At 34.9% G+C, this 72,089-nt stretch overlaps 1 protein-coding gene and 2 pseudogenes across 1 annotated transcript; 1 reads left to right on the forward strand and 2 right to left on the reverse strand.

Annotated features, from left to right (window-relative positions):
• Nucleotides 1-1,213: 1,213 nt before the first annotated feature.
• Nucleotides 1,214-7,434, forward strand: LOC149544386 (uncharacterized). Its single transcript, XM_089798827.1, has 3 exons — nt 1,214-1,616; nt 6,895-7,003; nt 7,309-7,434. Exons 1-2 carry the CDS (start codon nt 1,311-1,313, stop codon nt 6,898-6,900), a joined length of 312 nt encoding a protein of 103 aa, XP_089654953.1. The 5' UTR covers nt 1,214-1,310; the 3' UTR covers nt 6,901-7,003; nt 7,309-7,434.
• Nucleotides 7,435-16,021: 8,587 nt separating this feature from the next.
• LOC149544387 (histone deacetylase 19 pseudogene) lies at nt 16,022-16,775 on the reverse strand (annotated as a pseudogene).
• A 311-nt stretch (nt 16,776-17,086) lies between these two features.
• On the reverse strand, nt 17,087-43,358 carry LOC149544388 (histone deacetylase 19 pseudogene; annotated as a pseudogene).
• Nucleotides 43,359-72,089: the final 28,731 nt, after the last annotated feature.

Below are 72,089 nucleotides of genomic sequence, written 5' to 3' on the forward strand. Positions count from 1 at the left end.
ATAGCCTTGTGACAAGTGTCACAAGGGGATTGGATGGGGGAAGAGGGTCAAAATAAATGGTCAAAGGGGTTTATGAGGGAGAAGGAGTGTGAAAGAGGGATGTTAGAGGCCTTAAAGTTCCATTAATGCTTTGTAAGAGCCTTAAAGTCCTCGGATAGGAATGTAAGAAGGATGAGATAGGACTTTGACTTTGGCTTGGGTTAGAAGGTCTTAACCCTTGTTTAAAGGAGGATTAGGAACCAAGTGGCCTAACATCTAATGAGATAGGTTAATTAGCTGGCTAAGTGAGGTTAGCATGGGTGAATGGGTTGAATTTGGATAATGATAGGGTTTACGAATGGTTAGGGCTCAAGAATTGTTTTATTAAATAATTTATTTAATAAAAGAAGATGTGAGATTAAACTAAATAGCTACGGTGTAATTATTTAATTTAATAGAGGAATATGAATCTAATTCATAATTTGATTTTAGGTTGTCATTTGATTTTATCAATTGGATTATAGTTAGTTAAATTAATTAATTAACTAGGGGATGATGATTAATAAATTAAATATTAAATATTTAATCAATAATGTCATAGAAGATGACTAAATAAAATTACTTAATGATGTAATCAGATTTAGGTGTCTACAACCCTCATGAAGGAATGTGCTAAAAATTAGAAATAAGAGGAACTAATTTAAACATTTTACAAAAAAATCATGTCCTATGAATTCACAAATCATAAAAATTAAAATTATAAAAGTTCAAATCATTAATCCAATAAAAATTTGTAAAAATAATATATACAAATTCTAGAGTTAAATAATTGTCACGTATTGCTATCATGATTTAACTTCAAAGTTTTTGAGTCAAACTTATTGACCCATGTATCATGAATAGTGATTCAAATATCTCCTTATAGCAATATCACAATTCAATTTGCTACTGAAAATATCTCCTTACAAAATTTTAATTAGTAGAGGAGAGTTAATATAAGTAATCCAAAAAGTGTCACAATAGTACTTAGCATATAACAAGCACTAATAAATAAATATAAATTTTAGTTGAATTGTAAAACAACATATATTTATTTTGGATAATTAAACACATTATTATTTAAAGGAAGTAAATAAATTATTAATGAAATCTTTAATCAAACACTATTTAAACGTAATGCCTTGCATGTACAACCTATTTGGAGAAGTTTCAAATTTTAATAGAAGCTAAATGCATAACCTATATTGTTATTCTCCCATGGGGAAAAAATAGCAAGTTGACAAGGGCTCTACAAACCATGACACAAAGCCCTTATATGTACTATTGCATTAATGGTGTCCTCATTGCCAGGACACTGCAAGCTGAAGGAGAGAATTAATACTACTTCCATTTCCTCGTCCAAAGAAGGTAGAAACCACAATGATATTGATGATAGCGACGAGCAGATACCAATTTTCCTTTCTTGGGAATACAGAACAATGGATTCTCAAGGAAGAGGCAAGAAGAGGAAGCTGGCCGAAGGAGTACCCCCTCCTTTAAATAGGGGCTACAGAATGACAGAGAACTCCCCAACGAGGCAAAATTCATCATGGATATCTCTGCTCCATCAACAGATTCAGACGTCAAATGACATAGAGGTGAGGATTTTGCATCCCCCAGTGTTACCGTTAAACCTAATTCCCAAATGTGTGTAAAGATAAACAAGGAAATGGATAGGCTTAGAAATATTGTTGTTTCCTTTTTTGTGCTTGATGTTAATAAATTACCATCAAGGAACTTTCTCAATGAGTGGCTGCAAAATGTTTGGCAGCAGAAATTAGGGCATCATTATTCTTTATGTAGAATGATTCAGAGAGTTTTTTTCCTCATTATATTTTCTAATCCTATTGCTCAAAAAGTAGTGGTGGACAAACAGTTCTGGCATGTAGGAGGTTGCAATTTTAGGGCTATCCCTTGGTCTATTAAAGCAACCTCAAATGAAATCCTTGCCTTGTCTAGCCCAAGGTGAGTTTTTGTGGGTAACCTTCTGCCATTTGTCTGGTCATTCATTCCTTGATTGCTCAAACCTATTGGAAAGGTCATTCACTCTGACCATTCTAACACCCTTATCCCTAACTCTAATTTTAGGGTTTTGATTTCTATTTATCTCGATGTTGAAACCCTAGAGGTCATTAACCTGATTATTGGGGAGGAAAGTTTTCCCTACTTTGTCTCTTATATGGGGGGTCTTAACCCTGTTATCTATGTAAAAATGACGACCACCAAAGAAGGAAGTGCCCTCTCCTAGCTAAGAAGAAACCTCTCTGCCCTACCTTTGTTCCTAAGATTGACTTCTCTTCCTCTCAGGTGCAAGATTCCTTGGTTAAGCCTTCAATTTATGAGGTTTCTAATAATTTTCAATGGATTTAGAAGCCAAAAAATTGAGAGCCTCTCTAGACTTGCTTAGTCATAAATTCTCCAGTGAGCCCCCTAACCTTCATGTGAGCCAGGCTCTACACAAAGATGTTGAAGCTCTCCCAAACATTAATAAGATGGATTTTGGTCTTGGTATTATGTTGGAAACCCATAGCAATAAGTCCCTGAATGCCCAACAACTTGCTCTTTGTAGGATTGCTAAAAATAGAGGTCATTTGTAATAATCAAGTTAAAACTCAAGAGTCTCTCATCCCTCCCCCCTATTTCTCTTATGCATTCATCCTCTCACTAGAGTGCCAACCCTGCCCATCCACAGGCGCCCCATGATGTTGTTGCTCCCAATTTGGAGGTTAAGATATCCTTTGGGATTTAGGATTCATACCATGTGACTATGAGTGACCATCTTAATGATTTTAGTGTGGTGGTCATCTTGGCTACGCCCCACTTACCTCCACCAAATAAGTGGTTGTATTAATCCCAACATAAGCGTGTTAGTGTTCACCCTGAGGTGGGTAGAGGGGTGAAAGAGATGAGTATGAAGTTAGGAGAGATTTAGATGGTGGATGTTGAGAACTTGGTTAGACTCCTAGATACTCCAGCGGATCCAAACTTCCAATTTAGTGTTGGGAAATCTCATAAATGAGTTAAATTCAAGGTTGTTGACCCCAGCCAGATGCATGGTATAGAGAGTAACAAAAAGAAAAGGGACAAACTTCGCTCTAGTGGCAATCTAACCCCCCCTAAAAAATAGAAGAGCGGTGTCCCCAATTGTTTTAAAGAATGCAAGCCCCCCTTGGGATCCTCTTCCAAATAGTTCAATGGATGTCTCTATAGCTTAATTGAATGTGAGAGGATTAGAATCCTCAGACAAGAAGTACATGGTCAAAAGGTTCCTTTAGGGTGGTACTATCCTTTTAGGACCTAATTGGAAGAAGCTTTTGGTAAATTGGAGATGCTCATGTTGCCAGAGAGTAGTTTAGGTTGTGCTCAAAAACGATAACTTGGAATTTGGCATATGCTCTACATATGCCCTTTTTGAGCACAATGAAAGGATTCTGCTGTAGAAGTGGCTTACTGATCTCCCCAATATTCCTTGGATGGTGATTGGAGATTTTAACATGATCACAAGGGCTAAGGACAAAGTTGGAGGTAACAAATTTGAGTGGAAAGGGCATGAACAGATTTATTGGAACAAAATGGTTGGGAAATTAAACCTTTTTGACCCTCTTGAAGGAAACAAATCTAGTTGAAGAGGGATCTAGTTTTCATGGTCTAACTTCCAAAAAGGTGATAGAATGATATACTCAAGGCTGGATAGATTCTAACAGAGATTTTTATGCTTCAGACAACCTAAGATGGGAAATCTAGTTCAGGTTTTACCCTTTACCCTTTCTAATCATCACTTTGTGGTAGAAAACATTACCAAAGTTGGTGCTCTCATCACCCCTAGGAGTAAACCCAATGGCTTCTCCCTCAATACCTCTGTGCTCCATGATGATGACGTCTTGGCTGCCATCAAAATTATTCAGTGGTTTAATCATTCTATGGGAAATCATCCCAACCCCATTAGTAGATGGGTCCAGAGTGCCCCATCCTGGTAGGAAATTTTTAAGGTTTTGGGGAAGAAGAGAGAAAAAGATGCTAGAGTTGTTGAAATTTCTCTCACTACCTCCCTTATTGCTTCAGAATCCAAGCTTCAAAATTACCTTGCTAATGTGCAGATTCTTGAGGAGCTTACCTCTTCGAGAATACCTTGAGAGCTCTTCAAACCAAGAAAGCATAGGGTGCTAAAGTTAGGGCAAGACTTGACTGGTTGAACCTTGGATACAAAGGTACTAGATTCTTCTTCCAAGTGCTTAGAGCCAAACAATCTGACAATATTGATTACATCATGGAAGGGGACACAATTTTAGCTTCTCTTGAGGACATCCTTTCCTCTTTTACTAAATTTTATAATGAGCTCTTTACCACTAAAGATGTTGGGGGTAAAATGGAAGATGCAAGGAATCTTATTAAAACCTTGATCCCAAAGAAGGTGTCTGTTGAGGAGGCTGAAATCTTGGGCAAGCCTGTTACTTCTTAGGAAATTAGGTTATCTATTTTGAGTCAGAAAAATGAGAAGGCTCCTAGCCCTTATGGGCTGCCAGTGGAATTCTATAAGAGGAATATCAACTGGATCTATGAGGAACTCAGGGAGGTATATTTATGGGCTTTTTAGAATGGTTCCTTGGGAGAGGATATTAATGCTGGCCTAATTAAATTGATCCCCAAAAGTGGAGATAAGCCCCTAATCAAGAACTAGTGGCCTACAACCCTTCTCAATGTCTCTTACAAGATTTTGGCTAAAATTTTGGCTTTGAGACTGGATAAGATACTTCTCAGCATCATCTCTCCCACTCAAACTGGCTTTGTTAAAGGTAGATATATTCTAGAAAATCTAATAGGTCTCAGGGCAAAGAATAGGTATGCTCTTACTGGATTATAAAAAGGCCTATGATAGGTAGAATGGGGTTTTATCAAGATGATAATGGAATCCTTGGGCCTCCCTAATAAGCTTTGCTGCATGGTATCCACGTTGTTGGCTGATGCTAGAGCTGCTGTTGTGGTCAATGGGAAGAGTTTTGAATTCTTCAACCTCTCAAGATCCATCAGGAGGGTTATCCACTTGCCCCTGCACTTTTTGTCCTTGCAGCTGATTTCCTTCACTATTTGTTGAGGGACAACTCCCTGTCTCAAAGGGTTGCAGGTCTCTCCCTTCCTAACAATGATGAGTTTATTAATTTTCAATTTGCTGATGAATATACTCCATTGATCTTTCATTTAGAAGAGGGTAATATGATTGGCTTGATGAAGAAGTTTGAATTATTTTGTGAAGTTTCAGGTAGTAAGTTCTCTGTTGCTAAATCTCTGCTCCTTGGCTCAGAGGAGCATCCCCCTAATTGGTGTACTAAATTTGGATTCAACTGGGGTGGTCCCAACAAGATCATTAGGTACATTGGAATCCCCTTTTCTATTGTTCCTTGTATTAATGACATGTGGAATTGGATAAAGGATAAAATTATTGCTAAACTTAACAAATGGAATTCTTGGTACCTATTAATGGCTGGCAGAATTCTAGTTTTTAGAAGATTTTATCATCCTGCTCTATTTATTTCTCCTTTTCAATATGAATCGATTTGACTTTATTTAGAAAATCATCAGGAATTACCTCTGGTTAGATGGGAAAGGCAATTACAAAACTCATGCTGTCAATTGGAAATGGTGCACCTCGAGTAAGGAAGAGGGAGGCCTTGGGATCATGAATTTGAGGCATCAAGGTATTGCGCTAGCAGTTAAATGGATATTAAAAGCGGTTGTGGGTGAAGAGCCTTGGAATGTCTTGTTTACAAATATTCTTAAGGAGGCTCACCCAATTAAGAGAAAATGATGGAATAACCATAGCATCTTAGACCTCCTAGCCATGGATTTGAATACTAGAGTGGGAGGGTCCAATGTTTTTAAAGCAATCTAGAAAGGATGGAGATTTGTCAGACATATCTTTATTGGTGATGTTAAAGCTGAACAGGGGAATATTTTTTGCAGACTTGATTCCATCTGGTGGAACCTTAAAGATGGGAACAAACTCCTTGCTCTTGTCCAAGGCTGTTCAGCTAAAAGATGGAATGCTCTGGGCATTTCTCACTTCCAGGATATTATCTCAGGTGGTGATCTTATTTCATGGGAAGTTCTTGCTATGAAGTTTAACTTGCCCCCTTCTCACTGGAGAACCTATTGCCTGATTAATAATGCTCTTCGTAGCCTTCCCATGAATCCTTTCTGCTGCTCTCCTTCCTCTTGCTCTGCCCAGTTAAGATGGCCTGATTCTATTCCCTTACATCTGGTGAAGGTTAAGTACATTTACTCTCTCCTCTCTGCTAGTTCTGACATTGTCAACCATGCTAAATCTGTTTGGGACCTAGAACCCAAAGCCAATTGCTTCCTCTGGAGGGTTTTCTTGCATAAGCTTCCTTTCATTAAACCTGGTGAACATACTCCCAATTGTTGTCCCATTTGACTGTAGCTTTGCCAGGCATGTGTGGTATTTTTTTTGACTGGTTCTTGATGGTACTTTTTCTTAGTGCAATATAATTTCTGGGTGCAATAGAGAACTCGGTTTTTTGTAGTTTATTTTATCTTCCTATAATCTTTGGAACATTTGGAAAGCTAGGAATAACGACATCTTTTAGGGGAGGTGCATGTTTCTCACCGAGTCTCAATTGAGATTCATCAGATCTGAAAGAGAGCAATTTCCTCCAACTGCCAAATGCTGGAAAAGCCACCGTTGATAAGATCTGATCCTCCATCCAGCAGCCAGTGGCTCCCCCCTGACTCTCCAACTCCAGTTACCACATTAGAATCGAGTGATGAACGATCAGAAGTGGAATAGAATATTTGCTTACTGATTCTTTTTTGTTTTTGGGTTCTTCGTAATTATCTGTTGTAAGTGATCTTTGTTGACAGGAGTGAGTTTTACTTCTTAACACGACTCCACTTCTTACCAAATCGGGACCAAAGGAATCTGGAAAGAAACAGTGAGATGTGGAAAGGCGAAACACAGAAGATTGCAGAGGTTTCCTTAAATAAAAGATTTCATTATTATTTCTTTTCATTAATCAATTTTTTTGTTTTGTTTTAAAAGTTACAACAGTTCCATATTCTCCAGTTTGTTGATTTGATGTTACTGTAGTAGAAGGCATGGCACGACAGTAAGAATGTAGCTGTTGACTGCCTTCACCTTAATGAGAATTGAAAGTTCATGATTGGCATTTATTATTATTATTTTATCAAGATTGAGAGCTTATGGAACAAAGATCTCTCTATTCTCCAAATAGCAGATGGACATGTTGATCGAGAGCTCATGTTTGATTACTACAGTTGGACGATGGCAGTTGCAGTTGTATTCATCGAACAGATTTGTACTCATTCTCATATTATTGATGTAACGAATGTCATCTAAATGTACTCGTTGAAGAAATTATGAAAAGGTAATATCATATTTCATGGGTATAGTTACGGTTAAATTGGACTATATGGATCCACTTATCTAAACTTCACTTAATTTCAGTATGATTAAATTGTTTTGTGATTCAACCTTTGATTTTTTTTACTAACTCTCCGAGCTTTATGGATGCTGCGACTTGTGATTCAACCCAAATTTTCAGGTGACAATTTTGATAGAGGTTCCCTTATCTAAATACAAGGGAGATGAATTCCCTTATTCTATTCCCTTACATCTGGTGAAGGTTAAGTACATTTACTCTCTCCTCTCTGCTAGTTCTGACATTGTCAACCATGCTAAATCTGTTTGGGACCTAGAACCCAAAGCCAATTGCTTCCTCTGGAGGGTTTTCTTGCATAAGCTTCCTTTCATTAAACCTGGTGAACATACTCCCAATTGTTGTCCCATTTGACTGTAGCTTTGCCAGGCATGTGTGGTATTTTTTTTGACTGGTTCTTGATGGTACTTTTTCTTAGTGCAATATAATTTCTGGGTGCAATAGAGAACTCGGTTTTTTGTAGTTTATTTTATCTTCCTATAATCTTTGGAACATTTGGAAAGCTAGGAATAACGACATCTTTTAGGGGAGGTGCATGTTTCTCACCGAGTCTCAATTGAGATTCATCAGATCTGAAAGAGAGCAATTTCCTCCAACTGCCAAATGCTGGAAAAGCCACCGTTGATAAGATCTGATCCTCCATCCAGCAGCCAGTGGCTCCCCCCTGACTCTCCAACTCCAGTTACCACATTAGAATCGAGTGATGAACGATCAGAAGTGGAATAGAATATTTGCTTACTGATTCTTTTTTGTTTTTGGGTTCTTCGTAATTATCTGTTGTAAGTGATCTTTGTTGACAGGAGTGAGTTTTACTTCTTAACACGACTCCACTTCTTACCAAATCGGGACCAAAGGAATCTGGAAAGAAACAGTGAGATGTGGAAAGGCGAAACACAGAAGATTGCAGAGGTTTCCTTAAATAAAAGATTTCATTATTATTTCTTTTCATTAATCAATTTTTTTGTTTTGTTTTAAAAGTTACAACAGTTCCATATTCTCCAGTTTGTTGATTTGATGTTACAGTAGTAGAAGGCATGGCACGACAGTAAGAATGTAGCTGTTGACTGCCTTCACCTTAATGAGAATTGAAAGTTCATGATTGGCATTTATTATTATTATTTTATCAAGATTGAGAGCTTATGGAACAAAGATCTCTCTATTCTCCAAATAGCAGATGGACATGTTGATCGAGAGCTCATGTTTGATTACTACAGTTGGACGATGGCAGTTGCAGTTGTATTCATCGAACAGATTTGTACTCATTCTCATATTATTGATGTAACGAATGTCATCTAAATGTACTCGTTGAAGAAATTATGAAAAGGTAATATCATATTTCATGGGTATAGTTACGGTTAAATTGGACTATATGGATCCACTTATCTAAACTTCACTTAATTTCAGTATGATTAAATTGTTTTGTGATTCAACCTTTGATTTTTTTTACTAACTCTCCGAGCTTTATGGATGCTGCGACTTGTGATTCAACCCAAATTTTCAGGTGACAATTTTGATAGAGGTTCCCTTATCTAAATACAAGGGAGATGAATTAGAGGCTCATCAACATCAAAACAAAATCTAAACTATATAAAAGCATGCAAGTTCATATTTATAACAAAATCTGTTCAAGCCACAATCTAACAATTACAATTCTGAGATTGCTAACCCTATGAATATCACGACTTCAATGCCATTACTAATAGTTAAATTTTTCAAAGAAGAGTAGAAGATACCTGGGTCAATAAAGTCCACGGAAGTTATCTAAAGATGCTACAGAAGGTGAGTTGTTATATAGCACCCAATTCATTTGTGTACCAAAAATGCCTTGGAAATGTTAAAAGAATAGGAGAACACAGTGCAGAAACAAGATAAACTATAATATAACCCACATTAATATAATATAATCAGATACTGTAGAACCATTCAATAGCACTAATATTCAAGTTAAAAAGCACCTTTGATGGTAACACAGAAATACGTTCCTCGTTTAAAATTCTAAATGATGGCAAAACTTTTTATGCAGAGTCCATTTTTTGTTTGTTGCCTGTATAAGATACTATCATGGCATTCTCCAAATATATTTTTCTAGAGAAGAGAATATTTCTTAGCAGAACTATGAACATAATCTTTAACGTTGATTTCTGCTTGCATCATAATCTTCTTCTTCCTGTTAATGTCTCAAAACAATAAAGGAACAGTGTATAAGTATCAGTAATTACATATTCACTTACAAAAGATAAAATTCCCAAAGAAGAAGCTCAGGGAAATTAGCATCTGGAGGGCGTTCCTGAAATTAGACCTGTCAAAATGTTTAAAGGTATTTAAAAAAAAAAAAAAAAAAAAGTTTTTCGAAAGTCCAAGAAATTTTTCAAAATGGGAATCGAGAAATAAGTGCTAACAAACCTAATTCTATCCAAGACCGGTTTTGAGTTTTTGTTTTACATAAGCAGTGGAGTCACATTAATACTGAAATACGGACTAAAATATTGAGAATAAAAATGTTGGGTATTTTTGTTGGAAATTGAACGTTGAGAGCCTGAAGGTTGTCCTCGAGCCCCATGCCCATCTACCCTGTCAGTTTGTTTCCCACAAGCATCCATGAATGGCAGGGATTTATTTTGGTAGGTGATTTTGAAATTTGAATGTTGAGAGGGAAAATGGAATATGAAAAAAAGAATGTTTTAGATTCATTCAGAGTATTTAGTTGAAGAGATCAGAGAGTTGCAGAGCAGAGAAAGAAGAAAAGAAGTGATCAGCAGATCAGTCGAGGAAGTTTGTTGCACGTGTTTCCTTTGTTCATTCTGTAAGTTTGTTATTGTTGGATTTGTCTGTTGAAGCAGTGATTGCTCCAGGCACCCTTGTATGCAACTATTAGAGTTGCAAGTTTAAAGTTTTGAAGTATTGAAGTTGTTCAAGTTTTAGGGTTATTTTAAGTTTTTTCTGGTTGTAGCTGAATGCTCCCAGATTTTTAATATTTTAATCTCAGTTGAATAGAAAAACAAGCAGGCATACTTGAATCCATTGCTCTTCATCTATTCATTATTTTTTTCTGAGAAATTTATTGTTGAATACTTCAGCTTGGTTCTCTGTCTTAAGTGGTAAAAATATTAAGTATATGAAACAGAACACTCGGCATCCTCTTCTGTTGTGTATCACTTTCTAGTGACTGCCGAGCATTGCCTTTGAGTGTCGAGCTCTTCTTGTGTCGAGCTAACTCAGCACCTACTGCCTGTCACTCGGCACCTTCACATGCCAAGCAAATTGCCACTCGGCACCTTCAAGTGCCAAGCAAAACTCGCACTCGACAATAGTTTGTGTCAAGCGAATTTTTTTTGGTTGTGCAATTTTAGGGTTGAGTTTTAAATTTTTAAATTTATATTTCTCACATGGTATTAGAGCTTTGAGGCCCCACATCCACAGTGAGTTAGGGCATTTGTTTTTTTGGGATATTTGACATGGCAGTAGATATAGGAAAGATATGGCAGCAGCCACCATCCTTTAATGGGCAAAATTATGATACATGGGCAAATAAGATGAAAATCATAATGGTTGCAAATGATTTATGGGAGTTTGTTATAAATGGGTTCAATGATGTGATAGACCCAACTCAGTATGCTACCCTCACAAATGCACAAAAGACTCATTTGAAAGAGTCAAAGAGGAAAGATGCAAAGGCATTAAGTTTGATTGAAGCAGCAATGACAGAGATAGTATTTCCAAAGATTGCAGCAGTAAATTATGCAAAGGAAGCATGAGATATCCTTGAGACGAACTTCAAGGGGACTGATAAAGTCCATATAGTAAAGCTACAAAATATAAGGAGAGAGTTTGAGAAACTTCAAATGAAGGAAAATGAATCAATTGCAGATTTTAGTTCAAGGACCTCCAATGTGATTAATCAACTGAAATCAAATGGAGAAGACTATCAAGAGCAGAGAATAGTGGAAAAGATATTGAGGAGTTTACTTCATAAATATGACAATTTGGTAATGACTATAAAATAGGCAAAAGACTTCAGTGTTTTGACAATGGATGAGTTGATTGGTATTCTTCAAACCTATGAGCATAGGATCAATAGAAATACATCTTCTTCTTCCCAAGAGCAAGCATTCAAGGCTAAATCAAATCCAAGAGGAAGGGGGAGAGGAAGAAATGGCTTAGGCAAAAACTCCAGAGGCAAAGGCCGAAGAAATGGAGGACAAAGAAATGTTGCAGCAGAAAGCTCAAGAAGAGAAAATGGAGCAAGTAGCTCACAAAATATTTCAAGAGGAGGTAAGAAAAATTACAACTCAAATAAGAGTAATGTAGAATACTACTATTGTCATAAATATGGGCATTATGCAAGTGAATGTTGGAAGAAGCAAAATGATCAGTCAAGACAAGCAAATGTGGCTGATATGAACATGGAAAGTGGAAACAATGCCACTGCTTTCATTACGTGTAATGTTGGTGAAGAAGGAAGCCTTGAGGTTTGGTACCTCGACAGTGAATGTAGCAACCACATGAGTGGTAATGAAACCTTGTTTTCATTCATTGACAAGAGTTTCAAATTTGAGATTAAAATGGGTAACAATGGATCCCTACCAGTAGTGGGCAAAGGATCTATTATGGTCTGCACCAAGCAAGGTGAGAAGAAGGAAATACAAAATGTGTATTTTGCCCCTAGTATGAAGCACAATTTGATGAGCATTGGTCAGCTCATTCAAAATGGATACAAAGTGTTGATGGAGAATGACACGTGTGTCATTCATGAAAAGGATGGGAGCAAGAACTTACTTGCAGCAGTTCAAATGACAAAGAATAGAATATTTTCCTTGAGGATAGAGACATGCTTCTCACCTCAAGTTGGTGCTACACCTCACACACAATCAGCTCTAAGGAGTGTGATTGAAGACCCTTCATAGCTGTGGCATCTCAAGTATGGTCATCTTGGCTATGTTGGTTTAAATTTGTTGTCAAATAAAATAATGGTAGAAGGTTTGCCACGAATAGGAAATTTATGTGACAAGTGTGAGACTTGTATTTTGGGTAAGTAACATAGGCTTCCCTTTAATTTTGAAAATTCTAGGAGGGCTAGATATCTATTAGAGTTAGTGCATAGTGACCTAGTCGGTCCTATGCAAGTTACTTCCATTGGGAGGGAATACTTATTTCATGACATTTATTGATGATTTCAGTTGTAGGATATGGGTTTATTTTTTGAAATCTAAATTTGAAGCATTTGATAAGTTTCTTGAGTTCAAAGCCCAGGCTGAAAGAGATTGTGGACACTATATCAAGGTCCTAAGATCAGATAGAGGAGGGGAGTATACCTCCAATTCTTTTGTAAATTTTTGTAAGAAACAGGGTATAAAGAAAGATCTCACAACCATCTATACACCACAGCAGAATGGAGTGGCTAAAAGAAAGAATATGACCATTGTTGAAATGACAAGGAGCATGATGAAAGAGAAAGGTCTCCCAACTGAATTTTGGGGAGAGGCTGTGGCAACAATAGTTTACTTAATTAATAGGTGTCCTACAAAGGCAGTCCATGATAGAATTTCAATGGAAGCATGGTCACGAGGAAGATGGACAGTTGAACACTTAAGGGTGTTTGGATGTGTTGCATATGCACATGTGCATAAAAAGAAAAGACAGAAATTGGATGACAAAAGTGTGAAGTGCATCTTCATAGGGTACAACTTAGAATCAAAGGCATTTAGATTGTATGACCCATTGAACAACAAGATGATTCTCTCAAGAGATGTGGAATTTCTTGAAAATCAGTCATGGTATGCATTGACTGATGAATCACCGAGCACCTCAAGTAAAGTGTCAATTATGAGTGAAGAGGATGCTAATGAACAGCAAAAAGGAGCAGATAGAAGAAAAGGCAAGCAACCTTAGTCATTGTCGAGCTCCTCTAGGCATGACTGAGTGTTAGTGTCGAGTAACAGTGAAGACTGAGTTGGTCGGCAAAGTAGCAGTAGTGAAGATTATGATCCCACACTCTCTTCCATGTTACCAAGAAAGACCAAGAGTCTTAGGGAGATATACCAAGATGAAAGGTATGAAGATTATAATGAGAGTGTTAATTTTGCATTATTTTCTCATAGTGATCCAATATATTTTGAAAAAGCTATTAAGGAGAAGAAATGGTGTAAAGCCATGGATGAGGAGATAGATGCTATAGAAATGAATGAGACATGGGAGCTAACTAAATTGCCTCCCAAGAAGCAAGTGATTGGAGTGAAATGGGTCTACAAGACCAAATGCAATGCTGAAGACAAGATTAATAGGCATAAGGCAAGGCTGGTAGTCAAGGGCTACAAATAGCAGTATGGTAGAGATTATGATGAGACATATTCCTCTGGTTGCAAGAATGGAAATCGTGTGTATTGTCATAGCAATTGTAGCTCAGCACAAATGGAAGGTATTTCAAATGGATGTGAAGTCTACCTTCCTAAATGGTATATTAATAGAAGAAGTCTATGTGGAGCAACCACCTGGTTATGAAGTTGCAGGTGAAGAGAACAAAGTATATAGATTGAAGAGAGCTCTTTATGGGCTCAAGCAAGATCCATAGGCATGGTACAACAAGATTGACTCATATTTGATGAGTAATGGCTTTAGCAAAAGCAATGGTGAGCCTACTCTCTACATCAAGGCAGCAAATGGAAATGTGTTGATTGTTGTCTTGTATGTAGATGATTTGATTTTTAGTAGCAACAACAAGGCTCTAATTAGTGAGTTCACAGAGACCATGAAAAGTGAGTTTGAAATGATAGACCTAGGTCTCTTGAAATATTTTCTAGGCATATAAGTAAAACAAATGCATAATGACATCTTCATCTCTCAAGAAAAATATGTAAGGTAGATCTTGGAGAGATTCAAAATCTAGAATAGTAAGGCAACCCTCACACCGATAGTAGTATGTCTGAAGTTGAGCAAGAAAGACTCTAGCAAGAGAGTGGATCCAACACTATACAAGAGTATGGTTGGAAGTTTAATGTATTTAACTGCAACTCAGCCAGACCTAATGCATGCAGTAAGTTTGATTTCCAAATTTATGGAAACACCAAAGGACTCCCATTAGCAACAGGAAAAGAGGATCCTAAGATATGTGAAAGGTACCAAGGGATTTGGAATTTTGTATACTGCAGCATATGAATTTAAGTTGATAGGTTATATTGATAGTGATTGGGTTGAAAGTATAGATGATAGGAAGAGCACTTCCAGATATGTATTTCATACGGGATTGGGTGCAATTCCATGAGCATCTAAGAAGAAACCTATTGTTGCTCAATCTATAGCAGAGGCTGAGTATATAGCAGCAAATGCAGTAGCATGTCAAGCTATTTGGTTAAGAAGGATCTTGATAGATTTGAATGAAAGGCAAGAGGATGAAACCACAATTTATTGTGACAAAATTTCATCAATTGCATTGTCCAAGAATCCATTCTTCCATGGGAGAAGCAAATATATAGAGATCAAATATCACTTCATTAGAGAGTTGGTGGAGAATGGAGATATCAAGATAGAATTTTGTAAATCTGAGCAGCAGCTAGCAGATATTTTCACAAAGCTATTAGGCATTGGAAGTTTTGTACACTTAAGAGAGTGTCTTGGTGTAGTTGATTTGGATCAGCAATGATCCTTGTATATGGGTCTCAGGACAAAGGGGGAGTGTTGGAAATTGAACGTTGAGAGCTTGCAAGTTGTCCTCGAGCCCCACGCCCATCTACCCTGTTAGTTTGTTTCTCACAGGCATCCATGGATGACAGGCATTTATTTTGGTCGGTAATTTTGAAATTTGAACGTTGAGAGGGAAAATGGAATATGAAAAAAAGAATTTTTTAGATTCATTCAGAGTATTTAGTTGAAGAGATTAGAGAGTTGCAAAGCAGAGAAAGAAGAAAGGAAGTGATCAGCAGATCAGTCGTTGCAGAGACAAAAGGAAGTTTGTTGCACGTATTTCCTCTATTCATTCTGTATGTTTGTTATTGTTGGATTTGTCCTGTTGAAGCATTGATTGCTCCAGGCACCCTTGTATGCAACCATTAGAGCTGCAAGTTTAAAGTTTTGAATTATTGAAGTTGTTCAAGTTGTAAGGTTATTTTAAGTTTTTTCTAGTTGTAGCCGAATGCTCCCAAATTTGTAATATTTTAATCTTAGTTGAATAGAAAAACAAGCAGGCATACTTGAATCCATTACTCTTCATCTATTCATTATTTTTTCTAAGAAGTTTATTGTTGAATACTTTAGCTTGGCTCTCTATCTTAAGTGGTAAAAATATTAAGTATATGAAATAGAACACTTGGCATCCTCTTCTATTGTGTATCACTTTCTAGTGACTGCCGAGCATTGCCTTTGAGTGTCGAGCTCTTCTTGTACCAAGCTAACTAGACACTCACTGCCTATCACTCAGCACCTTCATGTGCCGAGCAAATTGCCACTCGGCACCTTCAAGTGCCGAGAAAAACTAGCACTCAACAATAGTTTGTGCCGAGCGAAATTTTTTGGGTTGTGCAGTTTTAGGGTTGTGAGTTTTAAATTTTTAAATTTATATTTCTCACAATTTTCTCAACAATCTCTTTACCTACTGCAAATGTTGTCTGTACATTTGGAAGAAGAAAGCTGATTAAATTACAAGAATCTTTAAATTTATAACATTTATAGTTTGTCAAATCTATATCAGATTGTGTTAAACAAATTCACCAAAAGTTTAGTGTGACAAAAGAAAATCAAATTTAAAAACAATAAAGCAATCTAAAATATTGATGATAAAAATCTAATATAATGAAATTCAAGATATCAATGTTTAATTTCTAATATAATTAAATTTGAAATAACATTAAATAACCTAAAGATAAATACCTCATAAAACCAACATTTAGCAACATTACGAAGTGTAAATCCACCACCACCCAAGAGGAAAAGTGGCACATTGAATGACCTCACGTATCACACACACTCTGCATGACCTTTTACAAAAAAATAAAAACAGCCTAGTTTGTCTCAAGCCAAAGAATCAGCTCCACATTAAAGTACAACTACCTCAGGATCATAGACAGCCATCGCTTGTTGAATGATGGGTTTGAATAGAGAATGAAAACTTTCATCATCAATTCCATCATCCAAGGGCATATTTACCAAATAATATTTTCCTTTCCCATATCCAATATTATTTTCATAACCAAAAGTCATGTCTCCATATTGGTGAAAAGAAAGAGTCATGACCCTATCAGTTGTGTAAAAGGCCTCCTCCACACCATCACCATGGTGGACATCAATATCAACATACAAGATAGGATGTCAGTTCAAAAAATTATCATAAAAATTGCCGATAAACAGATTTGTCACTTAGGAAATATGCAATTTAGTCTAATAGAGTGTGTGGCAAATTGATTTCTCCAATAGTTCGATAGGCCCTTGATATCCAGCCTTACTCTGCATTTAGAGGGTCGGCTCCCTTGTAAGATTACTTTTTTGTTTTTTCAATAAAGATGATTAGAACTTAGAATATTAAAAGGAAACCATTGATAGCGAATGCACCACATGACTTCAATGTTTCAATAAAATCAATGTAAACTATTAATGAAAACAATCAAGAACTACGCTTGAGAGCTATCAGTGACACAATGCTGATTCGATAATTCATGAACATTTGCACAATACTGTAAAAACACCCATCACAAAGAAAGAATCAACATTTCAACTTTCAAATATGTAGAAAGAGAACACAAAATATGTTTCCTTTTTTATTTTCTTGCACCAAGAACATAGAAGAAATTTCTGATCACAAGAACAAGATCTGTACACACTTTCCAAAAATTGTCTTGCTACCAAAAATTCAACATAGTGTCCCCTTGTTTCCAAATCCAAAAAGTCCCTCATTACAATGAGATTATGAAATTTATAGCTATTCTAGAATAACTAACCTTTCATATTCACGACTATTCAAAAAAGTTAGAGTTTAGAAGTTAGTAACACTTTTTCAAACTAACTCTAAATTTTTACAAATTTCAACTTTAAAACCTAACCTTAACCAAAGAAAATTTAAGATTCTAACTAAAACCCAAACTAGTCCTAGAGTTGACACTTCAATTACAAGGAATGACCTTAAGTCACTTTACAATAAAATTATTTGAAGTTCACATCATCAAAATGAGAACAAGACTGTGATCTCTACATTCCTTTCTTGATCTATCGGTCCTCTTTACACAAGCACTAAACCTCTAAAATAATGCCTTATAATCTTCCCAAGTGTTTACAAAATCTCATCTCATCCACTTTGGTCAGCTCCAATTGTTCTTTGCAATGACATGTCTAAATATGAATGGAACTCCTTGTGAAGTCTTTAACTTTCTTCAACATGTCTGAAATTGATTCTTCTAATGACATGTTATTAACATCATCCAACTCTTTCCTCATTCAATTGAATCATGGTACCTAATATCACTCTCTTGTGTTAGTGAACATTAGTGAACTCCACATTTCGTTCTCACACATGTTTTTGTTAGCAATCGAGTTGCTCATTCTGTCAAATAGATTGTAGGGATACTTTAAAAATATACACTCCTTTGAGATACACAATTCAAACATCCTATGCATATGAATGATGAACCGACACCATTACCAAGCTCCTTATCTTTCACATATGCATATTCCTTTGATTTGCTCACTAGAAGACAGAGCCTTCTGGAGCTCATCTCTTATGGTGAATCTTCCTCCATTGCAATGACTTCATGAATAGGTGTCACAATTTTTTGTAGGAAAGATTCTTCATCTCCTCCATATGTTGGCTTTACATTTTCTCCAGTGACAATTTTGACATCACTAGCTAAAACCTCATTTAGTTCTGATGCCATATGGTGGAAGATGTAACAAAGGCATTCTGGCATAAATCGTAGATTTGAAACCTCTCACCAAATAAGTAAATAGAGTTCCATATAAATAAGTTTACATTATTGTATATCCTATAGTATTAAAGGTAGCCATAGGTTATTTTTGCGTTTTAAATATTTGTACCAATTCTTGTAGTTTTTGAATAATCTTCTCATGACATTATCTAGAGCCTAATCATCCAACTTATTTAATGGGTGTGGCTTGGGAATTTGCCTAATGTGGACATTTGCAAGGAGCAAAATTAAGTGTTCCTTCTGATTAGCTACACTATCTTTCTGGAATCCAAATGTTACTTGAAGTCAATCAATCATATCTACAACTCTTTTTTTATCATCTGCATCTCTAGCATTATGATGGTCACTAGTCCATTGTAGACCATGAATGTTGTGTAAAGCTTCCACTGTAGCCTTAATCTCAGGAAATTACATAATGGCTTGATTTGCTCCTCCTAGATCAAGAGGAAGAATATTATAGGGGGCATAGTGTTCTATTTTCTTCTTAACATCTTTACCAAATTTCAAAAGATCACCATGAATTTTCGCATCTCTGTCAAAGTAACTACCTTTAATACTTCAAACAATAGCTTGATATGTCTTTGCCAACTATGCATGATCTACATCTTGTCCTACTTGATCAAGTGCCTTAACATATTGATCATAGTAATGATGATAAAAACTTTTTATTTCTGTAGCATCACTTTTTTCTTCCTTGAGTTCAAGGTTGTGTCAGCATCCTTCGTTTATGGTCAAGCTGGTAGCTAAAGCTGCATTATGTAATGTTACTAAGCTTCTATGTGGATTGCTGACAAGTATAGGTATGGGAATTGCATTATATTATGACATAGTAGTACTACAAATCCAGAAGAAGAGGCCATAGGTATGAGAGAAGCATCGCTTAATGCGATCAGATTTCCACAATCCATCATAGTTATGTAAATTAGTTTCTAGATTAGATTGTGTGGAGATTTTTACCATCAACGTTTCGAATCACACTATGTGATCCATCATCAGGATGAGAGAGCAAGAGATGTCATCGCTTCTGTAGAGGGAATTTCTACCCATGCAAAATGGATTGGAAGCATTTCCTCAAACAATTTGGTTGCAACCTCTATTCTCCTAGTGGTTACGAATTAATTGAGGCCCATTGGTTAAACAATTCATGTCTTCCTTTATTTTTTGGTCTATTTGGGAACCAATGTTTCATTGGCTATCAAATTCACAATTTTCATTTGGATCTGCACACTTGGTACAATGCTAAACAACTACCTTGGCTCCTTTTTTTGTGATCTGACATCTACATTTTCTTAAGAGCATTACACAAAAAAATTCACATGCCTGGTTTATGTTATGTCAAACCCATGGATCTATGAGGAGGGCCTTTAATAAGATGGTTCATGTGCCTTGACTGTAGCTGCATTGGGTTTACACACATTGAGTGTTATTGGAGTGTCCTCAATACTCTTTCTAGTTCCCACTATTTCCTCTGTTATTGAGTTGAGTCTCAATTTTGTAATGCTCTAATTCTTTCCATTGTATTCAATGACAATTTTAGCCTCCACCTAATCTGCAGTTATGCAATCTTAGAATGAGGGGCACTTGCATACAAATTCCTTGACCCTTTGGCAAACTAATACATGCGAGACATTCCAAAACACTTGACTTCCCAGGTGACTGGTCTCCAACAACAAAAATGCTTGGTAGATTTATACCTTCTTCTATTACTCTAAGACCATGCAAAGTGTCCATAGCATCCAGTAGGGGACAAATGTGCTCATTGTAGCTTCCAATTAGAGATAGGGATTCCATCGTCTCAATATGTAGATTCTAAAGCATTGAACACATTAACTCTTACTTTTCAAAGCATGTTTGCACCATTCTTTTTACTGTCCACCACCATTCTGAATGTTATGGCTGTTGTTCACTTTTGATGCTCACAATTCGTACAAACCTACTTCTTGCACTTAGTGTTTGGTCTATGCTTTTAGATGGGTTGTGTGCATTTGTGTATGCCCTTCAACAGTTCACACAACTTGTCTAAGCTTACATTACTTAAAAGTTTGAGTTTGTGTTCAATAGTTTTAGTTAGGATTAGGGAAAACTGTTTTAGTACGTAGTGAGAGATGATTTTGGTACATGGAGAGAGAAAATTTTGTGTGAGAAAAAGCAATCCAAATCCAAACTTTTTTGTAGAAGTTTTAGTATGTAGTGAGAGGTAGTATGGGGAGACAGAATATGTTTTGAAAAGGAAAATAAGCTCTCTCTATCTATCTCTTCATAATTAATTTAATTAACTCTCTCACAAAAATATTCGGGTAACAACTAGATCTATCTAGGGACAAGGACTATGGAGGATGATGAATGTGCCTAGAGTCAAGAAAGAGTAGTGCTTTATCACAAGGGCTATAGAGTCACTCAAAAAGGAGATAAATCTAGGAAAAAGGAACTAAGCACAACAAAATTTGGGAACATGACCAAACAAAAAACAAAGGAAGGCACAACGAAAAATCCTAACTAAGATATGTACAAAGCCACAGACTACATGCCTTACTGATGATAATGCTTCAAATGTTGCCCATTGTAAGGAAAGGGTAACTGAGTACCACTGAGATATGATAATATGAAGGAATTTTATCCACATACCTCTTTAATTTGGAATGGACCTCTCCATAAGGATTCAAACTTTCCATGTAGACCTTTTGGCTCTCTACACTTGTCCCACAGTAAGACGAGATCACCTTCCTGGAACACCCTCTATTTAGCTTTTTTATCAAACAACTTTTTAACTTAGGACTGATGTTCCCATATCCTTTCTACAACCACTTATCCTTCCTCTTCCACTTTGGTCAAATATAATATTATCTTTTTATGAGCTTCTTTAAATTCATGCTTTTCAATAGCATTCTATAACTTCAAAGTAGATAATTCTAGAGGAAGGGGGAAAATTGCTTTGGTACCATATAGGATTTCAAAAGGAGATAGCCCTGTTGCTCTCTTCTTAGTAGTATGATCTACCCATAGTGCATCATACAAGTGCCTTTGCCAAGACCTCTGATTAACATCTATCAATTTTCACACGATGGATACAATATTTTTAATACTCAATTCCACTTGACCATTTCCTTGTGTAAAATAATCTGAGGAATGAGAGAGAGTGATTCCATATTGATAACAAAAAGTTGACATTTCTTGGGAAGAGAAATTTGTAGCATTTTTTACAACAATCTTGTTAGGAACTCTGAACCTAACCAAAATATTTTGCTTGATGAAACTACACACCACTTCTGAAGTTGTTTGCTTGACCAGAATGGCTTCTACCCACTTGGTGAAATAATCTATTTCCATTAAAATGTGAGTATGTCTGGCAGTGGATGGAAGATGGATAGGACCAATAAAGTCTAGACCCCATTGTTGATAGGGTTCTTCAATCACCACTAGTTTCAAGGGGAGTGCTACTAATTGAACCCTCCCTTTAAAATATTGACAAGAATCGCACCTCTTGACCCATTCTTCTGCATCTTTGAACATTCCAAGCCAGTAAAAATAGTTTCTCAGAATTTTATAGGCCATTACTAATGCTGAGTAATGACCTCCAGATGCTTCAAATTATGAAACAATTGAAGCAACTTCTTCCTTTTTTCAGAGTCCACACAACTCAATAAAGTATTATCTATCCCCTTTTGTTACAACACGTCACCCCAGATTATGTACTTTGCAGATTTTAGTTTTAAGGTCCTCTTTTCTTTGGGTGATAGATGGGTTGGGCATTCTCCATATGTCAGAAAATAGGCAATATTGGAAAACCAGTCATCAATGTTACCAATGAATAAAACTAATGGTATCTCTTTCTCTATCTCTTCTTCATCTCTGGAAGATCCTTTTGCAATAGCTTTACACAAACCTTTTCCTCTAACAAGCTTCATAGGTTTAATATCAAGATCATATTCTTGTACTTTAGCTATCCAAGAAGCTCTTTTGTTCACACCAATCTCCTATTGTGTTAGAAGAGTTTTCACCGCTGAATTAGGAAAAAATACCTTGGAGTGAGAGTTTAGGATGTAAAACCTAACTTGTTTCATTGCTCTGACTAGAGCCTATGCATTCTTCTAAATCAAAGAATATTTCAATTCATGTTTCTTAAGAGGAACACTCATGGATGCTATTGAGGCCTTAGCATTTTCTTTTTTAGGTTGAGTAAGTATAGTACATAAAGTGTTCTCAAATGCATAGCAATACAAATGATTTTTTTAGAAAAATCTAGTTAATAAAGGGTAGGGGCATCAACAATCATAGTCTTAATTTGTTTAAAAGAAGCCTTACCTTCCTTTGTTGTAATGTCCCTTTACTGATTTTTTATGATATTTCCAGCCTCAAATCAGAACTTTAAAATCAAACAACCAATATTACAAAGATCTGCCAATTTCCCAATAAAACCCAAATCGGGTATGTCCAAATTAGTGCCAAAAACTTCACAACTTCACAAATTATTAATAAATCTGAAAATGGACATTTTTACAGAAATTTCAGCAGCATAACAGCCTAAAAAATGACATTTCCAGATTTGTATAGCCTTTACACGACAGCCCACAAATGTAGGGCAAAACTATGCTCAATCGGGCTCTCGAAATTAACACAAAAAATGCCCGGAAACACCACAAAACACTCATAAACTATCCCAGAAGTTTAATCACGACCCAATACATATATTCAGCCCTATTTTAACATCATAAAGTCTGAAATACAACAGCAAACCAAACTGATATGAAACACTCAACTGAAAACCCAAACTCAAACCAAAAACAACCCTGAAAACACCCAAATCGGCACTATTCAGCACAAAGGAAAACTCTGTATGAGCATGCACATGGAATGGCTTCAAACTCCCGTCCTTAGCCTTCCTGGAAACTTGCAAACTCCCGTTCTTGGGTCTCCTTCTCCACAGGTTTGGCAGCCTCTGAAGAACAACAAGAAACTTAGCAAGAATCAAGATGTAGAATGAGCCCAAAATGCCTCCAAACCCTTTTTAAAGAGGGCATAACCCTAACTCACGTCCAAGAGGGGTTAATAAAATATAATTTAATAATAATTTTTATTTATTAGTCCATTGGTTTCCAAAGATTAGCCCCTTTTTCTGAAATTTCACCTTTTTGGAGCTTGCCTGCCTTAACAAAGTTTTTTTTTTTTAAATTATTTGAATAGGGGACATGAAAAGTCCTCCCCTCCCAAATATTGCTTGTCCTCAAGTAATGAAGGTTGGAATTCTCAAGAATATGTTCTCCTTCCCAAGTTGCATCCTCTAGTGGTAATCCTTTCCATTTGACCAAATGCTCTATGATGCTCCTATTTCTCAACCTTTTCTCTCTTGTATCCAAAATCTCTTCTGGTATCAAAACTAATTTCCCTTCATCATCAAGAGGTGGTAATTCTATAGATACTATGGTTTGCTGGCCTAGAACCTTCTTTAAGTAAGATACATGAAAAATATTATGTATTTTGCTGTTTGGTGGGAGCTCCAATTCATAAGCTACCTCTCCTACCTTCTTGATGATTTTATAAGGCCCATAGAACCTTGGCTTGAGTTTCTCTGCCCCACTTCTCTTCAAGGTGCTTTGCTTATATGGCTGCAACCTAACAAATACCAAATCTCCCACCTCAAAAGATCTTTCAATCCTTTTCCTGTCAGCATATATCTTTTGTTGGTTTTGTGCATGTTGTAGATTATCCTTGAGGGACCTTATTATGTCTTGGCTTTGCTGGATGAAATCACTTGCTGCGGGTACTCTGCTATCGGAAAGTACTAGATCAACAAAGGAAAGGGCATCATAACCATAAAGAGCATGAAAAGGAGGCATACCAATAGACATGTGATGAGATGTATTGTAACAATACTCTCCTAGGTGTAACCATTTCACCCAAGCATGTTGTTGATTTGAAACATAGTTCCTCAAATATCCTTCTATCCATTTATTAACTATCTCTGTTTGTCCATCTGTTTGAGGGTGATAGCTAGTACTGGGAGTGAGTTCAGTTCTTGCCAAATGAAAGAGCTCCTTCCAAAAAGAGCTGAGGAATCTACTGTCCCGGTCACTAACAATGTTTCTAGGCAAACCATGTAATCTAAAAATTTCCTTGAAGAACAATTCGGCCACTTGTGATGCCTTGAAATCAGATGTGATAGGAAAGAAATGTGCATACTTAGTTAGTCTATCTACCACCACATATATGCAATCCTTACCTTGAACCTTGGGCAACCCAGTGATGAAATCCATGGAAATACTTTCCCATTTTTGTTCGGGAATAGGAAGTGGCTGCAACAACCCTGCAGGAAAATTTTGCTCACTCTTGCTTTGTTGGCATACCATACATTCCTTAATGTGTTTAAAGACATCCTCCTTCATACCCTTCCATGAAAACCGCTCTCGAATTTGCCTGTATGTCTTGAAGTATCCCTGGTGACCAGCCAAAGGTGTGTCATGAAAGGCCCTCAATATCCTCTCCTTAGTTTTTGACCCTGGCACTAAGAAGATTCTGTTCTTGTAATAAATCAATTCATCAACAACCTTGTACCTGTTATCATCCACTAACTTATCCAAAATCTTGGTGGCAAATGAATCTTTAGCATACTCTAAAATTATGGAGACTTTCCAATCAGCAGAGATAGATGATAAGGAACACAAAGTGGGCTTTCTTGAGAGAGCATCAGCAACCACATTATTCTTTCCTTTCATGTATTCAATATCAAAATCATAAGCTTGCAATTTGCTTACCCATTTTTGTTGAAGATCATTCAAATCCCTTTGGTTCAAGAAGAACTTGAGGCTATTATGGTCTGTCTTTACAATGAATCTCCCACATACCAAATATTGTCTAAACTTATGAAGTGCATGCATGATTGCCAACATTTCCTTATCATAGATGGAGTACCCTTTCTCTGATTGATTTAATTTTCGACTCTCAAATGCTATTGGATGTCCCCTTTGAGTTAGGACAGCCCCTATACCTTCTCCCGAAGCATCACATTCAACAACAAAAGGTAAAGAGAAATCTAGAATTGCAAGCACAGGGCATGAACTCATTACCTCCTTAAGCTTATCAAATATTTTTTGTGCCTCTTCTGTCCAAACAAAAGCTCCTTTCTTTGTCAAATCAATCAAGGGGGCAGCAAGCTGAGAAAATCCCTTGGCAAATCTCCTATAGTAGCTACACAACCCGAAGAAACCTCTCAACTGTGTAAGATTAGTGGGTGGAGGCCAATCCAAAATTGCCTGGATTTTTTGTTGATCAACCTGTACTCCTTTAGAGCTTATAATATGTCCCAAATATAGGATCTCTGTCAAACCAAACTCACATTTAGATAGATTAGCATAGAAGGATTGCTGCTCCAAGATTCCCAAAATAGTGTCTATGTGCTTTAGATGCTCTTCCCATGTTTTACTGTATATCAAGATATCATCAAAAAATACCAAAAAAATTTTTCGAAGATGCTGACTGAATACCTTATTCATACAAGATTGGAATGTTGCAGGTGCATTAGTGAGTCCAAATGGCATAACAAGAAATTCAAAGTGCCCATACTGACATCTGAAAGCAGTCTTTTCCACATCTTCACTCCTCATTCGGATTTGATGGTAGTTTGATCTTAAGTCAATTTTTGAGAAGTATACAACACCATGTAACTCATCAATGAGTTCATCTATGCGTAGTATGGGATACCTATTTTTTATAGTCTTCTTGTTTAGAGCCTTGTAGTCTATACACATTCTCATTGTACCATCCTTTTTCTTGACAAGTACCACAGATGATGCAAATGGACTAGAGCTAGGTCTTATGAATCCCATGTCCAAGAGTTCTTTAATAGTTTTTTCAATTTCTTCCTTATAACCTCTTGGATGGCGGTATGGGGTTGTTATAACTGGTTTGGCACCCTATTCTAACTTTATAACATGCTCAAAACCTCTATCTGGTGGTAATCCTGGAGGCAAATCATTGAAAACTATACTATGCTTATCAAGAATATTTTGAATTTCAAAATGGAAATTACCTTGATTCTTTGGAGAGCTTGTTGGTTGGATTATGACTCCTGCTTCCCATGTTACTTGTCCTCTTCGAAAAGTCCTCTCCATCCTCTTTGCAGAGACCGCCTTAGGTGCTCCATTCGATAACCCTCTCAATATGACTTCTTTCCCATTGGAATGAAATTTAAACTCCATAGTTTGATGGTTCATGTAATAGCCTCCGATAGAGTGCAACCATTGAACACCCAATACAAGATCTGTCTCCCCAATACCAACCACATAGAAGTCATCACATAACTCATAATCTCCTAAGGTCATCTTGAGTTGTTTCACCACCCGTGTGCAAGGCATAGTGAATCCATCAGCTACAGTAACATTGAATCCCTCAAAATCTTTTGCTTTAAGCCCTCTTTTCATGACAAATCCCTCATCAATAAAATTGTGAGTTGCCCCACTATCAAGAAGAACAGTCAACCTTTGCCCTGCTAGTACCCCTCAAATTCAGAAGGGATGGTATCTTGGGACTCCTGATAATGCTGCTAAAGTGCCATCCTTGCTGATTTCTTTTACTTTCTCTTCTTCTACCTCCTCCTTAGTATCATGAAATTCCTCATGCTCATCTGAATCAGATTCTGAAGCAACTTCAATATAGTGCACTTGACCTTTCCCCAAACATCTGTGCCCTGGAACCCATGGTTCTCTACAAGCAAAGCAAAGCTTTTTCCTTCGTAATTCACTCCTAGTCTCTTCATCTACCTTCTTTTTTGCCACATTTGTCACATCTTTTGGTGGTAGTGTTGGGAAAGTCTTTTTCTGAAAATTTCCCTTATGTTGCCAAAGATTTGGGGGTTTTTGATTAGTGATTGATTTCATAGGCACGCAAGTTTCAAGTTGCAAGCTTCTTTTGATAGCTTCTTGTAAGGTTGAGGGTGAGAAAGCCTTAACCAAACCCTTAACAAAATCTTCTAAACCATCAAGAAAAAGATAAATGATCCTCTTTTCACTCATATCAGGTACCATAACAGCCACTTTTTGAAATTCTTCTATATACTCATTAACTAATTTGGTTTGCTTCAACTTTGACAATTCTTTAAAGTACTCTTCATCATCCTTGAGATCAAATCTATCTATCACCCTTTGACTGAAATCTTCAAATGTAGTTACCTGATCGTGATATTGAGTAGTCATTCCATGATACCACCAATCATAGGCTGCATCTTCCAAGTGTAGACTTGCAAATTGAATAGCATCACTCTCTTTCATGGGGTTAAGTGTGAAGAAAGTTTGTAATTTTTGTAGCCATGCTCTAGCTGAAATTTTATTTGTTCCATCAAAAGTAGGTGCTGTAAACTTGCTTATTTTATTTTTGAGCTCTCTTCCACTTGTGTCATGCTCCCTCCTGTTCTCTTTCTTGGGCATCAAAGCGTTCATCATATCCACATATTCTCTAAAAGGAACTAAACTACGAAAGTCATCATCTAAGCTATTGTAAGTAGCTCTTAATGTAATCAAATTACCTGTAACCTCTTCCACTGGATTAATGGCTGGATTTGGTACTGGTGGCTCATCTGCAGGCAAGAAAATAGATTTGGTTGATTTAGATGGTGTGGATCTCCCATTTCTTGGCTCCTCTGAAGTGCTCCCTTTTTCATTAATAGATGCAATTCCTTGTAATTTTTCTGTCAATATTCGCAAAGCCTCTCTAGTTTTCGCCAAACCATCCACTGTTTGCTTTTGAGTATTTTGGATGTCTTGGAAGAATTTCTTTGCCATCTCATCTGGATTAGCCATACTTTTTTCTTCCTTGGATTTTGTACTTTTGCTTTCAATTGGGGGTTTGATTAAAATTTCTTTATTCTTTTCTCGCTGCAAATATTTTTTTTCTCTTTCACTTAGTTGCATGCAATCATGAAATATGACATGCAAGATCTGGGTAGTTATCAAAACTTGACATGCAACTTCTACAAACCCTCAGGCTGGCAAGATCACGGCTCTGATACCACTGTAATGTCCCTTTACTGATTTTTTATGATATTTTCAGCCTCAAATCAGAACTTTAAAATCAAACAACCAATATTACAAAGATCTGCCAATTTCCCAATAAAACCCAAATCGGGTATGTCCAAATTAGTGCCAAAAACTTCACAACTTCACAAATTATTAATAAATCTGAAAATGGACATTTTTATAGAAATTTCAGCAGCATAATAGCCTAAAAAATGACATTTCCAGATTTGTATAGCCTTTACACAACAACCCACAAATGTAGGGCAAAACTATGCTCAATCGGGCTCCCAAAATTAACACAAAAAATGCCCGGAAACACCACAAAACACTCATAAACTATCCCAGAAGTTTAATCACAACCCAATACATATATTCAGCCCTATTTTAACATCATAAATTCTGAAATACAACAGCAAACCAAACTGATATGAAACACTCAACTGAAAACCCAAACTCAAACCAAAAACAACCCCGAAAACACCCAAATCGGCACTATTCAGCACAAAGGCAAACTCTGCATGAGCATGCACATGGAATGGCTTCAAACTCCCGTCCTTATCCTTCCTGAAAACCTGCAAACTCCCGTTCTTGGGTCTCCTTCTCCACAGGTTTGGCAGCCTCTGAAGAACAACAAGAAAATTAGCAAGAATCAAGATGTAGAATGAGCCCAAAATGCCTCTAAACCCCTTTTAAAGAGGGCATAACCCTAACTCACGTCCAAGAGGGGTTAATAAAATATAATTTAATAATAATTTTTATTTATTAGTCCAGTGGTTTCCAAAGATTAGCCCCTTTTTCCGAAATTTCACCTTTTTGGAGCCTGCCTGCCTTAACAAAGTTTTTTTTTAAAAAAATTATTTGAATAGGGGACATGACATTTGTCCATTTAAAATTTATATTCCCTTTCATCATATCCACAGTTGACTTCATAATATCAAAGAAGTCTGGTAAAAACCTCCTTATGAAGTTTATCTATCCAAAGAAAGACCTGACCCTTGGCTTATTCATGGGAAGTGATAACTATTGGATAGCTTTCACCCTTTCAGGTTATATCTGAATACCCTCTTTAGAGACAATGTGTCCAAGTAGTTTTCCTTTTGTCACCCCAACTATAGAATTCTTAGGATTCAGCTAGATGCCATGGGTTCGACATCGATGCAAGACAGAATCTAGATGATGCACATGATCTCTTCTATGTTTAGAAACCACTATAAGATCATCAAGGTACATGACAATGATCTTATTCTTGAAATCTATAAACAAATGATCCATTGCCCGTTGAAAGGTGGCTCTGGCATTTATCAACCCAAAAGGCATACGATTGTAGGTGAATGTACCCCATGGAGTCGTAAAAGTTGTTTTATGTTGATCTTTTGGCACAACACTAATTTGATTATAACCAGAGAAACCATCTAACATTGACATGAGCTCATAACCAAATACCAACTATAAAATATGATCCATAATAGGGAGCCCATAATTATCCTTAAGTGACGCCTGATTCAAATTTTAGAAGTCAACACATATTCTTATCTCACCATTCTTCTTCCTGACTGGGATGATATTGGCTACCCACGTTGAATGGTAGATAGGGTATATGATCTTTGCTTTAAGCATTTTATCAACTTCATTGAATATAGCATCAGTGACCTTTGGATTAAATTGCCCTTTTTTTTCTCAGAAGGGAGTTGAACTAGGTTTCAAAGGAATTTGATGTTTAAATTTTTCATTCATGAATTCCTTCAAATATTCATAACCCCAAGCAAAAACATCTTGGTAAGACTTCAACAGATTCATGAACTCTCCTTTCTCTTCTGATGACAAATCTGTCCCTATAAGGACCATCTTTGGAACTTCTTCAGAACCAATGTTTACCTTCTCATAACCCAAAGAATTAGAAGATTTAATATCTTCAACTTTCTCTTTCCTTTTATCTTCCTTATCAAAAATACTTTCAAGGGTGACTAACCCTCTTGGAATAACATTACCTTGCAGTTGAATAATCTTAGGATTATCTCCTCATGTCCCATCATGATTATGTGATCCTTCAAAATTCAAATCTGAAAATGGAAGACGTCCCTCAAGAAATGTAATAACTTACCCGTCATCATCAAAGTCTTGCCAGTATTGATCATTATCCGGCACACTAGGTTTATGAATCATCTCTACTATGTATATATCTCTATTGAACTTGAGATGAGGAATAAGGAGAGAGGCAGACTGTGAGACAATCAGCTTTGGAATTTTGTTCACAAGGGATAGCAGATAAAGAAAATGCATCAAAATGCTCAATCTCATCTCACACTCTATTTCTATATGCCTTCAGTCTTGAATTCTTTGTTTCATGTTGCCTCTGCACCTAGTTGACAACTAATTCTACATCTCTCAATACTTTGAGTTGTTTGATCCCTTTTTCTCTTGCATATTTGAGGCCGAATAGAAGTTCTTCATATTTTGTGGTATTATTAGTGGTCTTGAAAACCAACTTATAAGCTTTTGGGAACTTCTCTCCTTTTGGTGACATCAAAACTATCCTAGCACCTGAACCAGAAGAAGAAGAACTTCCTAAAACTCCATTGATCATAATTCATTGGTTATGTCAGGCATAAGAGGCTCAATCACATCCTCTTCAATAGTTGTCATCATACATGTTCCATGTTCGGTATCAACATACAATATTTTGGCCCTTGGATCATCTGATCTCAAGACTGTATATTTAGCTTTAGGTTCAAGATGGAGTTTAACCTTTTTATCTCCAATTGGGATGAGGGCATGAAATATGTCCATCTTGATTTCACCACTGAGATCTTTGCAAAATTTTTTTCTCAATAAGATCCTATAATTGGCTAGGATATCAACGACCAATATATTAAGTTTTAACTTCTTTTCTAGATGTGTCGCAGGAGCTACTTGAGTGTCTTTTAACTGACCAATTAGCGAAACTTGTTTCACCTCCATAGAATACACTCTTCTTGATGGTTTATTTAGAGAGAGACCTAGGGTATGGGCCACCTTTGAAGGCATAACATTATTGGATGCACCAGAATCAATGATACAATTACTTAACTTGCATCCAACTATATAGAGGGAAACATAGAATGGATCAGGTTTATCTGACAAAGAAGCTACAACAAATGATTCTTTCTCAGTCATGTGCCCTACCAGATTTTCATCCTTTAGAGACATCCTTGACTTGTGGTTGATAGTGATCTTAGGCGAACCTTTTCCTTTACCAATGCATTGAATAAACCTTTCTAACTGATGTGGGTTGACTTTTAGATAGTCCAATTGAGAAATTTATATTTGGTCTTCTTACAATGATCAATAAATCAAGAGAGTCTTCAATAATGGGAGAGGATTTGACTTTATCTGTCTCCTTTGCTTGTGAAGGCTCTTCTAGAGTATGCTTATGAGATAGTCTAATTTGCTTAGTAGTCTCATCATAGGTTTTATATTTTGCTTCTTTTCCCCACTTTCTCTTCTAATATTTGTCTCCAATTTGGTGTAGATGTGTCGCAAGAATGATTGTTAATATCTTTAGCTTTCTCACCATTAGATTCATATTCCATAAAGTTTATGAAAGAGCTCCCAATAGTAGGTTCTGTTACATCTTTAGGGGCCACATATTCTTCTATTTTCTCTGTTGTCAAATGCATTTGCATGAACCTAGTTATCTTAGGACAACTTGCACCATCATGATCTGTTGTCAGGTGGAAATCACACATAGCCACTTGATTACTAGATGATGCAGGATGCTTGATGTCTAATCTTGGTGTTAGCCAGGGTAGCCATTTAGATTTTTTGTTCTATTGATATGGCATATAATTCCTTCTTGGAGCTATCTTGATACAAAGGCAGAGGATTGTAGGGAAACAACTTCCTTTTTTGTAACACATCATTAGCCAATTTTTGATATAAAGGGTCAGTATTAGTGATAGGAGCTTGTTGACCTTTTCTTTTTTGTCAATCATGACTCCATTTACCTAGACTAAATAGGTCATCCTCCACCATTATGGCTACATTTTGGGTGGCTACTAGATTAGGAGCTCTTGCCCTTCGTATTTGAAAACTTACATTAGAAGTTTGAGCACTGATGAAGAAAGTCATTGGATTTTGTTTAGTGGGTCTTTTGTTGATAAGAATTTGATTTACCATCTGATTAAAATGAGCAATGAATTATCACATTGGTTCATGAATTTCCTTCTTCATTTGAGTTAACTAGGAGAGAAGTAAATGTTTTTCTTCGATAGTTTTAAATCTCCTCTCAAAATCTTGAATCAAGTTTTCCCATGAAGTAACTGATCTAGCTGGCAGTTAACCAAATCATTCAACCATAGCTTTTGTGAGTGTTTCAACAAAGAGATGAACATAAACATCTTCATGTTGAATTGCAAGAACCCCACTTGTAGTAAAAAATGCACTGATGTGTTGATCAGTAGTGACTTTTCCATCTCCGAAAAACTTAGGAAGAATTTTTTAAGAGGTAATGGGCATGTCATGTAATTAGTTCCCTAAAACTAAGGGATCAATAACAACTCCCCATGGGACAAGTGGTTGTGGTGCTTATTGTGCCATGGTTGGGAGAATAATATTCAAACATTGCAAATTGATGGCTATGGGTACAAGGGTACCTGGTAGGATCAAATCTTGAAAGGTTGTTGGAGAAATAGTAGCCTTGGGTGGTGAAGATGGCCTGCTAATGGACTTAACCTTCTTCTTCTTCTTAGAAGTAACCGGCTTGAAATCTAACTTCCAAAGGGCTTAAAAATATTTTTCTAGAAGACCCTTTTGTCTGTCTAGTCGGGTGTATGGTTTTTAAGCTAGCTTATGGGTTATTATTTACTTGTCCTTGGATGTGACCAAGATTATACTTGTTTCTTCTTAGGATAACTACTATTCTTTAAACAACTACAATGTTATGACCAATAGGAGCTCTTCAAAAGATTTTCCCGAATTCATTTTTTTGCAAGGACGTGATTTACTTGATGATATTGTTGAGAACTTCATCTACACCTCCAAAATAGAGTGTTCAAGTTTGAAATAATATCTTCTTGGGTGTCCTAGAAGCCAAGGTTTGGTTAGAAAATTGGAAAAATATTCTCATGTGCTAGCATCATCATACTTCATCACAAGTAGTCGTTAGCTGTTACCCATATATTTTTTTGAGAGAGGTAATTAAATTAATTGGGGAGAGATAGAGATAGAGAGATTATTTTCCTTCTTTTCAAAACATTTTCTCTCTTCCCATACTTTTCTCTCCCCCTATACTACCTCTCTCTACATACTGAAACTTCTACAGAGAAGTTCAGGTTTGGATTGTTTTCTCTCACACAAAATTTTCTCCCTTCACATACTAAAATCATCTCTAACTACGTACTAAAACTTTTTTCCCTATTCCTAACTAAAATTGTTGAACACAAACTCAAATTTTTATATAATATAAGCTCAGACAAGGTGTGTGAACTATTGAAGGGCATATAAAAATGCACTTAACCCATTCAAAAGCATAGACCAAACACTGAGTGCAAGAAGAAGGTTTGTAAGAATGGTGAGTATCAAAAGAGAATAATAGCTGCAGTATTCAAAAATGGTAGTGGACAATAAAAAGAATGGCACAAACATCCTTTGAAAAGCAAGAGTTAATGTCTTCCATGCTTTAGAATCTACATATTGATACAGGGGAATCCCTATCTCTAATTAGAATCTCCAATGAGCACATTGACCCCTTGCTAGATGCTATGGACACTCTGCGTGGTCCTAGAGTAACAGAAGAAGGTATCAATCTACCAAGCATTGTTGTTGTTGGAGGCTAGTCATCTAGGAAGTCAAGTGTTCTAGAATCTCTCGCATGAATTAGTTTTCCAAAGGGTCAAGGAATTTGTATGCGAGTGCCTCTCATTATGAGATTGCATAACTACAAATTAGGTAAAGGCTAAAATCATCATTGAATACAATGGAAAGAATTAGAGTATTACGAAATTGAGAATAAAAAAAATACTCACCTCAATAACAAAGGAAATAGTGAGAACTAGAAAGAGTATTGAGGACACTCGAATAACACTCAATGTGTGTAAACCCAATGCAGCTGCAGGCAAGGCATGCGAACCATCTTATTAAAGACCCTCCTCATAGATTTGTAGGTTTGACATAACATAGACTAGGCATGTGAATTGTTTGGCAAAAATGCAGATGTCAAATCACACAAAAGAGGAGCCAAGGTAGCTGTTTGGCATTGCACCAAGTGTGTTGATCCAAATCAAAATTGTGAATCCAATAGCCAATGAAACACTAGTTCCCAAGTAGACCAAAGAAGAAGGGAGACATGAATTGTTTAACCAAGAGCCTTGATTAAGTCATAACCACAAGGAGAATAGAGGTTTCAACCCAAGTGTTTGAGAAAATGCTCTTGATTCATCCTGTACAGGTAGAAATACCCTCTACAAAAGTCATGCTTCTCTCATACCTATTGCCTCTTCTTTTAGATTTGCGGTACTACTATGTCATAATAATAATTTAGTTCTTGTACCTATACCTATACCTATCAGAAATCCACATGGAAGCTCAATAACATTACATAATGTAGCTTTGGCTACTAGCTTGACCATAAACCAAGGATGATAACACAAACTTGAACTCAAGGAAGAAGAAAGTGATGCTAGAGAAATACAAAGCTTTTATCATCGATACTATGATCAATATGTTAAGGTACTAGATCAAGCAGGCAAAGATGCAAATCATGCATAGGTGGCAAAGACATATCAAACTATTGTTTGAAGTATTACAAGTAGTCACTCTGACAAAGAATACTCAAATTGATGATGATCTTTTGAAATTTGGTAAAGATGTTGAGAAGAAAATAGAATAGTATGACCCCTATAATATTCTTCCTCTTGATCCAGCAGGAGCAAATCAAGCCATTATGCAATTTCCTAAGATTAAGGCTACAATAGAAGCTTTACACAACATTTGTGGTTTGAAATGGATAGGTGACCATCATAATGCTAGAGACGCAGATGATTAAACAAGAGTTGTAGATCTACTTGATTGGCTTCAAGTAACATTTGGATTCCTGAAAGATAGCATAGCTAATGAGAGGGAACACGTGATTTTTCTCCTTGTAAATGTCCACGTCAAGAAAATTCCCAAGCCACACCCATTAGATAAGCTGGATGACTGAGGTCTGGATAATGTCATGAGAAACTTATTCAAAAACTATAAGAAGTGGTGCAAATATTTAAAATCGAAAAATAACCTTTGAATACCATTAATACTATAGGATATATAACAACATAAACTTCTTTATATAGGATTCTATTTACTTATTTGGGGAGAGGTTTCAAATCTATGATTTATGCTAGAATGCCTTTGTTACATCTTCCACCATATGGCATCAAAACTTAATGATGTTTTAGCTAGTGATGTCAAAACTGTCACTAGAGAAAATGTAAAGCCAACATATGGAGGAGATGAAAAATCTTTCCTAAGAAAAATTGTGACACCTATTTATGAAGTCATTGCAAAGGAGGTAGATTCGTTAATAGAGATGAGCTCCAGAAGACTTTGTCTTCCAATGAGAAAATCAAAGGAATATGCATCTATGAAAGATAAGGAGCTTGGTAATGGTGTCAGTTCATCATTCATATGCATAGGATGTTTGAACTATGTATCTCAAAGGAGTGTATATTTTTAAAGGATCCCTATGATCTATTTGATAGAATGAGCAACTTGATTGCAAATAAAAACATATGTGAGAAAGAAATGTGGAGCTCACTGACGTTCATTAACACAAGAGAGTGTTATTGGGTACCATGATTCGATTGAATGAGGAAAGAGTTAGATGATGGTAATAACATGTCATTAGAAGAATCAATTTCAGACATGTTGAAGATAGTTAAAGACTTCACAAGGAGTTTCATTGATATGTAGAAATGTCATTGCAAAAAACAATTGAAGCTGACCAAAGTGGATGAGATGAGATTTTGTAAACACTTGGGAAGATTATAAGGCATTATTTTATAGGTTTAGTGATTGTGAAAAGATGACTTGTAGATCAAGAAAGGAATGTAGAGATCACATCAGTGACACCAAAGTCTTGTTCTCATTTTGATGATATGAACTTCAAATGATTTTATTGTAAAGTGACTTAAGTCATTCCTTGTAATTGAAGTGTCAACTCTAGGACTAGTTTGGGTTTTAGTTAGAATCTTAACTTTTCTTTGGTTAAGGTTAGGTTTTAAAGTTGAAATTTGTAAAAATTTAGAGTTAATTTGAAAAAAGCATTACTAACTTCTAAACTCTAACTTTTTGAGTAGTTACAAACCCAAAAAGTTAGTTATTCTAGAACAACTATAAATTTTAAATCTCATTGTAAAGAGGGACATTTTAGATTTGGAAATAAGGGGACACTATGTTGAAGTTTTGGTAGAAGGACAATTTTTGGAAACTGTGTATAGATCTTGTTCTTGTGATTAGAAATTTCTTCTATGTTTTTGGTGTAAGGAAATAAAAAAGGAAACATATTTTGAGTTCTCTTTCTACATATCTAAAAGTTGAAATGTTGATTCTTTCTTTGTGATGGGTGTTGTCAACGTATTGTGCAAATGTTCATCAATTGTCAAATCAACATTGTGTCAGTAATAACTCTAAGTGTAGTTCTTGATTGTTTTCATTAATAGTTTATATTGATTTTATCAAAACATTGAAGTCATCTGGTGCATTCACTATCAATGATTTCCTTTTTATATTCTAAGTTCAAAAATTTTATCTTACGAGGGAGTTGCCCTCTAAATGTAGAGGAAGGCCAGATATCAAGGGCTTATCCAATTGTTGTAGAAACCGATTTGCCACAAACTCCATTGGGCTAAATTGCGTATTTCCTAAGTGACAAATCTATTTACCAACAATAATATAATAAACAAGAAGAGTAGATATATGAATAGAATGGATTTGAAATATCCAAAACCATCATGGAAAGAATGGCAAAACAATTCAAATGTAATAACTTTTAACAACCTTAAAAAAGTTCACCAAGAGAAAAAAGGAAAAAAAGGTTACATATCATTAACCTTTTATCATCTATTTGGAATTTGTAGAAAAAGGTGAATCAATATTAAATATATTATATGTATGATCCTTTTAATTAGATCATGTAAATTTTTTATTAATTTTTTGGGTCACATTATGTGGTCAAGGAATGCCATAGAAACATTGATGCAAAAAATATCATACAATCTAATCCAGAAGTAGTATACAAACTTCTTTCATTGATGGTGGAAATCTACTTTCTCTAAAATACTTTATTTTAAAACCAAAACAAAAATAGTTTCTTAAAACAAAAAGAATTCTTAAAATTGACTACCGAGAGATCCATAAAGTTCAATAAAACCTTTAAAAAAAGGTTCTAACAAGAACAACTCCACAAGTTATGCCTATAAGGAAATAGTAGATCACTGAGTGCTTGCTTTGAAATACATTATTTCAAAATCAAAATAAGAACAATTCTTCAAAATAAATAGTACCCTAAAAAGCTAGACAATAGATCCACAAAGTTGAATGAAACTGTCAAAAACTTATATTAGCAAGAAGAAAAGAATATTCAAATGTTGAATAATGTGCTAGCCAAGTTTTTCACTTTCTAAAAATTTTGCAAAAAATTGAGTGAAAATCCAATGGTCCTTTATGTAGTAAGGGATTGTGCCTTTTTCATTTTTGTTTTTCCCTAGAGAAAATCCCTATTCAGTGTTACCCTATAGTCATTTGTGCCCTAGGTTTCATAAATTGGTTTCATTTGTGATTATTTTCAAATATGTATGGGAAATATTTTGCAAGCCCTAAATACCCTTGAAAAAACCTTTTTTTCCATAATTTTCACCTTTTTAAAATATTTTCTCAAAAATCTTTTCACCTTAGCATGTATTTCCTTTCAACCGTGAGTTTGTACTTCGAATTAATTGGCCCAATATTATTTTGGAAAGACTTAATCTTTACGTAGTTTAGTTCCTGACCGTTGATCTAAAGATCAATGATGCACATATCCCTGCATCTTGAAAATGTTAGAACTTTGAGCAAAGCAAGTTAGCACAGTCATGCCACCTGTCCTTGCGAGTCCCATTCTACCTTTTGAAACACTGTGGATCATGTAATTTCCTAACTGTTAGATCTTGAGAAGATTGACAATGAGTGCTTCCCCAGATTACGAAAATGTCAGAACTTTAATGAGAGCGAAGAAGCACGGTAATGCCATGTGGAGTTGGTGGGCCCATTTTTTATTGAGCATATAGGTAGTCTTGTGGTTTACAAAGTAGATGAGGTAGATAGTGAGAAGTTGTCTCAAAAGACTAAGGGCCTGTTTGGTTGCTGGAATACAACCGGAATAGGAATAGGAAATTAGAATATGATTTGTATTCTTTGTTTGGTGCGTGGAATATGAATAGGGAATAGGAATACATATTCTCATTTTAGCCCCAAAATGAGCTTTTGTCCATTCCAAAAAATACCTGTAATTGGAATTGCTATTCTTGCATTCATTTTAGCTTTCTCAAATTTGATTAAATTTTCAAATCCGCTTTGACCTGGGGTGAGTGCTGGAACTTTTTTTTCAATATTTTTAAATATTTCAGTGATTTTCCAATGGTGCCGATTGCATTTTCAGAAATATTTTCAAATGGCGCCGATTGCAAGTTAACCCTATTCCAATTTAAGCTTGCATAACCAAACAAGGGATAAAAAAGTTTGGATTGCATTTTTCCATTCCTATTCTTCATTCTCCATTCTCATTCAAATTTTCTATTCTAATTCTCAATTCCTACGCTTGCAACCAAACGGGCCCTAAGGAAATGGTTGATTTTGGAGTTGTGGTTACTGCAAAGATAAGAATAGGTTCTTGGAGTTAAATGCTAAACTTGATAGGGTGTTAGAGGCTTATGAAGAAAGAGGAATGAGGATACACCATATGGAAGGTATGATTGCTCAAATGGAAAAACAATTGGGGAAAAGAAAAGTAGGTGTAGAATCCTTTTAGCCTAGGATTACTTATCCTCCTTGTCCTCTAGTTGCACCTTTCAACACAATTCCAATTGTAGAAATGCCAAGTACCCCACATGACCCAAATTGTATACAACTAAGGAGCTTGAAGAAGAAAATACTAAATTATGGTCAATGCATGTGGAATTGGGTCTTTAGTATGAAAACAAGATAAGAGACACAATTATGTATCTGGTAGACAGGATAGGTTGGCTTACATTTTATTTGCAATTGTCAAAATTAATGAATGTGTGGAATGAGTTGACAAATAATGAGGTAGGTTTGAGGCCAATTGTAAACAAATGGAATAGTAGGGACATTGATGTTACTATTTTATGTTGTTCAGTTATTAGTCTTTCTTGTGAACAAGTAGAGAAAACATTTGATATGAATAATTTCCTTTCTAATTTTGATAATAAGAGGAATATGCTACAGAGGAGAATTAGTAATTATTTTTCAAAGTAACTTGGTAAAATTTTTGGGCTTTTCCCTCATGTACTCAAGACTGTAGATAAATTAATGGGCTAAGGAGTTAGATGAGTTGATGAGCATTAGACTCAATAAGGTCATAAATGAAAAAGACCAGATATGGTTTGCTAAGACAATTGAGGAAGTTGTGTAGGTGCAAATTTTCTTTGATTCTTTAAAGAAAGATTTTGTTGAGATAGAGAAATTAGTAGAAGATATCTTGAAGAAACTACAAGAGGTACTAAATTTCAATTGGCTAGATGATGCACTTTTCAACGAGTGGATGACAAATCTTGCTCAAGAAAATCAGTTGCTATCCAAAGAGGTTCAAGAAAAGGATGTGGACTCGAATGAGTTACAAATAATTGGTGCAACAAAAGAATGAAAAGAAGAGCAACTAATTGCAAAAATGTACACAACCATTCAAACTAGTGAATTGATAAAAGAACAACCAATTGTAACTGTAGACTTGGTAGTTCAATCTGATGATCTAGAGGGAGATCTACGAGTTGTAATCAATTTTTAGATATTAGAACCTAATACATCATGTGCGAATTAGAGGGTCCCAAATGGTCTCACCGCAAGAATATTGGTAATAAAGAAATTCTACCTTTAAGGACAATCAAGTCCTTTTCCTCTATTCCCGCAGCTTGTTGCATCTTATACTATATAAATGATATCCCAAAGCTAGAGAAAGAGTCTAAAATCCATATAATTTTTAGTGTTATGCCAGTCTTGAATCCGATCCAATCAATCTTTGTGTAGCTTTTATGATGTATTCATCTTGTAGATCTAAGAACTCAAGCAAACATCAAATGAGAAGTTGTCATGCCTTGAAGTATTTAGGAGTTTACATTAGTATTGTACAATTTTCAAGGAGAATTAATACAAAAGGAATGTTCTGTCATATCTGTTTTCTCAAAATTTTGTCTCCATTTTAAGTGCTGGTTATATTGGGATTGTGTGAACAAAATTTATGCAATTTAATGCAACTAGGATAAGTTGTATATCAATTTCCTATTTCTTTTAATTCATGAAATTGAGTAAAATGCTTCAATAAATTGGTAGGATTTACAATCATATAAGAAGGATATTCATAAGAATGGGGTTTATGGTTAATTGTTGATGCCTCTAAGTACCAATGGATAAGGCACTGATCATATATTTAGTTGCATGTTGGAGAAATCATGGGGTTGCATGAAGCATAAATTTAAAATCAAATCAATCTTTACTTTCATGAATGAAGAATTTAATTACTAGTCAGTACTTGTTTGCAATAATTCCCTATATGTCATTTTTAGCTGTTGTTACCAAGGATTATTTGCAAAGTTTTAAAAGAATTGTGACCATTTTCCGCTATAAGGGATAAAAGTGAAAGAGAAAGAAAGTATTAGTGAGTGTATGTTTGAAATCAAGAACCATAAAACCAGTCATATATCCACTTATCCCTAAGGTGCACCAATTGCAAAACCTAAAGTGTAGAGAAACCCTGTGATTTTGTTATTGTTGGGACCAGATCTCAAGAATTCTAGTTGAATATAGGAGGTAGCTAGCCCTTAGATCAAGATTTGTCCTCAGCATCCTCATATCAGGCTTTTTGTTGCCTAGTAGTTTTCAAACTCCAACATAATGATTGAAGTTAAGATTGTAAATATATAGGCTTAAATAGTAAGTCATATAGCAGAAAATAGAAAAAAATAGCATGGAACAAAAGAGATTATATATCATCAACTATTTGAAAATTAGAAATCTACATACATTGAGCACATATCTAGCAGAAAATTGACATTCAAAAGATTATATATCATCAACTATGAGAAAAAATGAAGAATCTAAATAATTAAGCACGAAATGGAGCAAAAAAAAAGGGCAAGCCATGAAAAAATGCATTATTTCAAAACAATTCCACAAAACAAATGAAACCCTAGAAGTCTGTACCAACAGACCCACACAGAGGAATAAAGCCTAAAAAAATTAGTACCGAGAGTAACAATGCATGACCAAGTGATAGCATTGAGACGGTTTAATGTTGGAGAATACTGCTGTTTTTAGTGTGTTGTACCAATACTGCCGAGCATACGCCAATGACTCCATGATGTGTGCCATCAAACTTAATTATAAACAATTTGACATTTTCATTAATTTCGCTAGAGATCTTCATCATTGGGAGAAAACTAAAAACTAAAGCATCTGAATATTGCTATGTAAATAACATTACCGTGTCCATTCAGGAGCTGTGTGTCCAAATGTTCTCAATAACTGCATTATTTATTTTCTTTTATGTTATTAATTCTAGACATGTTCGATTGAAGATTTGCAAAAGAAATTCCAGTAGCAATCTCATTAGGAGAGTTAGCATAAACTTAAAAAGGTTATCTTAAACGCTTGGAAGATTGATTTCCATTTACAGTAATAAAGTAAATCATTTTAATGTGATGCTGGGAAAATATCTAGTAGGGAAAGATATCTAGTAGCTATTTAGGCCAATTTGGCATACATTAAACTCAATTTTCAGTATATTTCTGAAGGGTGAGTGAAGTGCTTAAAGCTAATGTTTCACCTTTTCGATATTCACATATCTCTTTGTAAGATCGTGGAGACCTTGTGGCTACATGTTCTAGTAGTCTTTATAAATTTTTCCAGTAGTGATGCACAAATGGACCAATCACCAATCAAAAATCTAATAAATCTATTGAATATTAATACAAGCTGAATTGACTATTAGTACATGTGTTCTTATTTTTGGTACTGTAATTAGACTATATCTGTAACAGAAACACTAATGTGATCATGGAGTCTTTTCTCCAAATAATTATTGACAAGATGTCTATTAAGAGAGGAAACATCAGTAGAGTTTCTTCAATTTGCAAGACTCAAGAACACTTTCAACAAACATAACTAAAAATAGCAAGTTTGCACACACTAACCAGTTGGATAGTAAAAAATTTATAGTAACAAAACCATAGAACATAGACAGACTGTTATACTTTTTTTATTAAGTCCAAGCTTCTTTAAAATTAAGTGGAATTCATTCACAAAACAGCAAATATTAAATTAACCTCCAAAAAAATAGCTGAATAAACATATATATGAATGAGAAATAAAAGAATGCACCTTGTGACACTTCAGCAGCTCCAGATGCCTCACATTTTCTTGGATGATGGCAATGTCACAGTTTTTCCTATTAAGATTAGCAGCACAGACAATAGAAGAACCAGCATATGCTTGGCAGTATTGATACAGCCCTTTGAAAACTGTTCCATTGCTCTGGCTTGGTCCTGCACTGTCTGTTCCACTTCCTTGTGCAACCCATATGAAGCAACAAGACTGTGTGTCAGTGCTATGCGGCAAGGCTTCATAGCATGGCCTTCTCCATAGTAATAAGATGGCACATCTTCGTCATAAAAGTACTTTACTTTCCTCTTCCTCCCATCTGATCCAGAACTAAGGGAATTCCCTCCTGTCTCCATTGAATAGTCTATTCTCCTTGTTTGTTGGACGATGGTTCAAGTCCAACATATGTTTTTCATGTCACTTTAAACAAGGGAATCTCAAGTGAATTGTCATGAACTCTGGCATCTTGCAGTATAATAGTATAAACTTGGCAACCATTGTATAATTATGACCAATCTACTTATTAGAAATAATAGATACAAATATTCTTACTATGCAGCCGTTACAGAATAATAGTACGTACACTCAAGATTGAAAATAAATAAATAAATATATAAGGGTAAATAGTATTCATCCCAGATGAGGGGAAAGTAATATAGATATACAATCTTTTTATTGGAGAATTTCAGAAATAAAGTACATTTATACTTTATCTAGTAATTTCATGATGACTATGTTAGTATGTACTTTTATTTCAATTTTGGTGGATCATGGTTCAAATCTGACAATTCTTTTCATGATCTTTGCGTTAATGGAGGGAGTCTTTATATTCGTAATTTAAGTCTTTACAAAATAGAAAAGAAGATGAGTAACATTCAAGCATAACACACATTCAACACCTTTATTGTTGAGTTTCATAAGTAGAATGCACCCTAACCTTAGCAGAGTGGGCCCTAACTTCACTTGATAAGCTCTTGATGTTGAACTTAGGGTTTTCTTGTCTAAAGTTGACAAGCTATTGCATGATTGCGAGCAATCTACTTAGGAGAAATAAATGATAAAATTATTCTAAATTTACAGTGCTTAAAGAAAAACAATGTAAGGGTATATAACATTAAAAGAGTTGAAAGAATAGAGAGAACAAATAAAATAAAAGTATAATGCAATATATTAATATCTTTATTGTATAGTTTCAGAAGTAGGGACTCTTAATATTCATAAGTAGAGTGCACCCTAACCCTAGTAGAGTCGGCTGTAAAGAAAAATAATTTAAGGATATATAGCATTAAAAGAGTTGAAAGAACACAGAGAACAAATACAATAAAAGCATAATGCAATATATTAGTACCTTTATTGTAGAGTTTTAGAAGTCGAGCACCTTTTGAAGATGACTTCTCGCTAAAGACGAGCGACTTGCAACTCCATGACACTTAATTTATAGACTAGTGAGTGATAGGATGGATGGCTAAGATTAAGAGTTGCAATTGGCAGTGCAATTGGCCGTTAAGATTCATGAGACAATATTTGAACATATTTTTATCAAGACCTTAACCCCTTTTTATCTCTATCGAGACCTTTAGGTTTCTACATGTTTATTTAGACCTTTATAATTTTAAAGTTTAATGACCCTTTTAAAATATTATTATTATTATATATCATTATTAAATTATAGTAATATAGATTAGGGGCCTCTAATTTGTCATAGGTTGTAGAATTAGAATTCATGACCAATTAGATTAGAGATCCTAATTAAACCTTAACTATAAATGATTGATTTATTAAACTAATGTAGATATCCCTTAAGAAATGTGAAGACATATAAATTGAAACTATTTTTTTTTAGTTAAACTAATTTTATGCAATTTGAATTGTATTTATTACAAGAAAGAATATTTAACTTATATTGTATCTATATTTCTTTTTCTTAATACATTTAATATCTCAATTTTGATCTTGTTAGTATTATTTTTAAAATAATTTAAAAATAATAAAATATATCTTTTATTTAACTAACTATTGATAAAATAATATTTATCATATATTGTAATTGTAAAATAGTATATAATTATTTTAAATATATTTATTTCTATATTATATATATACACTTCTAGTTTGAAAAAATAATTTTGATGAGTGTGTTTTTTTTTTGAGATAATAGGTTGTAGTGGATAAATTTCATTAACTTGTGAAATATTACAATATTTTAAAACTAAAAAATGAATTAGAGAAATAAAATTTGTGGCAATCCTCATATAAAATTTCTAAAAGATTACAATAATTTTTAACATATGATCATCTTGCTTTGTAATTTTTTTAATCTCCCCCCCCCCCAGGCCCTTCATATTTTTAAAAAAAAATTATTAATTCTTGGAAAGCACCTATGGAGGTTTTGGATTGTGTTGCTTTGGCATTTCCAAAAGATTCCATGGGGGGGCATTAACATTCCCTCTGCCTAGACATCCTAACTTGTGCAGTTGAACCTAGTGATGATTTAACATTTCTAGGGTTCTCACTTCCCAAGGTGGATGTTGGTCAGAACATGTGGATTCCAACTTTGTCTGATGGCTCCAATGGGGGTTAGAAGGATGCAATGGTAGGCCTCTTTGTGGGACCTCCACCGGTAGAACACCTTAAGATCACCTAGTGGTCAGACGGGCTTGAAATCCTCCTCCCTAACTCGACGATTGAGAGCATTTCTTCCTAATTCTAGCTTTTCCATGTTACCAAGTTCCTTGCCTTTTGACCAATGCTCAATATGGTTTGAAGATGGTACATTTTGTACTGAAAATGGAAGGCAATGCTTGTTTTTCTATGGAGCCTAATCAGACTTAGAGGCTAATTCTTTTCCAGTTCCATTAACATGATTTCTCCCCAAATTTTCTCTATCATAATTTAAGGAAAGCTACCTCGTGATGGGATCAAAGGGAAATGCTCCTTGTAGGATCGTGAGGTAAATTTCAGGGCATGCTCCCTGTCGCAATACATATTCTAGCCCTAATTTTGTAAGTGACATAATTCATGTATAAAATTTCTTAGGGTTAGAGATTTTATGATGTATGCTGATTTAGTATAGCTTATTGTAATGGTATTAAGTTACAAGGGATTGCATATTGTAATTGATTTTAAATAACTGGATAATAATATTAGACGTTTTGTTTAGTGGACCTAGCAAAGAGATTCAGTGAGCCAAGTTATATCTATGTGTCCTTTGTCCACTTGCGTGTGCCTTCGTCCTTTTTTATGTTAGTTATATTTGCATGTAATTGTTATTTTTGTCTCTCTAATCCTTATAAAATCATTGACTCTATCTTGCTTGGTGGTTTTTTTCTTTAAAGTTCTGATGAAGGTGGATTTCAACTTTGTGTTCTCAATCTCATAGAGCTAATGGAATCATAGTTTGGTCATTGTTAAATGGAAATTGGATTTTGACCCCTCTATTGACTTATACCATCTAGCCCCAATGTGGATAATATTTTTTGATCTCCCCTTAGATTTCTAGGATGAGAGTGGCAAGTGTCTCTGCATAAAAAACCTTGTATGGACTTAGTAGTAGAGATGAATAAATAATTTATTCCTTATTATTCATTATTAGAGACTAGAAGTGTCATAACTCTCTATTCATCGGCCTACAACTAGTCCTCACTAAATCATCTATAACTCATCCAAAATATCACATAGATTACTACAACCATGAACATAGTGTTTATACTCATTTTTCAACACAAAATCATGCTCACATATCTATAACAATCAATAATTATGTGTATTATACTAATCAATAACCTGTAACATATAAAATCTAAGTCCATCTAGAAGCTTGAAAAAAAAAGTTGAGACCAATGACAAAACCTATCATCAATACAAAATGTCTACTACCTCAACAATCTTCCCAAATGCCAAAAATATTCTCTACTTCCAACAATCTCCCCCTTTAGCATTGATGACAATATAGGGTGAAAAACCATCAATCAAGAACTATCAGCTAAGTACAAATTTATAAATGTCTACACATACATTTCCTAATGAAAGGTTTTTCACGTGATTATCTCTTCCTTGAACATCATTGAAAAAGGATTGTTCTTTAAGTAAAGCCAAAATATTTGAAACAATAAGCTCTTCCCCTTAGGCAGATATCTCTCTTGATCAAATAGATTTATTTCTTTAAGAAAGATATGCAATACCTCTGATTTCTAATAGTATCTTTGGATCTATCTAAGCTTTAAAAAAAAAAAAGTCAAGTGCCAACAAACACTATTATCAAATTCTAATCAAATAAGATCTCTTAGATTATATGTGCTCAATGTGACCAATATCCCACTTAGGAGTAGTCTCAATAATCATGTCTAAATATATGAATGTACTTTGATTGTACTAGACTGATCTATTCTTACATCAATTACTCTTTACAAGGAAGGGTCATCACCCCAAGCATACCCATGAGATACTCAAATGTGTCCTTAACAAAAACCTTTGTGAATAAATTTTTAACTTCTTCCTTTATGCTCACATATTCTAATCTCACTTCCTTTTCTACATAATTCTCTCTCAGAAAATGATATTTGATAGATATATGTTTAGTCTTTGAAGATAATGTAGAATTATTTGACATGATTATAATATTTGTATTATCAAAATGCATACTAATAGTTGGAGTAATGAAAATACCAATTTCCTTCAACATATGTTTCATCCAAATCAACTAATTACAATTATTTGTTGTAGCCACATATTCTACTTATGTAGTGGATTTACAATATTGTTTCTTACTTAGCCATGAAGTCAATCTCCAATCTAGGAAGAATGCTTGTCCACTTATAATTTTTATATCAACAATGTTTCCTACCCAATCTACATTAGTATAATCATATAAGGTAATATCTTAGATCTATCTCCAAGACCACAGTCTATCAATCTAGCCATAATACCAACTGCATTTGTTATATAAGGTCTAGTGGGAGTTAGATATAGCAATCCTCCAATCATAGATCTATAACTTGTCTTAAAAGTTCTAGGGGAATCATTGGTAGAGGTAAATTTACATCCAATTACTATAGGTGTTCCAACTAGTTTATATTTTCCATGTCAAACTTTACTAAAAAATCCTTGATAGATTAAGTTTGAGATATGAAAGTTCCATATTTAGTCTAAATTATTTGTGAGACAAGAAAGTATTTCATTTCTCCTATCATAGACATCTCATATTCACCATTCATTTCATCAAAAAAATTATTGCTCATTTCATCAATTCCACCAAAAAGAATGTTAGCACAAATACCTCAATAATCAAAAGACCATGAGAATTTACTCTCAAGTCTAAGCTACTATTTGAATAGCATCACATACCAAGATCTTTGGGCTTTCTTTAATCCATACAATGATTTCTTCAATGTATATAACATGTCTTCCTAATCATTCAAAGGAAATCCATCATGTTTTTTTATGTATACTTCCTCGTCTACAATTAAAGAAAGAAGATTTGACATCCATCTGATGCATTTTGAGTTTCTTGTCATTTGAAAATGCTAAAAATAATCTAACTACCTCTAATCTAGGTATAGGAGAAAATTTTTCTTCACAATCAATACCTTCCGATTGAGAAAACCTTAACATACTAGTCTTGCTTCATTTTATTTCTATTTTAGAGTACCAGTGGTGGAGGGGAAGTCAATACAAATAAGTAAGATAATAATTCAATCCTTAATCTAATAAACCTCAATGGAAACTTCATAAACATAAAATATATTACTAATGTGATGTAGTAAAATTAAATAACATCAAACATCTACAAAATTATCACACATGCAACAATGTTTTTTATACCTACAAACACTTAGATAGACAGATAAAACCATGGTGGGGATGAAATCCACAATCCCTTCACTAAAACAAATAGGTTTTCCCTAGTAGGATCTATAAATACTCTTTTTGAGGGTTCACCATATTAGGAGAGATCTTTACACTATTGAGAGTATAATTAGATCTATTAGGATCTACCTCACGAGAGGATTTTAGAACACATCTTGCGTGTCTACCCTATTAAAGGATTAAAATAAATAAATTGGTTAAGGTCCGCCCACTTGTTGTGGTTACACAATGCAACCCCATTTCACCTATAAATGGGGGCCTTTTAGTATATTTTTAAGCTTTTTAGATCCCTAGTTTGGTGTCTAAGTCTTTTTTAGGGTTTTACTTGGTATTTTTGCTTAGTCTGGCTCTCTATCAGAAAACCCATATTGCCAGGAACTAGAGATTTTAAGGAGAAAGAATCAATTTTTATTTTAGAAGGGTGCACTAGTGCATTTAGCACACCTACCACACCCTTCAAGGTGCACTAGTGTGCTAAGTGCACTAGCATGGGAGAACTTCCCTTTGGAAGCGCACACCTATGCACATGCATAGGTGCACACCTCCAAAGGTGTGCTCCATCCTAGGACTATAAAAGCCTGGGACCCCCACCCTTCCTTATCTCATTCTTCTTTCTAATTCTTCAGTGAGCACACCTCCCCACATTGTGAGGTGCACTTCATCCTTGAAAACTTGCACACACAATAGACAAACATGTTAGAGCAACCAAAAAAGGTGCACACCTTGAGTACATTGAAAGGTGTGTATTGTGCATAGCTTTTTTTGCACAAAATTAATCAAAAAATTAACAAACAAACTTTAAACTAAATCTAAGCTTTCACCTAAGTGAAAAGTGCACATGTGCACACCTATCTAAGTTTCACACATGCACACCTTTCAAAATGAAAATATTCCCCATCGTATTATAAGGGTGCACACATAGCGCAGCCCACAAGGTGTGCTATGTTTGCACCCTTTTTCAATGCTTTGAACGTTGCAAGGGTGCACACTTAGTGCACCTCACAAGGTGCACTATGTGTGCACTCTTTGTGTTGACGAATTTTTTTTCAGCAATGGCTCACCTAGTGCACCCTCAAGGTGCATCAAAATTTTTCCAACAGGAGATAGAAATGGGTTTTTAGGTGTTTTAATAGGATTTAACATTCTGGGTCATTTTTTTAATAATTAGGGTTTATTTAAATTAATTTTTTCAACCTTCTAGACTAATGGATGTCTATTTTGGGTAGATTAAATGGCTTCCTCCTCATCCTCTTCCACTGCAAGGATGGCTCTGAAACTAGTGGTCTTCAAATTTCAAGGTATACTAGCAAAGTCACTCTTCCAGGATGCATATTCAGAGATCCAAGATACTAAGTTAGGCCATATTGACTAGAATGCATTCATGGTGCTATTCAACAAGCCAAAAAAAAGGACCCCTATGGTATCTGCACTTATTAGATTGGGACTCGTAAACGTTGTGTCTCACCCAATTTCAATATAGTCTTGGGAGTTGATTATGGCATTAGCAAAAAACTATGTTTCAAAGGAAAGAGTTGTAAAAAGCATAACTGGAGAGATCATCTTGGATCTAAGGCCTAAGAACATCGAGAAAGTATTTCATCTTCTAAGGGCATATCAGTATATAAGACTAACATATCATCAAGTAGAAAGGTGGTATAGAGAGCATGCAGACAAAGCATCATAAATCATTCAATCCTAGTATCTCATTGAAAGGCTCCTCTTGGATGAAAAGCAAGAAAAGTAGATATGAAAAGGGGCTATATGGAAGATGATATTGAACATTCTATAGTGCTCCTAAGTAGGGTCATGGGATTACCAGCAGTGAGGCACTTGAATATATGGATGGTACACTTCATTGAAACCATCAAAACAATGAAGATGCCAATTTACTGGGCCTCAATTCTTAGTGAGAATTTAGATGAACAACTAGTGGTAGTAAAAAACAACCAAAGGTTCTATATAACATCTTATTTGGTGTACCTATTAGCTGCAAGAGCAACAAATTATCTAGGGTTGAACAAAAAGGGCAACTTGCAAGATGCTAATGCATGGCCTTATGTGGTATACCCCTAGTTGGTGAGGAAAAGGCTTTTAGATCATAACAAGGAATACTAAATAGTGAATGATGCCTTTATTTTTGCAATCATCTGGTTCATTGAGGGAGATTATGTGAAAAAGATGTCAGAAGAGGTAGCAATAAAGATTATAGAAATAGGCACCTATTACATCCAATTCAATACATTCACCTATTTAAGGGTAGCAGGCACGACTATGAATCCAAAGAAGTTCCCTAGGTATCCACGTGATAGACTCATATTGCTAGAGACTACATGACAACTCTCATCCACATATGAGAGAGTAAGGAAGAAACATAAGAAGACCTGGGTATGGCCCATCACTATAGCTCGATTCAGTGTTAAAAAAAAGTAGGATATTGTGACTTTTGAGTCTAAGTGGGATCAGTACCCCTTGGAGGATTATAACTCTCTTCGTCCTTGTTTTAATAGCATTGGCTGAGTTTAGTACTTGGTAGGAAAACAATTTCCACATGAAGATGCCATAAAGGATCATTAGATGAATTCAATAGATTAGTACAAAATGCAAATAAGGGATTATTGTAGGATGACTCTCTATTTGGTACATAGTGCCTTGAAAATGAAGGTCCCATTAAAGATTGTGCAGTAAGATAGTGAAGAGCTTTTAGATCCCTTGTATAATAGAGATGAGATATTTGATTGGCCTATCATGAATGTAGAGATTGATAGAGAAGAAAAAACGGATATCAATCATTGGGAAAGACATGTCATCCAACTAACTAAGGAATGGATCAAGAGACCATTCAAGATGGATTCAATTCCATAGACTATAGTTTTCCAAGCTACAACTCACCCAATTAAAGGTAGAGGAGCCAAGGTGACAGTGCCAACATTGATAGCTCAGTCTCTAGTAAGGCCAGAAATAGTGCATCAACTTGATAGAGAAGTTGGATACTTTAGGGCATAGAAGGGTAAAAATAAAAGGAAAAGAGCTTACCCTTAGCAAGCTAAACCTAAAAAAGAGGTAACTAAAGCACTAGAGTACCAAGGGGTAGAAAAAGTAGAAGTCATCTAGACTTAGGATAACCCACTAGTGTCACTACCAGAGCAAGGGCAAGGAGTTGAAATAGAAGCATAGGCAGTATCTCCACCTACACAAGAGGAAGAAGCCTCTCCATCGGCTCCCAAGAAAAGAAAGATGAAAACTCTAGTTAAAAGGAGATAAAAGGTGATAAGAAAGGTTATTCTTTTTCCATCAGTTTTAGAAGTTATTTAAGAGGAAGAAGAATAGGATGATAAAGACGAAGAGGTTAACCTTCCCTTGAGTCAAAGGACTCATCTTGCCAGGGCTACAGAGGTAGAATGGAGAAGAATCTATACTATAACACCACCATCCATTCCTACACAACATATTCAATGGATCGATGAGCAAGAGGACCAAGGGGGTGATGTCTTTAATATGTTAGATTTTGATTTCATGTCTGTAGGCACTGAGCTGGTAGGTGAAAAAAAAGGGATACTTTGACAAATCAACCTCCACAAGAGGATTGGAGTCAATTTCTGCATCAACCACAAGGACCTTTAAGTGCTCCACCATCACCAAGTCAAGGTTTATCTTGCTTCGATAAAGGTTTAATTACTCCTCTCCCTCTAGGTAATGAATAATAGGTGCAACCTAAACAAATAGAAGAGCCACAACAAAGATCCATCAATGAAGTATCAAAAGAGGGACAAATATATGAGGAACCTCAACAGACTTCTCAAGATACAAAGGTGAGAATTATGGACTCAATAGACACAGAGATGCCTAATGTCGATCTCTCACAAAAGGAGAAGACTCTAGAGAGGTGTGATAATGGAAAAAGACTAGCAATACAAGCTTGTTCTTCATCTAAGGGTAAATATCTGATGGAAGATACTCTGAGATGGTTGAGAAAAGAGGTGATGGTTAGACACAAAAGGAAGTTGTATTGTACTGAGGAAGAGGAAATGATAGAATTAATTGAAGCTCTCAAGAAACCTAAGCCACCCATAGGTGATGCAAGAACATTGGCCTTTGTCATGAGTGATCAAAATCATGACTTTTTTTTCCATGTTGCTATCCCTCCTCTACATGCAGATATTGAGGATTTGACTCCAACAGATTATCAAATCAAGGAGTTATTTCTTGGAAAACCCATTGGGATACTTCCAAATTGATGGTCACCATGGGAATCAAAGATGTGTTAAGGCACTTAAAACAGGATGAGTCTAAATTATTAAACCTCTGGAAGTAGAATGAAGTCTTAAGAGGTTATTTGAATGAAGTAGTTAGTCCATTAGATCCTAAAAATCCTAAGGAAACTCTAAATGTGACACTTGATAAGAGGGATAAGGAGACTATACAATTAGATCCATTTTTAAAGGCTTGTTAGCAATGGCGAGAAAGTTTTGAAGAGAACGATGTGCAGATCATACAGGGAAATCTTAAACTACTACACCACATTGTAGAATAATGTAGATAAGTTGGTTTCTATATTGAATAAAGATTTTGGGCTAGTGGATGAAGTACATACCTAGGGTAAAGACTTGCAAGCATTACAATCAATAAAGGGTGAGAGCTATCAGATGTTGAGTGATGTATATAGTGAAGATGAGTTAGATAAGATAGATTATTGGATTTAGAAGATTGTGGATAGTAGTAAAGTAATGGAAAAAATACATGCAGATATTCATAAGCTCAAGGATCAGGCCCAAGAGCATATTTTGGAAGCAAAGGGACATTACAGTGATGCTTGTGTGGACATTTTTGAAGATGGTTCAAGGGATAAACTAATGAATATACAATTAGTTGTTGAAATTTTTTGGAAGACTTTTGAAGAAGCTTCCACTGATGAGGATATTATATAAGCATTTAAGACTGAAGAGGCATTGCTAGAATTGGATATGAAATTGAGAGATTTTGTAGAGACTTGCATAAAGGTGGGCAACTATTGACAAAAAATAAAGGATAAATATGACAGTTTAGATTTTTTGGATGCAACCCAAGTGATGGAGATTATAGAGAAATTCAAGAGCTAAAACCTAGACATAGCTTTGGTATGAAGGGGGACAAAACCCAGAAGCTAGAATTTTAGTTTTCACACTTGGTAAAATTTTGCATTTTTTGAACCTATCTTCCAAGGTGTACTTCTTCCAAGGTGCACAAGGTGTGATTCTTTCAAGATGCACTTCACCCAAGTTGCACTTCTCCAAAGGTGTGCCATAAGTTTTTGAAAAAGACAAGGTTGCATCGACAGTTAATTGCTAGTTCCAAATTTATAGCTTTCCATGCATTAGAAATGTATTTTGATGATAGTTTAACTCCTACAAATGTCTAGAGAAGGTTGAGCTTTTATTTTTGGCATCTTTAGAGACTCCTACATCATCTGATGACTTTCTTCTTCTTATTTCTCATGCTTTCTTTGTTTTAAGACATGTAAAGGCTCATGCACCCTTTAAATTATATAACTAAGGGTGGAGTCCTACTTAGCACTAGTTAGAGAGTTAGTTTGTACATAAATATATGTTTTTTATTAGTTTAGAGGCATATGTTTACATAAGGAGATCTCTCAATCTCAACAAAAAATGAGGAGATGATTTCTTATAAAATCAGGAATGTAATATGTATTCCAGGCCATTATTTTGATGCAATAATCTATACTATTGGTGCTCTCATTCGAAGTGTAGTTATTCTGCCTGAGTGTGTTATATTTTGTGAATATATGTTCATGGAGTGTAATGGAGCCAATTTTTTTATTTTATTATTTTGATTGAGCAATCTTTTAATTATATGGTGTTTACCATTTGTTTACAAATTTTGCTAATGTACTTAGTTGGAGAAGAGATCACCCTATTGTTCCTACATAGCTTTTTGTCTCATATGAACGCACTTTCCATGGCCTTGTGATCTGATGAAAAGTGAAACATCCTATCATTACTAAATTCCCATTGACGATTGCATCAGTGGAATTGAGGAAGCATTGCTTCTATTTTCATTGGTTACCTACCGATCTTTTCAAAGAATTAATAAATAGATGTGTTGTTTTCATGGTTTATGTCCATTAGGGATTTATTTTTCAAGTCATTTTCTTAAACTTCTTGTTACCTTATCTTTGTTATTTTATTTTACAAACATTTGGTTAAATTAGGAATTAATATAGTTGCATAGTTAAAATTGCATTCATTTTAAACAAAAAAATAGAAAAATATATTTCTTTTTGCGTGGTTACTTTTTTTTTTGAGATAGCAAGCAAATTCAACATCTTATTCAAAATTGGTTAGAACCAAAAAAGGCCTCTTCATTAACACTCACATTTATCTTCTACATAGCTAATTCCAGTAGGTCGTAAGATCACTCGAAACCTTGGAGTTGATCCTAGATTAGCTTTTCAAGAGAGGAGTTTGAAAGAATTCCTTCCATTAAGCGTCATGCAAAATGACATCTCAACACCACTTAATAGATTTCCCTTGCTACGACTATCATGAAACCATCTAGGTTAAGTGATATAGATGTAGCACTCTTTTCCTATTAGATCCAATCTCTTCTTTGCACTCTAACTCTTCTCTTTGATCAATCTTTGTACTTTGGATTCATCTCAACCCTACCAAACAAAAATCTCTGAACTATAATTTTCAACCAACTCTACAACTTCATAATAAGAATATTTCTTTATAGAAACATGAAATTTTTGACTTAACACTCATCATTAATTGAATTTCTATCCTTGGAACACATTCACCACATTCATTTCACATTCCCTTATTTCATAATATATCTTCATTGATTGTGTTTATATGTATTAGGGGTTCTTGCATAATATTTCTTCAAAAATAGTTAAAATATGTTTGACAACTTCTAAACTTATCCTAGAATCTTCTCTTCATAATCATTTTGATCATCAACTTCCACCTCAACATATCTTTGAATATTGAGATACACCACAACATCTAATCTCACCAAAATACTTGTAGTGATCATTTAATATCAATTCAAGGTTGGTAGCTCAAGAACATGAGTTATTCATTCTATAAATCTATCTTATTGTAAGATCCTCACTTATCTATCATCATTTTGAGCTCTTATCCGAACTATAGTTCATTTTGATCATGTATGTGTTGTACCTATGATAGTACCAGTAGATTCTTACTACACAATGGTTGCTACCACAATAGCCTTATACTCTAAGTCTTCATATCTATCAATTATTGGAATTAGGTATTTTCCCTTCTCTTGACCAATTTTACTACTTACCAATTTTCTTCTTGGCTTATTAGTCACTACATTAACTTTCTATGATTGGGTTACTATGAATGACAACTAAAAACATTACTACACTTGATGACTTCACTAGTCTGGTCATAATTCCAACAATTTATTCCTTTGGCATTGATGGAAAACTCTTATTTGAAAATAGGTGAGGTGCATATCAACACCATTCTCCACTATTTAAAGAAAAACCCCCCCTAACACTATACACCACTCAAGTGGACTTGTCTTCTCTATTACACCTTTAATTTTTTCAGCAATGAGAAAGGTAATAGACTACAATCCCCCTTTTCTTGTGCTTGCATTATGTCAAAAATCCCCTTTAAGTTTGTCTTGGCTAAGTCCAATAACATTTTTATGACCTCTTCAGATGATTCATGGTAATGATTTTTCCATGAAGATCTATTTTCAACTCTTCCACAAAATCTAAGGTACTCATGTATAGTAGTCCAATTAGGAATTATTCATTCTTAACATGATTTTGTCACATCACCTCTATATTAGGGGCTAAAAAGTATTATAGCTTTGATAGTGTGATTCCCTATTATCTTATTTAGTTTCACACTGTCTCACTTTATGTATAATCATATTCACTTTGGCACTGTACTCTAGAGTATGGATGGTAATGTGATTGAACTCTTCAAGCAATGCATGTAGCTTCTTTTGTGCTTATTCATCCTTATCCAAGTCATCGGTGAGATTTGAAATTTCTGATACTTTTACAATGGCCTCCGTCAACTTTGTAGCTCTTTTATTTTCATAATTATTTACAACAAACTTCATAAATTCTAGTATTTAGTTTAGGTACTTGTCCAACTATTTCTTTGAGAATGACATCTATTTGGTAAATAATTTTTCCCTCAAGGTTGTATACCTTATTAGGAAGACATTCTATAGGTATATACCTTTCAGTTTTTAATGCTCTTTCTTTCTTATTCTTTTCTCTAATCTTATCTCCATCTTCCTTTGTCTTTAGCTTTTATGATAACATAAGTAGCTCCTTAGGCCTCATTTTTTCAATGTCTATATTAGTTTTTGAACATATTATTTATCTCCCTCTGCTTCTATAAGGATAGCTTCAAACATAGAATTTCTCCTCTTTATTCCACTTTCTTATCCTAAACTCAACTTCATCTTATTAGTCACTAATTCTTCTACTTCCTTTTGTTCTTCTTCACTTTTCTGATCTACTAGTTATGTATATGATATATCTTTCAAAATCATTGTCTCTATAGATTTTTTCCCAACATCTTATTATACAATATCATGAACCTATTTGTGTATGTTAATTGACACTTCTCCAATTATCTCAACTAGTGTAGTAGTCTTACAAAAAAATTTATTCTTCACTTTTCCTTTGTTGTTCAAAAGCTTCTTATTCTATTTCATTGATCTAGCATGATATTTTTTTTGGCATTTTCGCTAAGAGGAGAGTATGGAGATACTATGTGGTTTTCATTTATGGAAACATATATGATATATTCAGTTAGCAGATTCTAGAGTTGTGTTTTGGAGGGGATAACTCAAAAAATTGTCCAAGTATAACAAAGGCTAACTATCAATAGAGAGACCTTTTTATTAGTGAGCTTCACAGATATTGAATTGGTATGTGTGCAGTTACCAAGAGGTAATATGGACATTGAAGATCATATCCCCAAGTGCAAATGTCATAATGAGTTGTACGGACAAATTTATTAATTTTTTACCAGTTACTGTCATGTATAGGTAGAACATAATAGAGACAAGGAATGGATGAATTGTATTATTTAACAATGATCGGATGATATCCTAGATTTTAACCCTAACATGGCATAAAGAGATACTATATTTTGGGACATCTGTGAAGCCTTAAAGGCTAACATGACATAACGATTTGGTATAAAGGAAATAGTTTTGTATGTGAAGTTGTGTGATGTCTTTTGACACTAAAATTTAATTGTTATATGATGTGAACTTTGTGTTAGAGAAGAGGAAAGGTAGAATATACAAATTTGTGTAAAGATATCCATCAAGGACAAATTAGATATTGATGATATCAACATTGTCAAAGGTTTTTATATTTATACCTTTTGTATACAAAATATATCATTGTATATGCAAGTTTTAGTAGTGGGCTAACCTTCCTACATTTATCATTGTAATAGAAACTCCTAATTGTTAGAGTAAATAATTATTATTTATGCTTTTACCTAAGTTTACTTAGGATAAATGCATTTAGCTATTAGTTGTTATCTAGGAGTTGTTGACAACATGGGAGTTTGTTCCTACCTTGTCATACTTATCCTCTCACCTACATAGAGGATAATCCACTTTTTGTGGATTTATGCTTAGTTGTTAACCTTATCTCCTAGCACTTTCTAGCTTGTTCTAGAAGCTTCCTAGAGGCCTTTATAAATAGGCTCTCCTATTATATTTTCATATCATATCATATTTTACAAAAATTTCATTTTTCATTATTGCAATATAATTTCTCTCACTTTGTTGAGTTTCTCCAAGCCCTTTCTTTCCTTCTTCGATTTCTCTTCAATAGGTTATTTTCATGTAGGTGATCTTGGCAAGCTGTGAAGTTGGCTTTCATCAACTTGTACATGGTATAAGAGCCTCCCTACTGCTTTCTGGTTGAAGGATTTTTGAAGTCGCAATTTGGAGAAACAAACCCTAGTTTGTTTGTGATTTTTTCTTCAATTGAGAGGAGGAGAATTTTTTGGGGCACTTTGGGCTCATAAAGATGCTGCCATTGTGCTCAAAAAGCCCATTATAGTCAGGATCCATATAAAAATTTCTATTTTTGGTGACTATAGCTTCAAGGAAAAAAAAAATTTCCCCACCAATAGGCCGTACAGATGATTTTGGTGAAAAATAACAAGAAACAAGAAACATTTTTTGGTGATACTACTCAATGGCCACCACCTCGCCATCATGACACTACCCCCGTGTGGCTAGTGCATGGGTCAGGCACCACCGTCACTAGCAACATAGTTGTGGTGCAGTCGCTTTGTGGCCACCACCACACCAACCCTCCACCCTCCAAGCGACACTATTGGAGCTTGCTGCCCCTATGGAAACCACTACTAGCTATGACCTCCCTTCCTCCACTCTACAACTAGGTTCAAACACCAATTGTGCAGCCAGTGTGGCAACTTCTGCACGTGCCACATCAGAACCTACCATGTGGCTATGCCACATTAGCTGCTCCATACTACCATGTGGATGCCATTTGGTAGCCATGTGGTAGTCTTTTTTTGCCTTGATAGCCTCCAAGCCATTAAATTTACCACAACGAAATGCTGATGTCAACATTGCATTAGCACTCTTGCATCCTCTTCAGGTCCCTTTTTGACCTACTTGCAATTTTTTAGACATAACTTGAGCATACAAAAGTATTTTTCCAATCTGAAAGAAGTTCCAAAAAGCTGGTTCTGAGATGGAGATATTAGTGTAGGTATATTTTGGTTTTGATGTAGTTTTGTTGCCTATTATTGTAGTGAAAGTTTGATGTTCTATTTTTCACTCTGACAAGCATATCTTAAGCGTCCCATCTCCATTTTGTGAAAATGTTATATTTTTGGAAAATTAGTTCTATCATCTTTTTAGAAATGCTTTAATTTCCTTTAGATTCTACCCCATGCTATTTCTATCATGTGTTTTTCTTTTCTACAATATGGTGTATATCTTGGGTGTTCTAGGTTCAACAATCATTTTCATGTCATGGGATCTTTTGTTTTGGGTTGTACTATCTATTGTATCATCTTTTGTCACTTTCTGATCATTTTTTATATCATTTTAAAGCATCTTTATGCAAATGCATTGAGATAAAGTGTCACTCTTGCATTTCGAGATCATGAATGCTGTTTTGAGACAGTTGTACTCACACTATATTATAAAGTGCCATGGGGGGGGGGGTTAGTTGTTTCCATTTTGTGCCCTCTTCCTTTGTCAAGTGAGTGTCCCTTCCATGAAATTAGCCCCATAATGTTTTGGTGATACATGCCTTTATAGGTGTTTGTACCTCTTCCTCTCTATCGCTATTCTTGGTTCTTTCTGCAGAGGACTTTTGGCCCAATTTTTAGTTTCCTATCACCTCACCCTATCTACATTAAGGGGGAGTTATTTTGTTGTTTCTAATGCTTCCTTGGTTCCATGGAGTGAGCTATGTATTTAGTATTTGATCCTATATACTAGGCAATTGCAGTGGCTAGCCACCTATGGATTTCAGTGAGATGGATCATCTACCATATAGACATTCTTCATTTGTAGCCTTCTATTTCCATGGAGGTTCTTCAGATTAGAAGTTTCTTTCTCATAGAGTTTTTAGCTTCTTTTTTCTTTAGTGATGCTCTTCATTTGTTCCTATTTTGAAGGACATTTCTCTAGTTGGAGGCTTCTTCAGTCCTTCACTAGGTTTTTAGCTATCTCTTTTTGGAGAGAGGTTTTTCCCACTGGGTTTTCTCCTTTGTCTCTTATTTATAGAGATTGCATTGCATTTCTTTGCATTTGTACATGGGTACCTAACATGGTCTAGTTTTCAGGACCCATTATGCATCTCATCTTAGCTTTTGTAAGCTTAAGTGCATTCCCCTAAGTTACACTTAAGGGGGGCTGTTAGAGTAAATAATTATTATTTACACTTTTACTTAAGTCTACTTAGGATAAATGCATTTAGTTATTAGTTTCCATGTAGGAGTTGTTGACAACATGCGAGTTTTTTTCTACCTTGTCATACTTATCCTCTCACCTACATGGAGGATAATCCACCTTTTGTGGATGTATGCTTAGTTGTCAACCTTATCTCCTAATGCTTTCTAGCTTGTTCTAGAAGCTTCCTAGAAGCCTTTATAAACAAGCTCTCGTATTGTATTTTCATATCATATCATATTGTAAAAAAATTTCATTTTTCATTGTTGCAATATAATTTCTCTCACTTTGTTGAGTTTCTCCAAGCCCTTCCTTTCCTTCTTTGGTTTATTTTTAGTAGGTTATTTACATGTAGGTGATCTTGGTGAGCTGTGAAGTTGGCTTTCATCAACTTCTACACTAACATGGTTGAGGCTTCTAATAAGGCCTAGTCCTCTAACAAGGACAAAGACACTATACATAAGTAATAAACTCCTAACATTGTAAATATCTTTCACAAGATACTTTTGATTAGTGGATCATTTTGTGGGTACCATCACCATCAGGGGTTTCCTTACTTAACAAATAATGTTCTTATGAGTTGCAATGTGTTACTATTATGTATAATTTTTAGTTTGATTACTTATATATGTTTAAAATTTGTTAACGATATCCATAGTTGGGAAAAAATTTCTTGAATACTAATTCATCTCCCCCCCAATATTTCCTATATCTAACACTTTTTCCATATCTCTATGTTTCATCATGTACCTTTTGTGTATCACATACTAGTATCATTGATTCTCTCTCTTTGATCTTAAAGTATTTTTTAAAGCTTCCACAATTACCTTGAAATCTTTAACATCCAAATTTGGTGTTACTTGCATTAGTACTCTTTCCATGATTTCTTTATTCATCATAAGTGCAACCCTCCATAGTATATCAACCACTGATAAAAATATTTCAGTAAGATGTCATAAAGTTAATAAGATATCCTATAGAACTCATGCATACTAAATATGATTTCATGTTCTAGATTCTTCTTGTTCTCATCATTACACAACCTCATAAATCCTCTCAACTATGTCAGGTTTACTGGAGTAGGTCACTCAATAATAGCACAAATCTTTTCAAGATCCATGCATACTCCCTGAGCACTGATAATGTGACCCAGATATAATAACTCTAATAATCCCAAATCAAATTTGGACTCCTTTGCATACAAGGACTTCCTACTCAGAATGCTCAATACAATGTCTAAGTGTCATACATGCTCATCCCATTTCCTACTATACACTAGGATGTCATCAAAGAAGACTAACACAAATTTCCTCAACTAATGCTGAAAAACCCTGCTCATTATGGACTGAAAAGTAGTTGGAGCACTAGTTAGCCCAAATGGCATAACTACAAACTCAAAATGGCCACAATGAAATCTAAATGTTGTCTTCTCTATATCCTATTATTTGACTTGGATCTGATGGTAGCCTGATCTCAAATCAATTTTGGATAAGAAACATGCTCCATGTAGCTCATCTAATAACTCATCAATCAGTGCATGGGTTACCTATTTTTTTATAATCTTCTTATTCAAGACCTTGCAATCTATGCACTTCCTAAGAGTCCATCCTTCTTCTTCACCAAAACCATAGAAGAAGAAAAAGGTGACTTTCTCTAATGTCCCCCATAGCAAGTACTTCCCTTGATGGTTTTCTCGATCTCATCCTTCAATCTCTTTAGATGCCTATAGGGTGTGATCATGATCAGTTAGCACCCTCCTCTAACTCAATAATATGCTCAATACCTCTATCTGGAGGTCTACCTAGTTATATTTCACTAAAAACCTTGTAGTGCTTGATTCCTAGTTCCTATATGTCTAGGTGATATTCTAATTTTTGTTGCCCCTATGATGGCATTAAAGTGTAACGAGCTGCCCACTCAACCTAGTCATGTCTCAACAAGCTCTCCATGAATCTACAAGACATCATCCTAAACCCATTTTTATGAATGACTTTAAGTATATGGGTCTTCCCCATTGATTGAAACTTCGTCTCCATATCTCTCAAATTGAGAGTGAACTCCCCTATGTCATGTAACCAAGTCATACCCAAGACCAAATATGTATCACCCATGTTAACAACATAAAAATATGTTTTGAAATCAAAATTGTTGATCTTTAGGGGTAGACCTATAATCTTCCTATCACATTTGAGGATTTAGCCATTAGCTACCCTCACTCTCAGACCCTCAAATTGCTATGTCTGTATCCCATGCCTCTCAATCAATCTAGAACCAATAAAATTGTGAGTAGCACCTCTATCAAACAAAGTAATAAATCCCTAACCAACCAATATCCCTCTCATCTTGATTGATCCCTCTTGTTGTACACTAGTGAGATGGGCCTCCTTAAGTCTACCCTTAGGCTTGTCATCACCTATATCATCTATGCCTTCCTATTCTTCAATTGATTCCTCATTGTTAGATTGTTGGTCTAAATTTTAAGAATTAGAATCCTCATAATATGTCCACATAACCTTGTTTTCTTTCCCCTTTGGCCTCAAGGGATAGTCATGGTTCATGTCATAGGGTCCTTTGTAATAAAAACAATTTTTTTTCTTTCTTAAATCATTCAATGTCTCTCTATCCAAAGGAGAAAATGTCTTATCTTTATTTTTATCCTTTGTTTCATTCCTGACAGGTTTCTTGAAGAATGGTTTGTCTTTTCTAGATGATGCTCCCTTTGACTAGAATTTATTTATTGGGGTTGCTTGTTCCATACTTCTAGAAAATTGAAAGGATCAAAGGCTTTTACCCAACTCTTTAGTGGTTTGGATAATCCCTCCATGAACAAAATAACCAATCTCCTATCTAATATATCTAGCACCATAACAAATAGCCTCTCAAAATCACTTATGAAATACTCCAATCCACCTATTTGTCTCAACTATGACAACTCCTTGAAGTAGACTTATGGATCCTTCTTATCGAACCTCTCTACCAACCTATTCACGAAGTCATAATATGAAGTCACTTGGTTATGCTGAAGGGTAACCATCCCATGGTACCACCAATCATGTGTTTCTCCCTCTAAAAGTAGCTTGGGATATTTTATTACCTCTACTTCTGTCATAGGTCTTAGTGCTAATAAGGTATCAAGCTTGTGAAACCAAGCTTGCACTGTCATTCTATTACTCCCATCAAATATAGTCAAAGAAAGCTTCCTTATAGCTAGCTTAAATTCATTATCCTCACCATAAGGTCTCCTATTCTATCTAACCACATAGTAGTGTTCTCTTCTTTGGTTCAAAAACCTCTCAAAAGTCATTCTCTCATGTACCTACAGTTTCAATAATTCCCATTCATCATTAGCAACCATAAGGACATCTACAAATGTCCCATCCTTAGCTTTCTCTGCTGCCTCCTATATTGGTTCATCTCTAACAAAGGTAGGACATGTGGGCCTATCTATTATTTTGGAAAGATTTCTATGAGTTCTAGGCGATCCCACTGCACTCATGTTATCCCCTTGTTCTTGACTCAACTATGGTGGTGAGTGCCTGCAAAGCCAGAGCCATCCACTCTTGTCCTATAATGTCCATTGCTCTAAAAATTTCGCTTGTTTCCTAATCCTCATTCCTATTGTCTCTTGGTGGGCTACACTCTTGCCTGCCACCAAATCCTTCTCAAATTCAATTGTTTGACATTTTCTCAAACACTTTGCAAGCAAGAGATATATTGCATATGTAAATTCTGATTGCTTTCTAAATGCCAAAATTTAATAAATATGCTTCCAAAGAACACACCATACAACTGACAATGAAGATGCAATTATTTTGAATAACACTAATTACAAATAGGAAAATATGCATCTACATCAATAAGACATCAGGGAAACAAATTATGATATAAAACTCTGATATAAATCAGATTACAATAGATTTTACAAACCTTACCAATGCCTTAAATATCTACTTTCAAACAATGCAAAATTTAGTAGATAAAAACCTGGAATTGCTTGAAAATCATGAATTTTCCTATAGCAAATCACTATCAAAAATTCCAACTTATTTCTTAACCTATAAAGTTGGCCCTAGGCCACAAATTTGGCACAATGAAATAATTGATTTGTCTTTTCCAATAGTCACAGCCCTTCGGAAGATGTTTTCCCACCTCAGTTATGCAAATCAATGGAAGTGTTCATTCCCAATGATCAATATAACAACTGCAAAAACCCTTGGATCCAAAAGCTATCTGGAAGAGTAGATGGCAACACATTTGATTCTCAACAATGAGGCTTCCCTCCCTATTTATTCTTTTCCTTCACCCTTCTATAAGAAAATACAATATTATTTAATTGCACTCTCTAGAAGCTTCCCCCTTTCCAAGGAAATAATTAGTTGTATTTCTAGAAGATGTACTCTCTAGAAGCTTCCCCCTTTCTAATACAATAATTAGTTATGGTTCTAGAAAATTAAATTAATTAAATATAAAGTCACCTTTTAATTTAAATTTATTTAATGAATTTATAAGGAATTAATTTTATCGATTTCTCCACTTAGCCTTTGGAGAATGTAAAGTCAAAGAACTCCACTGAGATGCTAAAAAGGTGGGGACATTACAAGTAAATCTCTTTCATCAGATCTCTCTTAAATTTCTTCAGTCATTGATCTCATAACTAACTTTGTCCTTATCCTTTAGTCTTCTCGAACATTCTTAATTTTCATCAAATTTTGACCTTGGATTTTATCTTTTCAATTATGTTCTTTCCTTCATTGCTCAATTAACATTATATCTTCCTTGGTCAATACTATACTTGGTTAACATTAGTTTTGTCGAGTTAACACTAGCATGTTAGATAACTAAGAGGGGGGGATCAATTATAATTAGTTATCCTATAGACCTTAAAAAAATTATGTACCAACTCAACTTTATAAACTTTGAAATCAATAGCTCAGTAACCACATCAAAACATCATAAATCATACTTATAATAACTTTACTTCAAACTATTATCTCATTCTTCCTTAATACATTGAGTATTGAAGCTATGTTGAAAAGAAGATTGTTTGAAGTGTTGGAACCTCCTATGGAACAATCATTATTTTGTCACTAGTGTCAAACCTTCTATTTGTTGGCAAGATAACTACTTTTTGGTCTAAATGCTATCATTTGATTGATTGATGAAGAGGATTTGAAAAGAAAGGATAAAAAGAGAATCTACAGAAAGGTTGAGTTATATGGTATATAAAAGAAGCACTAAGACTAGATAGGACCTTGATGATATGATCTATTGTTGATCTACTTACTGCTAAAGTGAAAGGCTACTTAAGCATAGACAAGAAGAAGACTATGTATCAAAATGTGTCTGCCAAACTTGACTGAGAAAATAGCTGAAGCCGAGTAATTTAGTTCAAGTTGAGCAAAAAGTTAGTGTGAGTCAAGCAAAGAAAGATTAGTAGGTGTTAAGCATCATAAAAGTTAGTAAGTGTCAAGCGTTAGGGGAATAAAAGGTATGACTGAGCAAGGAAGACTTAGTACATGCCAAGCAACCTAGTGTTGGTCAAGCATTAGAAGACTGTTATTGTCGAGTGACACCATGTTATTGCTGAGTAATTTAGTAAAATGCATTTGATTGAAGGTTTAAAAAATGTGAGATGAAAAACTTTATTTCTTGAATTTTGGAAGTGTGTTGAAGATAATTATGATGAGCTAGTGGCACAAAATTCAAGATAAACTATTTTGAGGTGAATCTAAGTGAGGATTATAAGAGAAGTATCTAGAGGGAACCTAATAGAAAGAGGGAGGATTTGATGAATTTGACCTAACCCTAAGATGGACGATTGTGATTAAGTTGCAAAAGATTGTAATTCTCTTTGTAAGGGGATACAAGGCCAAAAGCAAAGTGTCAAGAGTGCAAACCAGAGAAAGACAAGAAGTCTAGAGGTATTGCTTCGTATGGTGGTCGAAAGAAAGAACTTGCTACTGGCATATTGAGCATGAAGGCTTAACAAGATGAAGGCTTGGAGGATAAACAAACAATTAGAGGTGAAAATAAAGAATGCCAAGTAGAATGGAGGATTGAACCAGAGATCTATAATCTGCAAGTGAGTTGTTTTGTTATCAGATCAACTCCTATTGCTATTTTCTAATCATTTTATCACTCTAGATAAATCCTTTGGATTAAGGTTGACCTAACATTCATGTGTAAATCCTTAAACTAGGTGACATTCTAATGAAATGTTCTAAAGTCCTCTAACAAGGTTCACTCCTAATAGAGTGATTGAAATCCTTCAATCAAGGTCACATTTAATAGTGTTCATTGTAACCTTTAACAGGGTTGGCTCCTCATAGGGCTCACTTCAGAAGAGTGAAAATTTGTAACATATTACTAGTGTTTTTTTTTCTTAAATTGGGTTTCCATGTTAAATCCTTTTGTCAAATTGTGTGAATGAGTTTGTGATGCTTAATTATTTTGACCTAGGATAGTAACCTACTAAGGTATGGAGTTATTGGGTGATCTAATCAATGCATCTACTTATGTGTTTGGTGAGTATTGAAGAGTCTTATTTGTACATTTGGACCTTGGAGAACTGATTCACCCCCCTCTTAGTTATTCTAACTATTCCAACGAGTTATAACTTAGCCTATACCATGTTGTAGCATAAAATAGTCAACATGAAATAAACTTTGTAACAAATAAGAAATCACACATTTTACACAAGTATGTAATGTGAAAACTCTTTAAAGGGAAAATCCACTTGGAAACCACAATCTAAAATATTTTCACTCTTATGAAGTGAGTTCTGTTAGGATCCAACTTCATTAAAGGTTACTCTAGACCTCATAACTTCTTTACATTTCTAAAGAGTGCCCCACTTTAAAGGACTTACAAATAGTACTAATGAATGTTACCATATAGGATTCCATATACTTTTTAGGTCCACTCAGTTAAGAGATTTCTCTAGTAAAATGGTAAGAAAGTAACAGTCAAGTTATATGTTAGGTTTTATCACTACCTTTCTTGTTTAGATCTCTTCTCTTCTTTTTATATTCCTTCTTATCTCTTTCTGGCTAATTTACATGCACACTTTTTCACTTAGCACTTCCTTTAGTTGATCTTCACAATTTTGTTCTTCTTGATTTACTTCTTATCTTCTTCTTCTTCTTCTATTTCACCATTATCAAAAACTAATCATCAATTAAAAAAATATTGGAAATGTAAAGGAGTAACTAAGAGGGGAGGGGTGAATTAGTTACCACAAAAAAATTCAAGCCCCTTAAGATGTCAACACAACTTTAGAATAAATTTGTTAGGAGATTTGATTCACTGCTACAATTATTAGACACTAATAATGACTTGACCTGATTGTTGATGTAGTTGTCTTTTCTGATTCAAATCTCTATTCTAGCTTTATTACTTGATCCTCCTTGATCAAAATTTTATTTGTAGCTCGATGAACTTGGATACTCTATTCTCTTGCAGATATCCTTCTAGTTTTCTTTCTTAAATCATCTTCTTCAATTTCATGTCTTCTCATCTTCAATCCTTAACTTGACCTTATACTTATATGATTTACCTTGTCAAGTTAGCTTGAATACACTTTCAATCAATAAATTTTCATCCCTTAAGTCGGCTAGCATTAACTAATAAATCTATTAGACTCAATATGTTCAAAGTCAACCAATACTAAATTGAGTACTCAGTCAACGTAGTAAAACCCTTCATTAACCGACCCAAATTGGTCAATACAAAATTTGTGGTGTATTTCCTTTGGTAACTAAGTAAACTCAATCAACATAGGATCCATGCTAACTTTACTTTGGTAACCAAATAAACATGGTCAACGTAGGATCTTCCTTCAATGGCTGAGAGAGCTCAGTCAATACAATCTCTAAACTTGGTTATAATTAGAGCACTTGACCTATAGAGGAAACTTTCTTCAATTCCTAAGTGAGCTCAAGGAAATCACTAACTTCTTGGTAAGGCTTGACATTTTGTGTAACATCCAAGACAACATACAATTGAATAATTGTTTTCAACAATCTCCCTCTTTGGCATTGATGGCAACACAACATGTCATAATATAAGAAAATTTTAGAGAAAAATAGAAGTAAGGATAATATCCTTAGTTTAATTCTTATTCTCATCCATGAGAACTTCCTCTATCAGTGAGAACTCCTCTGACATCAATCTCTCCCTCTAGAATTAGTTTCTCTGGCTTCTTTGATTTCTCTGACTATAATATCTTTGATATGAAAATAAAATCTCCCTCTAAACCGATACAAATTTTCTCTTATATGATAGAAAAATCACCCTCTTTACTGATACAAAATTTCTCTTATATGACAACAAACTCTCCCTCTTTGACATCTCATGCCAAAGAACAACAAGGAATAAATTCTCCATGTACTTGATGTACTGATTCATATGCAATTTGCTTTTACAATACTGCATCAACCTAAGTGATCTTCAAATGCTTGGTTGATGCATCCCTAAAATTTTTTTAGTGAGCTTCAAATAGGGGGACGACCCCTAGCTTACCTCTTAGATACAAAAATGCATCCTTAGGTACTGGCTTGGTGAATATGTCTATAATTTATTCTTTTGTATTCACATATTCCAATCTCAACTCTTTTTCTTGCACAAATTCTCTCAGAAAATGACATTTTATTGCAATGTGTTTTGTCTTGGTATGCATCACTAGATTCTTGGAAATGTTAATTGCACTGATGTTATCATGAAAGACAACTACTAGATCCTTGATTTTTCCTTCATACCTAACAATAGTTATTTGAACCAAACAATGTTGAAACAATTTACAGTTGCTGCAACATATTCTACTTGTGATGTAGACTGAGAGATGCAATTCTACTTCTTTCTTGTCCGAGACACTAACCTCTTTCTAAGAAAGAATGTTCCACCACTAATGCTCTTTCTATCATCAATGCTTCCTATCCAATAAAGGCTTTCAATTCAAAGTTGCCTCCTTTCTTATATGAAAAACCATAATCTTCAGTACCTTTTAGATATACCATGATTCTTTTTATTGCTATCATATGATTTTCTTTTGGATTAATAGATAATATTACCACCATACCAACTAGTAGTGCAATATCAGGTCTTGTGTGCACTACATACTAAAGTTTTCCAATCATTGATCTATATGTAGTCCGATCTACCTTTTTGGAATCATCATTTGGAAAGTTTATGTCCAGTAGACATAAGTGTTCCAACTGGTCTAGAATCATCCATTTAAAATTTCTTCAATATCTTCTTGATGTATTTTGATTGAGTGATGTAGATACCATCCTTCTTCTATTTAATTTGTAGGCCAACAAAGAATTTAATCTTTGCAAACATTGACATTTCAAATTATTTACTCATTTCCTCAAAAAAATATTTTCATAAGTCATCATGTCCAATGAACAATATATCATCTACAAATATTTTAGCCTGCAATATCTTATTTTTTGGTCTTTCCTTGATGTATAGACTATTTTTGTCATTTGTTCTTTGAAAACCATTTTTTACCAAATAACTATGAAATCTTCATACCAGGCTCTGGGGGCTTGTTTAAGACCATATAAAGCATTGTATAATCTACAAACCATATTCCCTTTGTTAGGATCTGTGAAACCTTTAGGTTGCTCAATGTAGACTTCTTCATCTATGATTCCATTCAAGAAAGTTAACTTTACATCCATCTAATATAATTTGAATCCTTTGTGTGTAGCATAATCAAGTAGTGTTATAACACCTTCTATTCTTGCAAAAGGAGAAAATATTTCTCCATAATCAATACCTTTATCTTGAGCATAACCTTTGCATACTAGCTTTGCTTTGTTCCTTGATACTTCTCCATTTTCATTCAACTTATTTCTAAATACCCATTTTGTGCCAATTACATTTTTTTCCTTGGGTCTAAATATAAGAGAATTTTTTTTTGTTCCTTTCAAGTTGTTCAATCTCTTCATTCATTGCCTCAATCAAACTTTCATTGTCTAATGCATCTTTAACAATTCTAGTGATGGGGAGGCTTGGGATAGACTAACTAGTCCATGCTCCTGACCCATAGTTAGGATACAAGTCTTCTTCTAACACCTCTGATGGTCTCTAAGATTTCTTATTCACTCAAGAATCCCCTAACCTGCCTGAACCTACCCACCAAGTCAAGACTTCAAACTTCTCAGCATTCCAAGGTTATTCCCAAGCAACCAACTCCCTAAAGGCTTAATAAGAGTCATTTAGGGTTTCACACATTTGAAAATTATAATAGGGATTGTGAGTAGTTTTACAAAGTTTTTATAACCTATTCCACATGATTAAAGTTATAGCCAAGTTGGATTGTTACCCATTAGGAGTTTCTTCACAAATAGGGCTACTAGAGGAGCCCCAATTAGACCTCTTTTTGAATTTCTAGGAATTTTTCCAACCTTTCCTTAAGGTTTCATAAAATATAGTAATAAGAAAAATTTCTCACAATTACCAACCCTAAAGGATTTTTGGGGTCTTGAGTCGCCAAAAAGTCATACAAAAATTATGCCAAAAACAAGGGTTTTTTAGGGTTTTAATGGGCTGCTTGCTGTCCTCACTTTTTTAACACCTTTCAAAGCTTATGAAAATTTATCCTTCACCTCATCTCACCTTCTAACACTCCTCTTGGATCTCTCCAAATATCTTAGCTTAAAATCCACTCCTTGGCATTCTAGAGCCAATTTACTATTGTCCACTCCTAGTCGAATACTGTTGTATTTGCCTAGGGAAAGCTCACAAAAATTGCTGCATGTGTATCCAAGGGCCTTGAAATTTTTTACAAAAAAAATGGGGCCTAAACTTCAAGTTTCCAAGGTTACATGGCTTTCCCACAGTGGAAACCAAAGATACAACCCTGTATTTACATTCTATGCCAAAACTACCAGAATTCAACCTATATAGAAAGAATTAAATAAAACACTTGCAAAACTCGAAGAACCCTAATATAATGCATGAAAATGAAAGAAAAAACACTATAGAAACTGTTCCAAACCACAAAGATCACAAAAACTTCTCTATTTCTTTCAAAAATTCACAAAAACTAGTAAATGTCACTATTTTTTCAATGCATAGTTTGTTGTTAGTACTTTGGCCGTACAATAATATTCACTAACCCTTGGTTTCAAGTTTCTCATCACCTTTATAGCCTTACCATTGGTATTTTTTTTTGGTTAGGTCTACTTAACCTCTTATTAAAGTTGGAAAAAAAAAACAAGAAAAGTTGCTAAGTAACTTCTAAAAAGTTGCTAGCA

The sequence above is a fragment of the Cupressus sempervirens genome, chromosome 8 (assembly GCF_028749045.1).
Source record: "Cupressus sempervirens isolate cs-2001-9-10 chromosome 8, ASM2874904v1, whole genome shotgun sequence".
Lineage (NCBI taxonomy): Eukaryota > Viridiplantae > Streptophyta > Pinopsida > Cupressales > Cupressaceae > Cupressus > Cupressus sempervirens.

What these genes read in the sequence shown, in the direction of transcription:
- LOC149544386 (XM_089798827.1), top strand. Translation starts at nt 1,311, where the DNA reads ATGGTGTCCTCATTGCCAGGACACTGCAAGCTGAAGGAGAGAATTAAT.